Genomic DNA, 72,089 nt, shown 5'->3' on the forward strand with positions numbered 1-72,089 from the left:
ACCTCTAGTAAAGCCTCTACTTGGGAAAAGGGAGTCTTTCATCAAAGCATCCTGCAGAAGTTGAATAAAAATATGCAAATGTTTAAATGATGCAACTTAATGAAGGCTGACAGCAGTTGTACTATTTTACATTGCAGCGAACAGGGGTGACCATTATTTTCAACGTTTTTCCAGCATTTTTCACATTGAAAGTGAAATAATATAAATAATGTCTCAATTAAATTGCGTTAATATTTAAAAATACAAAAACTACAGCTTTGTTCACAAGCCAATAAAAATGTACTTGGGCCAGTGGTAAATGAAAATAACACTTATTCAGCACCTGGTTGTTGCGGCTGCATCAGGACACCAGATGTTCAGCCTCCATCCTGTAGGCAGACTTATCCCCGTCTGAGAGGAGTCCAATAATGGTGGTGTCATCTGCAAGCTTAATTAATTTGACAGACTGGTGGTTGGAGGTGCGGCAGTTGGTGTACAGGGAGAAGGGCATAGAAGAAAGAACACAGCCCTGAGGGGAACTCGTGCTGATGGTCCGGGAGTCCAAGACATTCTTCCCCAGCCTCACTGGTTGCTTCCTGTCCGTCAGGAAGTCAGTGATCCACCGGCAGATGGGATCAGGCACATTCATCTGGGAAAGCAATCCTTGAAGAAGGTCTGAAAGGATGGTGTTGAAGGTAGAGCTGAAGTCCACAAACAGGATCCTAGCATAGATTCTGCAGGACAAAGTGTAGGGCCATGTTGATGGCATCGTCTACAGACCTGTTGGCTCTGTATGCAAACTGCAGGGGGTCCAGGAGGGGGGCCGTGAGGGTCTTAAGATAGGAGAGAACCAGGCGCTCAAAAGACTTCCTGACCAGATGTCAGAGCCACAGATCTGTAGTCTTTTCGTCCAGTGATCTTTGGCTTCTTGAAAGCTATATATGATATAAAAATTATATAAAAACTGTTAATCAGCAAAAGAAATGATATCATAGTTCTTATAAAGAAAGCCTCTATCAATCAAACACCAGCAGTGTAGCAATGTTGTTCACTTACACTGTATATAAAACACTGATTTTGGCTACATCCAGTTTTTACTGTATTAAAAACATTTTTTACCATGAAGAGTAAAGTGTTTGGCATTTTTGTCATTGTTATTGAGCTCAGAGATCAGGCCCAGCCCAGTATCTACCTGGTTATGAGCAAGGAGCTGGAGGTGATAACTCAACAATAACCAGGCCATGCATGCATGGATGGATCAGTTTGTAGGCTGTGTGTGGTCAGCAGCAGGCTGCTGGGTGTGGACCAAGAGGGAAAGCCCAGCATGTGAAACCCATCAGCAGAAGGCCAGAACAAAGGTGCACAGACAAACGCAGCCCAGACACTCAGGCAGGACGAGTAAAATAAATGGCAGCAAACACAGTATGATGTGGTAAAATGTGCTTTCTTTCACAAACAGATAGCACAAACAAGAATCACAAGAATCTCCTTTGTGGTTCTTGTTTTTCTTTTGAGTACATTAATAAAAAGTTGAAATAAAGTGGCAATAAAATTCATGCACTGAAGACCACACGAAACCCTAATTCACCCTACTACCTGTTGCCTTCACATTCCATTTGCATCCCTTGTCCACAGAATCAAAAATGACCCTTCTTCACTAAAGATCGAACATAAAGCAATTGCATTTTAAATGGAAGCCCATTTTGCATTAAGAAACACTATCAGCAATCAGAAATTGTGTATATCAGAGTTCTCTGTTTTTACTGTCCTGAAAACTGCATTAATTCAGTGGATGCGGTTAGGTTCAAAACAACGTAATATAAGAGGGCAACCAATTCAATCTAAGAGGGATCCAATTTTTATCCATTCATGTACCAGCTACTGGCTTTTTGCTGTTATGTTCTCATATCGCGTGAGAGTTTATTTGCCAGGTGTCAGAAGTCTAATAATAAAGCTCCGGCACAACGTGGTCGAAGTTACCCGCATATCGGATCGCATCATGTCAGTGAAGATCGACGCCGACCCGACCGTCCTACGGATTATCTCCTGCTATGCACCACAGACCAACTGCCCCGACGAGGAGAAGACAGAATCCTGCGCGCCCTCGACGACCACCTGCAAACGATTAGCCCTGAGGAACACGTGGCGGTAGGCGGCGACCTAAATGGACATGTAGGCAAGGGGAGAGACGGATATCACCGATTCCATGGCGGCCAAGGATTTGGGACCAGAAACGACGAGGGTTGCCGGGTACTGGACTACGCAGAGGCCCACGATCTTGCCGTGACCAACACCTTCTTCAAAAAGAAGCCGGCACACCTCATCACGTACTCCAGCGGCGGCAGAGACACCCAAATCGACTACTGGCTAGTCCGAAGACCCCATCTCAGCCTAGTCACGAACGTAAAAGTCATACCATCAACCAATATTGGCCCTCAACATCGGCTACTTGTGATGGATCTCCGACTCAACCTTGGCCAACGACGACGAAGAACACCAACCACGACGGTGGAGAAGATCAAGTGGTGGCGCCTCCCTGAGGGATCCAATTTTTATCCATTCATGTACCAGCTACTGGCTTTTTGCTTTTATGTTCTCATATCGCGTGAGAGTTTATTTGCCAGGTGTCAGAAGTCTAATAATGAATAAAGTTCAGGATATGCTTAAAAACTCACCTCAGTATAGCCGTCATCAGAAGGAAGTGCGCTTCACTGACTCATCAACTTGTCTCAGGCTTTCCACAAAGTTTCACAGTTGACCTTAAAGTAAGATGCTGCAAGCTTACCTTGCAGTGTATTACTTTTTAAGGTCTAAAGACCTTAAAGTGCGCTATAGATTGAAGTGATTTGAACTGACAACAGGGCTAATTCAGCACTTCAAGTTAACATCAATAAAAGTTTTTAAATTTATTCTGATTTCCGTTTGTTTTCATTGCCTGTGCTATCTGTTATTTAGTTCAAATTGTGGGTAGATAATGCTGTGCTGTCATGTGACCTGTTCTCTCATGTGTGCCTTTCTCTTGTTTTGTATGTATTTCTCGTTTGTTATTTATTCCTATTTTATTCCTGCAATTGGTATGGAATTCATTTTTTTAAAAAATTGATCAGTGTTTTGAAATTAGATGTGATGAAGATGTGACCTTAATTTACAAAATCAACATCATGTTGGATTCAATGAGACATGAAACTAGTGCATGAAACAGGTCTCAGTAAATGTTCTCATAGACTGCAATACACTGCCCCCTGCTGGTCATTATAAAGTCTGCAGATGTCATTTGACATGAATGTCATATTTGTGAAACAAAATAAAGGACTCTGTAAAATAAATGAAAATCAAATATTTATATACAGAATATTTATGTACAAATGCTGAAAAAGACATTTGAACAAGATGCACACCCAGTAAAATTTAAAAAAAAGAAGAAAAGTCAGTTTTATCATGTGACTATCATGCTGTCATTTCTGCACAATGCACTTTACACCAGATCAAAATAAAACACTGTGAGGTCGTTCTAACCGGAAGCCCAGAGAGCGTCGACAATGCAGCACAATGCCCTGAAGCATCAGCATCAAAATATACTTCAAGTACCAAAAAGTACTCATTGTGCAGAATGCCCTATTTTTGAATAGCTGGACATTTTAATTACTTTATCACCAGCTGTGACTACAGGTGATAATCAACCATGTTTCATAGGGATGTGACTACATTTAGAAATGTCACGCATTTTTAGGTATAAAGCAAAAGATGCAATGAAATAAATAAGCTATCACATATTAATCCAAATGAATTCACTGAAATACATCTGCACATTTCTGCAGCCTGACTTATTACACACGTGAACACAGTACACATTTGTTTACTGCAAGTTTGTTTCAGAGATGTGATGCAGTTAAATCTGTATGCGTCTGTTTCCTTTTAGTGTTAGTAGAGATGGTGAACCTGACACAATCCTGTGTTTGGTGTGAAGGAAACCAGTTAACAGCCGGTTTAGTGAAATTCTCTTGAACACATGGAAAACTCATCGTCGTCTCGAAGTGAGCAGCTGAAGCGTCCCGTGTGATCAGAGGTCCTCGTCGTCCTCGCTCACCATGACGTCGAGCTCTTTGTCTTTCCGTACGACGCTCTCGGTGATGAACTCCTTCTGCTGCTCCTCCAGCTCACGCAGCTCCGCCTGCAGGCGCTCCAGGTGGAGCACTCGCCGGTTCCTCAGCAGCCGGCTGGGGAATGGGTTCATGTCGTTGAAGGCGATGCTGGTCAGCTTCCTACATGGACACACGCAGGTGGAAAGGACTCGATCACCAACACAGAGGAACTGGAAACTGATCAGCTTGAGTGTTTCTGTTTTATGCTGCTTGATACTTCAGGTACTGCAGTTTGAGCAGGAAATACTGGACTGACTGGACCACATGTATCCGAGAGCTGCAGATACTTAAAAATCTTTAAATCGTTGTTACTGTGATCAGGGAAATTTAAACTTCTCACAAAATTTCAGTAAAAAGGGTTTGAAGCTCAAAGATTCAACAGCTACATCCGCTACACTTCTGAGAGTGTAACAGCTCGTAGATTAAGGCGGGTGGAGGCGAGTGCGTACCTGGCATTGGAGACGGTCTTTGTGAAGAAGCGTAGGTACTGGTAGATCTCCACGCTGTCGTGAATCTTCAGGATGTCGTCCTCTTTGTATTTGAACAGAGCCAGAGTGTATCTGAAGATCACCTGCAGCACAGACACGCATTTCATAACAGGACACTCACGCCACACAATTAATTGGAAACTTTGAGGAGGTGAGTCATAAAATTACTCTTTCAGTTGTGGTGCAGTTGGGCCCTTTACTCATTACAGCTCTGATCGATTTCCAATAAGCCACTTGGTTCCTCAGTTGCCAGATAATATTAACTTACTTGGTAGTTGAGCTTTAAGTTTAAATTAAACTTTTGGGTTGGATCTACGTGGCTGAAGCTGTTGTCAGCATTTATCCCTGTGTGGTATATATTTCTGTGTCTGAACTGTGATTTTATTTCCTGAGACAAACGATGTAAAAGCTGTGCTGCATTTGTCACATTGCAGAAACAAGCCCAAAGCCATTGTCCCGCTCATCGTCTGGATTTACGCTGCTTGTGGTAGACTGTGAGGTCGTTACTAGAATTATCTGCTTTCCCACTCCTATTTCATGTCACATGACAGTTCCCCATGCTTAGTAAACAATGTCTTATTACTCCTAAAATGTAAATAAAGACATCTAAAGGTGAAAACAAAATCATTTTTGTTTCCATGGACACTACTGTGGTGCATTCAAGTGTTGTCTGCATTTCTGTCATGGTGTGTTCGGGTGTATGGTACCTTGGTACCCTCATACAGGAAGGCGTCCCACAGAGGCATCAGGATGTCGCTGGGCAGACTCTCCACAAAAACCACCAGGAACCAGTTGAAGGTGACCAGAGAGACGTCAATGTTGTGATCCTCAAAGTGAGATGCCAGGCGAGGAAGCTTCTCCGCCATGAAGTCCTTCAGCACGCGCTGGTCCGCCTGAGCACAAAGACTCACAGAGATCAGCCTCACTGATCACTAAAACAGATCACAGCAGGCAAGCAGGTGAGTGTGTCTGCTGACCTGAGAGGCCACCAGATTCTTGGTGTAGTAGTCCTGAGGCATGATGGCTTCCACCACTGCCACCAGACACCAGAAGGCATCTTCTTCACTTTGGAGGACCAGCAGAGCGAGGGCCGCTAACCTGTGGACATTGATGGAAGGTGAGGTTCTGCCTGGAAGGCGGGTCCACATAAGAACTCAGATATAAAATTTATATTTTTGTTCTGACCTGTTTAGTCCCTGGCAGTAGCCAATGGCAGGGTTATGCCAGGAGAAGGCCAGAAGGATGCGGCGGAGCTGCTGGAGGGCGGGGCTGGACGGCGAAGAGAAGTGCTGATTGGTCGTCAGGGTTCGGTGAAGGTCCAGCTGGACCTGCCTGGAGGCAGGATTAGGAGCTGTCCGACTCTTCTCACACAGCTGGAAACAGAACAGGATTACTGAGTGCTCGCCAGCATTCCCAACAGGAAGAAGGAGGAGCCACCTGTGCTCAGGTGCGGATAAAGCACTCTCTCTCTCTACAGCTGTACCTGCTGATAGCGTTGCGGGTGGCGCTCTTGGCTTGTCAAAGTTCTGGCTCGGACCAAACAGCGCCACACTCTCTGCCGATACTCCCGAGGGACGCCTTCACGCACCAGAATTTTGAGCTCAGGTGTGATGATGAAGTCATCGTTGGACCTGCCTGCAAGGTACTGAGCCCAGCGGCTCAGCAGGGGGTGCTCTAGACACTCCTACAGGGACAAACGAGATCGCCAGTTACTGAACATCGTAGCTCTTGATCAAAACTGGAAAAAGTTTCTTTGTAGGAAACTGCTTTCCGGTTTTGGACTGTCGGTCGGCTCTGAACAGGACATGATGGGCAAATAATATAAAACATAATTAATAAATAGCATTAAACATACAAAATAATGTTGATTATGACTATAAAGACTAAATCTTTAATAGGGGACATGTAACCACGGTAACTTCTGACCCCACTTCCGCCAGTCCCTTTATTGTGGCGGGAATGAACCCTGTATAAGTTCCGGGTCAATCAGCTGCATGTCCCTGCTCCTCTGGCTGCTGTTGTCCCTGTGGTTGGCGTACTTGTCAGATATCGACAAATTTTACACTACAGACCAGTTGACAGCGTGCAATAACCCGGCCGATTCATCCATCTTTACACTACCTTACAATCGACGAGGTCTTCACCTCCTGCCGGACAGGTTTCCACTGACCAGCAAGGGGCACGACCGCGTCAAAGCCAGACTGGACCAACTCCAAGAGTATCACTCACAGCCCATGATCTCAACCCACCACAAATACAAAGGGTTGTTGTTGAGCATGTGGTCCGAAACCCAGACATAGGCACCACAACTTCACTACGTCTCCGTGCTTTTTCAGGAAGGATTCCTAAGCCAAGTAGTGAAGCAGATTTTGAATCATGGCGTTCCCAAATTGATCTACTGCTTGCCGACCCCAGTTTGTCAGCTCTATACGTCGCCAGACGTATTATAGAGAGCCTGTTGTCACCTGCTGCTGATTTGGTTAAAGGTCTAAGTCCCAACACATTGCCTTCAGTCATACTAAGTGTACTTGACTCCGCTTTTGGAACAGTTCAAGATGGTGAAGAATTGTATGCTCAATACTTAAATATTCTTCAAAATCCAGGTGAACGACCATCCGCTTACCTCCAAAGATTGCAGCTAATCCTCAGCACTGTTGTAAAGCAAGGAGGACTTGCAGCTGCTGACATGAATAAACATCTGCTGAAGCAGTTTTGTCGTGGGTGTTGGGATAACACTATACTAACCAAGTTACAATTAGAACGGCAAAAGGACAACCCACCACCTTTCTCTGACTTATTGTTGTCGTTACGGACAGAAGAAGACAGACAAATTGCTAAGGAGTCACTTATGAAAAAATACATCGGTTCATCAAAACAAAAAGCCAACATCCAATCCCAAAGCACTTGTTCTTGTTGGCATTCTACAGCCAATGAAGAGCTAAAAGAAATGAAAAAACAACTCCAAACCCTCCAACAGCAAATGTCCCAACTTTTGTCCCGAAAAAGTCCAACCGAGTCAAAGTTTAAGCCATGACAAAACAAGTCCAGTCATTCTTCACCTCAGTCAAATACCAAACCCAAGCCATGGTACTGTCTTAACTGTGGAGAAGATGGCCATGTTTCTTCCACCTGCAACAACAGAGCAAACTCCAGTCTTGTTGAACAGAAAAAGAACCAATTAAGGAAAAAACAGCAAGAGTGGGACGCTAGAAATACTTCATCTTTAAAGTAGAAGGAGCTTCTGCGGTGGGACACACAGGAGCTGCGTGCACTAACAGTCCCAGAAACCACAAAAAATTTCCATTGCTGCCAAAAGGGCTTGTGGGGACCAAAAGCACAGGACAAATTCAAATCAAGGGCAACCATTTCAACTGTCTTCTTGATTCTGGCTCTCAGGTTACTACCATTCCTTATTCCTTCTATAACACCTATCTTTCAGACCATCCAATCAAACCACTGAATGATCTGTTGGAAGTAGAAGGAGCAAATGGACAAGCCGTACCTTACCCGGGATACATTGAGATTAACATGATGTTCCCAGCTGATTTTCTTGGTTCATCCATTAATGTTGATACACTTGCTCTTGTCGTGCCTGACGTCCAGCAATCACCCCCAATGATACTTGTTGGTACCAACACTCTTGACGTTGCGTACAGCAAACACTGTGATACCCTCTCTGAGCAGTCATTCCTGCCAACTGGTTCCGGTTACATTGCAGTTTATAAAATCCTCCAGTGTCGCCACGTCCAGAATTCGAATGACCAGTATGCTCCTTGAAGTCAGACCAACCACATACCATTACTGCCGGCCAAACCACTGTCCTTGAGGGATGCCTGGTCACAAGGCTATTCCAAGGTGAGAAAGCAGTTATTCTGGAACACCCCACCTCCAGTTCTCTGCCTGGTGGACTCCTAGTAAAAACCTGCCTTGTGGACTTACCTAAACATCAGCCATGTTTTCTGCCTGTTGTAGTGAGTAATGAGTCTGACCATGAAATCCACATTCCAGCTCGAGCTATTATTGCAGAAATCAGTGCCTTCCAGGAAGTCATTTCCAAAGAGCAACATATCCAGTATTCAGACCAGTCTATAGAGTCGTTACCTCCATCTCAACCACAATACAACTTTGGAGATTCCCCTTTAACTCCAGACTGGAAAGAACGCATTGTTCAAAAACTCAACAGTATTCCTGAAGTATTTGCCAAACACGATCTGGATTTCGGCAGGACCGACAAAGTTAAACACCAAATCAAATTGTCCGATCCAACTCCTTTCAAGCAAAGACCCCGACCAATTCACCCTCAAGATCTTGATGCTGTAAGGAAACACCTGCAAGAACTTCTTGACTCTGGCATTATCAGAGAATCCGACTCACCATTTGCCTCTCCAATTGTGGTTGCACGCAAAAAGAACGGGAGTGTACGTCTTTGTATTGACTACCGCAAACTCAATCTGCAAACAATCAAAGATGCTTATGCTCTGCCTAAACTGGAAGACATCTTCTCCGCACTTGTAGGATCAAAGTGGTTCACGGTGCTAGACCGCAAGTCAGGTTACTACCAAATTGAAATGGAGGAGAAGGATAAGACAAAGACTGCCTTTGTCTGCCCATTAGGATTTTGGGAATTTAATCGGATGCCACAAGGGATTACCAATGCACCAAGCACATTCCAACGGCTGATGCATGGGAGAATTAAATCTAAAAGAAGTCCTGGTTTTCATTGACGATCTCATTGTTTTTGCACCAACTCTTGAGGAACATGAAGCTCGCCTGCTGAAAGTTCTCACCAGACTCAAAGAGTTTGGCTTGAAGCTTTCACTTGAGAAATGCATGTTCTTCCAGACATCTGTGAAGTATCTGGGCCATGTAGTGTCCCAGGCTGGTGTTGAAACTGATCCGGACAAGAGTTCCACACTCACTTCTTGGCCAGTGCCAAAAAACTTGAAGGAATTAAGATCTTTCCTTGGTTTTGCTGGGTACTACAGACGTTTTGTCCAGGGATATTCGGCCATTGTCAAGCCGTTGCATGATCTCACTGCTGGTTATCCACCTTCCCAGAGGAAACTGAGACGAACTGCAAAGCCAGAGAATTACCTCAACCCCAAAGAGCCATTTGGAGGACGATGGGCGCAAATGTGTCAACAAGCTTTTGAGTCCATTATTGACAAACTTACTTCTGCGCCAGTTCTGGCATTTGCTGATCCCCGGAAACCATACACACTCCACACTGATGCCAGTGCCACAGGTCTTGGTGCGGTGCTGTATCAAGAGCAGGATGGAAAAAACAGAGTCGTAGCATATGCCAGCAGAGGTCTTTCCCGGAGTGAGTCAAAGTATCCCGCCCACAAATTGGAGTTTCTTGCTTTGAAATGGGCGGTGACTGAAAAATTCCACGACTATCTTTATGGTGCTCAGTTTACAGTTGTGACAGACAGCAACCCATTAACATACCTCTTATCATCAGCAAAACTTGATGCTACCGGTTACAGATGGCTTTCAGCTTTGTCCACTTTCACCTTCAAATTAATCTACAGAGCAGGAAAGCAGAACTCGGATGCTGATGGTTTGTCTCGCCGACCTCATGGTGAACTGTCTGATGATCCTCTGTCACAGAAAGAACGTGAGCGAATCTGGAGATCTGCATGGCGACATCTCAATGAACCAGATCATGTCTCTATTGACCAGCATACCATCAAAGCAGTTTGTGACTGTCATCTGGTGTACAGTTCAAGCACTGATCCTGATCTTGCTCTGGTGTTATCCATGTCTGTCAATGTCAACAGTCTGCCTGACAGTTTCACGGACGACATCCAGTTCACCTCCATGGTACTCCCCCAAATCTCAACAGCTGACCTTGCAGCCAAACAACGCCTTGACCCTGTCATCCGGCATGTCATAGCTCAGGATGAGCAAGGAGAGTCACCACCACCATTCCTGAGGGAAGAACTTCCCGATCTACCTCTATTACTGCGAGAAGTAAATAAACTGGAGCTCCATAACACCCTTCTCGTCAGGAAGAGACAAGTGGGAAGTGACTTCACATACCAGCTAGTGCTACCCGAGGAATATCGACCAGTTGTACTACACCACCTACATGATCAAATGGGTCACATGGGAATTGACAGAACGCTGGACTTGGTCCGTTCCCGGTTTTATTGGCCTAAGATGACGAGTGATGTGGTCAATAAAATAAGACACTGTGAAAGATGCGTGAGATGCAAATCTCTATCTGAACGAGCCGCACCTCTCATCCCATGGAACTGGTGTGTGTGGATTTTCTCTCTGTGGAACCAGATCGTGGAGTCAAAGACATACTTGTCATAACTGACCATTTCACAAAATATGCCATTGCTGTGCCAACACCAAACCAGAAAGCCAGGACTGTTGCCAAATGTTTATGGGACAACTTTCTTGTGCATTATGGTATCCCAGAACGCTTGCACAGTGACCAAGGCCCTGACTTTGAATCCAGAATCATCCGAGAGCTTTGTGAAATGGCTGGGATCCACAAAATAAGAACCACTCCATACCATCCCAAGAAGCAATCCTGTTGAACGGTTTAACCGAACATTACTGGATATGCTAGGAACACTCACAGCTCAACAGAAATCCCATTGGAAAGATTTCGTAAAACCCCTGGTGCATGCATACAATTGCACAAGAAATGATGTTACAGGTTTCTCACCATATGAGCTTATGTTTGGCCGCCAACCTCGCTTACCGGTGGACTTGGCCTTTGGACTACCCCTTGCCAAAGAAGGATCAACATCCCACAGACAATATGTGGAAAAACTAAAGTCCCACCTAGAAGAAAGTTACAAGCTGGCCATCGAAAACTCTGAAAAGGTGATGAAACGTAACAAAAACAGATTTGATAAAAATGCCACTGCATCACAGCTGAATGTTGGAGACAGAGTTCTTGTGAGGAACGTGCGGCTAAGAGGCAAACACAAGCTTGCAGATAAATGGGAGTCATCTGTGTACATTGTAGTGAAGAAAGCCGGCACTCTTCCTGTGTATACAGTTCGACCCGAAGGCCAAGACAAGCCCCTGAGAACTTTACATCGAGACCTCCTATTGCCCTGTGGGTATTTACCACCTTCTGAAAAGGAAAGGCTTACTAAGCAGAAGAGAAAAATGCTTGTCTTACCCGTGTCTCCTGTACGTGCTGATGATGCTGATGACAATGACGAAGAGGAACTCGTCTCATACCTACCTGTTCCTTTCTCTGCTGAACCGGTCACCTTCACAACAACCATTGACTTACCCAATACTCCGCAACCTGTTCCACTTATCAACCAGCCAGATGTCCCCGTAGTATTGGCTACAGAGTAAGAGAATGCTATTCTCCCAGAGGAACCTGTACCTGTTGAAGAGGAACAAGTTATTGCTAACGGAACCTTGGAAGCTGGCTTTGAGCCAGTTGATCTTGCAGAAACTTCTCACGATGAAGAAAGTCTGTCTTCTGATTCGGAAGCATCCAGAGGTAACTTGTCACAACACTCACCTACTGAATCAGAGCCTCTCAGTCCTGAGGCAGAACCACTCTTGAGGCATTCAACCCGCGCCAGGAATCCTCCTGATCGGCTGCAATACATCAAGCCTGGTAAGCTTCTGTTAAAGAGCGTTCAGACCTTTCTGCATGGGTTAAGTTCTGTCTTCTCCTTCGCTCTTCAAGACGATGAAGAAGAGGAGACGATGCCTTCACACCTCAGCCAACCAGTCATTCGGTGCCAGCCTAGTCCATGTACGAGGACGTCCATGAGATTGGGGGGGAGAGTGTAACCACGGTAACTTCTGACCCCACTTCCGCCAGTCCCTTAATTGTGGCGGGAATGAACCCTGTATAAGTTCCGGGTCAATCAGCTGCATGTCCCTGCTCCTCTGGCTGCTGTTGTCCCTGTGGTTGGCGTACTTGTCAGATATCGACAAATTTTACACTACAGACCAGTTGACAGCGTGCAATAACCCGGCCGATTCATTCATCTTTACACTACCTCACAATCGACTCAACGTTGAGTTATTTGTTTGTTTTGTCACAATTAATGAAAATGCGGAGCCGCGATCGCACATCCTAAAACGCCGGTAAGCTAATGCTAGGCTAGCGACAGTAAGTGCAATTACTAGTTTTATTTATTGAATATTGTTGTTTTTGTTTATTCCATTATGGCCGAATGTTGACTTAACGTATCTAGAGTTGAACGAGTGATTTGATTTTTGTAGTTTTGTCCGTTTTGGATGTTTTTTGTTACTTTTCTGATGAAATGCCAAAGCGGCCTATGAGATTTTGCATTGAGGTAAATTCCATTTAGATTATTGAATCTGTTGCGCAACACCTGTGATTAAATGAGTTTTGTAAATATATTTGATTAACTTTGGATAATGTTTATTAGCTTTATGGCTGATATACTTTGATGGGACCCATGAGAATGTTTTTCTATAATAGTATTTTGAATGAAATTCATTATAAGAGATGATGGTTTGTTGATTGTTGTGTGGAACATGGCATTAATTACTTGTCTTTGTTATTTATGGATATATGTATTTATTTTGTCACAGCAGTAGAATGCTGTTTCATTTTCTTCTGTGAATGATAATTTATGTTTTTGACCTTGTTTAGGTCAGGTTTTTTTTTTTTTTTTCTCCCGCGATCAGCCCTGATCAGCGCAAGATGGCGAGCCACCCGACCACCGCTACGTTGCGGTAGGAATTGTGAACCTATGGACTGAATCACTGAATCAAACTGTTGACACATGACCTATCACAGGTCCATGGAACTAAAATAAATCACATACTGGACTACACCTCATTCAACCTCCTTTTGGAACCTAATAAGCTGTTTTGTATTGTCAACATTATTTTTGGTTGTGATATATATGCATATTCTTTTTTTTTTTTTTGTACATCCGTCTATACATTTCTCATAACAAACATTATATATATATATATATATATATATATATATATATATATATATATATATATATATATATATATATATATTTTTTGAGCTCAACTTTGATTTCCTGTGTTTTATTCACACCCCCTCAGGCTCCACAGTCGAACCTTATTCTGATAGCTCATTGTCTATGAGGCTGCAGTCAGGCGCCCTGGTCCTTTAACCGCATTACAGACAGGTGGAGACAGATGATTGGCTCTGGCAACCCCCTTAAAGGGAGCAGCTGAAAGAAGGTTTGGGCTGATTTATTTATTTTTTAGCCCTGATTAGTGACAGCAGGCCCTGCTAGCCTGCTGGGGGGGTGTCGCACTGAGTTTATTTAACCTCCCCCGGATGAGCGGCTGTAAGCTTTGATTTCTCGGACCTGGTGCAGCAGGTTGTGGGAGCGAATCTCCAGTGCCTGGATCTTTGCCAACAGCTTCATGTCCTCTACCTCGTAGTCTGGGATGATCTTAAAGCCGTACTCATCATGATCCCTGAGGACACAGCAGATGTTTAACACATTCATCAGGTCTGGAGTAAACAGTGAAAAATTTGATCTATTTAGAGTTTCTTCTTCTGAGTTTTTAATTGTCATGTCAAGTGACTCTTGAATGAGAAAGAAGCAGGTTGTGTCTGTTATTTTGTCTACCCTGCTGTTCAGGTGCTCGTACCTGTGCACACTGAGCTTCGTGACTCTCTTCAGCTCTCCCTTCAGAGCGTCCTCGATCATTTTCTGCACGGCCTCCCGCTGGGCCGGATGCAGAGATTTGATCTCCTGCAGCCTCCGCAGGACTCCCAGGTAACGGCTCTCCACCTGACAGTTAGTGGCCTCCAGGAAAGCACACTGCAGCCAATCAGAGGGCAGGAAAAGGCATTAATCAGTGTGCTGTAGGCTGTGGGCTGTAGCTGGCCCATAGCAGCTCTGTGTGGTGGTGGAGTGTTTAAATGAACAGAAATGGCATCAGACCGACCTTCACCATCAGGGTTTTCTCCTGCTCTGAGCTTTTCCTCCACAGTTTGGTCAGCTGGTAGATCTCAGAGTTCAGAAACTTGTTCTGAGTCTTATATGCCTCGATGTCATCCTGCAGACACAAACACAGACAACCTGGGAGGTTTAAGAGGTTTTAGACTCAGTAACGTAATATCGGCTGTTTCTTTACTGTTGATAGCTTCAGCTCATTTTGGAAGGTTTTTAAACTTTCTTTAAAACACAATCACTTACACTCTGTACCTTCAAGTAAAACTGTAATTCGCTGTAAGTTATCACTGTGCTTCACCTTGAGGTTGTTGTTCTCCTGCCGAAGCTGTCTGAGAGTCTGAGAGTTGATGCGGCCAGCAGAGGACGAGTCGGGGCGCCGCGGTTCTGACAGACACGCTGTCACCTGATCGGACAGCTTTATGATCACCTGACAGGAAACAGTCGCACAGTGAGTACAGCTGCAGATAGACTTCATGTTTTACTGTCACACAAAGCTCACAGGAAGCAAGAAAAAGTAAATGAGTACATTTACTCAAGTAGAAGTGCTTGTAACTCTAAGCACTTTCTATTTGTCTGCCAGCTGCAGGCGGTGATTCAACAACACAAAACTAGAATAAAGAATCGTTCAACTTCATTTCAGCCGTTCTCATGTTGCGTGGGTGCGTCCTGTTTTGGTTCAGGCAGGAAGAAGAAGCTGAGTCACAGAGCCAGTTACTGCCTAGATACGATACGTGACCACTGGGTGGAGCAGTTGATTGAGCTATATGGTCATAATGCACGCCACACATAAAACAGAATTAAAATGAAACCCTGACAGAGTCAAATATGCAGCCCGGAGGCCGGATTAGGCCCACCAAAGGTCCCAGTGCAGTCTTGGGTGGCTTTGAATGAAGTGAAAATTTAAAAGTTCAGATATCTGGAAAATAAAATCATCTCCTACTCGCGGTGTGAGAAAGCCAGCACAGGAGCAGAAGACTGCTCCTGTGCTTGAATGATAACGAAATGCTATTTAAACCTGCGACAGCAGAAAACTGAGTGAAGTTGTCTGTTTTAGACTTCGTAAGCAGCTCGCAGCATATTAAACATGAACCTTTTCAGAATGTGTTTGGACTTAAAAAGACATAATTTCTTTCTAAATATTTGTCTTGGATTCAGAAATCTGCAGTAAACTAATTTCACGAATTTGAGATCAAACTGCAGTGTATGTGGCACTCAAACTGACACAGCTGATCATTTTAAATAACTGAAACAACTCATGATTATGAAGGACGAGCTACCTAAAGAACCCTACTCTCAGCACGTTTTTTTTTTATTTTTTTTATCGTCAGTCATAACTCCTGCAGCCTCCTCTCTCCTCCTGATGAATTTTAGGAATTGAGATGTTTCAGTGTGGCGTACAACAATTCAAATCCAGGTCAAAGGTAGGCGGACGGTCCAAATAAGGAGGCACAAACTTGAAGAATCAGAAAATATTAAAAAAAAAAAAAAAAAACACCTCCTGAAGAGACCTAAGTAACATCACAGAACACCAACCTGCCAACCGCTCTTTAAAAGTGAAGACACGGAGCTCGCTCAATGAGCATTTTGCTCTGTGATCTTCCTTAAACGTTCCCCTTTTTTGTTCTTTTGGCTACAATTCTCAGTTTTCCAACGAATCACATGGCACATCCATCATCTGGGCTGGTCATTTAGGTGAAGCGTTGAATGCACAGGAGAGGCCCTCTGTCTGATCTAATCAACATCCACCCACATTCGGTTTGTTTTGTGCTTTTTTTTTTTTTTTTTTTTTTTTTTTTTTTCCTGAGCCAGCAGCAGCTCCAGGAGCAGCTCCAGATCTCAGAGAAACTTTCAGTCATGGAAACAAACGTGCACAGTTTATTTTAACGTGACCAACCAGAGGTCAGTCTGACAGCAACCTCTGGTTTGTCCTCACCTCCTGTTTGGCGTTGTTCTTCTCCTTCAGCATCCTGTTGTTGTGCTGCAGCTCGGCGACCTGCATGGCCTTCTCAGCCAGACTCTTCTTCACCACCTCCACCTCCATCTTGGCCTCGTCGAGCCGCCCCCGGAGGTCGGCCGCCTGCCGCTCGCGGTGTCGGAGCAGCTCCAGACGTTCCTGCTCATCCTCCTCTGCCAAAAACTCGGCACAGGTTCGCTTCTCCAGCTGAGAAGCCTCCAGCGCTTTGTGGAGGATCCACACCAGCTCCTGCAGGAGGCGCTGTGTTTGTCACTTTTTTCAGTGGCAGCAGAGATCAATAAAACTTTATGATTACTGAACGACTGATCACCTTCTGAGCTTTGACCTCCTCCATCAGCATCTCTTTTTCCTGCTGCAAGCGGCCTATCCGGTCTGAGGACTGAGACGCCATGTCTCTGCGGCGGACAGGCAAGGTGGACGCGCTGCGAGCCTTCACCCTGCGGCTGCAACTCTCAAACAGTGATGGTGACTCCCTGCCATCTGTAGGGGGCGCCTGATCAGCGGCATTGAGCAATGGTAGGGGAGGGGAGAGGCTCGGGGATTCAGAGGGAGTGCTGAGGGTTGGAGAAGCTGAGAAGTGACAGAGAAGGATTAAAAGAAGTCACACGCCTGGATGCTGAAGCGGGTAAACTTCTTCACAAATAAAATTTTTATCATTAGAGAAAAAATTACCAATAATCATCCTACAGATGTAATATTATCTACAGCTACTTTTAGTACCATTGATGTTAAGTTAGACTCTTTTTCTCCAATTGATCTTTCTGAGTTAACTTCAATAATTAGTTCCTCCAAACCATCAATGTGTCTTTTAGACCCGATTCCTACAAAACTGCTCAAAGAAGTCCTGCCATTTATTAATTATTCAGTCTTAAATATGATCAACCTATCTCTAATAATCGGCTGTGTACCACAGGCCTTCAAGCTAGCTGTAGTTAAACCTTTACTCAAAAAGCCATCTCTAGACCCAGCAGTCTTAGCTAATTATAGGGCAATCTCCAACCTTCCTTTCATATCAAACATCCTTGAAAGAGTAGTTGTCAAACAGCTAACCGATCATCTGCAGAGGAATGGTTTATTTGAAGAGTTTCAGTCAGGTTTCAGAGTTCATCACAGCGCAGAAACAGCTTTAGTGAAGGTTACAAATGATCTTCTTATGGCCTCTGACAGTGAACTCATCTCTGTGCTTGTCCTGCTAGACCTTAGTGCCACAGGGTTCAGTGCTAGGACCAATTCTGTTTACATTATACATGCTTCCCTTAGGCAGTATCATTAGAAGACATAGCATACATTTTCACTGCTATGCAGATGACACCCAGCTCTATCTATCCATGAAGCCAGATAACACACACCAATTAGTTAAACTGCAGGAATGTCTTAAAGACATAAAGACCTGGTTGGCCGCTAACTTTCTGCTTCTTAATTCAGATAAAACTGAGGTTATTGTACTCGGCCCTGAAAATCTTAGAAATATGGTATCTAACCAGATTCTTACTCTGGATGGCATTACCTTGGCCTCCAGTAACGCTGTGAGGAACCTTGGTGTGATTTTTGACCAGGACATGTCCTTCAACGCACATATTAAACAAATATGTAAGACTGCATTCTTCCATTTGCGCAACATCTCTAACGTTAGAAATATCCTGTCTCAGAGTGACGCTGAAAAACTAGTTATTACTTCCAGGCTGGACTACTGCAATTCATTATTATCAGGAAGTCCTAAAAACTCACTGAAAAGCCTTCAGCTGATCCAAAATGCTGCAGTAAGAGTCCTGACAGGGACTAGAAAGAGAGAGCATATTTCTCCTGTTTTGGCTTCCCTTCATTGGCTTCCTGTTAAATCCAGAATTGAATTCAAAATCCTGCTCCTCACATACAAGGTCTTAAATAATCAGGCCCCATCTTATCTTAATGACCTTGTAGTACCATATCACCCTATTAGAGGACTTCGCTCTCGCTCTGCAGGCTTACTTGTTGTTCCTAGAGTATTTAAAAGTAGAATGGGAGGGAGAGCCTTCAGTTTTCAGGCCCCTCTTCTGTGGAACCAGCTTCCAGTTTGGATTCGGGAGACAGACACTATCTCTACTTTTAAGATTAAGCTTAAAACTTTCCTTTTTGCTAAAGCATATAGTTAGGGCTGGACCAGGTGACCCTGAATCCTCCCTTAGTTATGCTGCAATAGACGTAGGCTGCCGGGGATTCCCATGATGCATTGAGTTTTTCCTTTCCAGTCACCTTTCTCACTCACTATGTATTAACAGACCTCTCTGCATTGAGTCATCCGTTATTAACCTCTGTCTCTCTTCCACAGCATGTCTTTTATTCAGTCTTCCTTCTCTCACCCCAACTGGTCGCAGCAGATGGCCCCGCCCCTCCCTGAGCCTGGTTCTGCCGGAGGTTTCTTCTTGTTAGAAGGGAGTTTTTCCTTCCCACTGTCGCAAAAGTGCTTGCTCATAGGGGGTCATATGATTGTTGGGTTTTTCTCTGTATCTATGAAGCGCCTTGAGGCGACTTTTGTTGTGATTTGGCGCTATATAAATAAAATTGAATTGTAAAGAAACTGATGGTGGTAATTTACAGGACAAACACAGACTAACAAGCTCTTAATAAAAACCCGAGGACTGAAGCGGACCATGGCCCAAATCAGGTACAAAATACTCAGTACAGGTGAGTCACAGTTCAGGCTGATGTTTATGTGTTTAGTCTGAAGTCAAAATGAAAAAGTCCCAGTTCAAGTCCAATTTAAAGTCACAGGTAACTATAGATGCATCTTCTTCCTTCCACATCTGATGGGCACTGCAGGCCTCAACTTTATTTCTATATAACCCCAAATCACAAAAATGCTGCCTTATTATCTCAAAGTAAAGGCCTTACAGTATTAGAGAGACTTCAGTGATTACATGATCCTCCATGTGGAGCACTTTATGACAGAAGATGCCTTCAACAGAAGCAGGATTAGAGTGGGGCAGCAATCTGTCTCGACCAAATATGGGTGGAAACATTCATAACATGGTTTGGTTCACTGTCACCTGTCACCTACACAACACTAACTACAAGGTTTATTAAAAAGAGAAATCTAATAGGAAAAGTAGAGAGTGTTCCTGAATCCAAACTGGGGAGCTCGTCTGTTATATTCTGCAGAATTTCAAACAGCTGAAGGCTTTTCAACGAGCTTTAAGAACAACCTGACAATGAATTCCAACAGTCCAGCCTAGAAGTAGGAAATCTGTGAACTAATATTTCAGCATCACTTTGAGGCCATGTTCTTAATTTTGTTGATGTTGCATATATGAAACAAAAAAGGCCTACATATTTGTCTAATGTGCGCACTGACGGACATAAGTGACTCCGAGACTCCTCACAGGGCTGCTGGAGGCAAAGGTAACACCATTCAGAATAAGGATCTGGTTGGACACCAAGTTTCTGAGGTTTTTAGGGCCGCGTACAATAAAAAACTTCAGTTTGTGTGAATTTAAAAGGAGAAAATTTAACATCATTCAAGTCTTTAAGTTATGACTGTAGTTTAACTGATTTGCGTCATGTGGTTTCATAGATGAATAAAAATGGTATTACTGGTGTACTCTAAGCTCTAGCTAGTTACTGTAGTACTGCTGTAGTACTGTATATACATACTGGGGGTGTTGACTGTGTCGGCAATGTTCGGGGGAATCCAGGGAGGAGCTTCTACATGAAACACGCTCTGACTCCAGTCCTGGGATGACCTCTTACGCAGACAGTGGACTGAGTTTCTGTACTCAGAAAGAAGAAACATGAAGACCAACAACAAAACAAGTGGAAGACATCAGACTGTCTGAGCCGTTTAAATGTCTCAGATTTGTGGCCGAGGGGACTCACTGGATCTCGATGAGCGGATGCTTGAGCGACACGTTGGCGAGGGGAATTCGCGTCATCGGCACACTGGCGGCCCCCTCCCCGACCAGACCGATGGGGCTCTTCAACACTGGCAGGAAGTCATCTGCACAAACACACACAGACATTCAACACCTCAGACACACACGCAAAGCCTGTGTGTTTTCTTCTAGCTGCTTATTTTCAATGAATGTGTGTTTGATGTTTAAATACTTTTTATTTGACCTTTACTTATACACTCTCTTATATAGTCTCATTAAGACTCGGTGTCTCATTTACAAGAGTGACCTGTGTCAGACAAACATTAAAATCGCAGCAATAGAAGAAACAATAGAATAGCTAAAATTGTCTAACGTTTACACATTCATGTCAAAAACAGGAACAAGTTCCCAGGGATGATTTCACAAAGTCATTTGTACGTCTTTTAAAGTCTACAAGTGACATCAGCTGATGTCATATCGTGTATCCCACAAAGATGGGGCAGAAAAAGAGGAATGCCTTCTTTCTGAGTTCTGTATGAACTGATGGTGACTGTAATAAAATCCTGAGACTGCAGACTATGACTAAACTGTTTGCATGATGTGTACTCTGATAAATAAGAAGGGAGTAAACCATACATAGATTTACAGATAAAATTATACCAATGAACCATCCTGCATATGGCCAGTGAGAGCCAGTCAACCAGAGAATATAAGTACAGTGGCGTGCCAAAGGTTTACAGCTGCTTGTAAATCTTAGTGCCCTGTGATAAACAGTCCATGAAATGGAGAGAAAGAGCAGAGGCATTCATCTAAATTTTATCGCTGTAATCCAGGAGGGGTTAACAGGTGGTAACAACGAGCCTTTTCCTTGCTGTGAAAGAGAAACACGATTGATTTTTGGAAAAAGAAGCCCAACTTCAGCCTCAGTTTCAGTAATTTTCACATAAACTAGTTTTTTTTCCTGCATTCAAAAGCAGTCTGAGCTGACACAGCTGTGACTGTATAAATTCAAAACACAATAAATAATTGTATCATCTGTGTAAAAATTAACCGAAGCATTAAGATTTTGTCCACAGCCATTAACATAAATAGTAAATAGTGCAGGCCCCACTACATAACCCTGGGGCACTCTCTGGAAGAGAGGCCACTGAGCTACATGCACTGCTGATGGTCAGAAAAGTCATTAGTAATACACCAAACTGCTTGGTCTGAAAGGCCTACGACCAGTAGCCTCTGGCATAAAATGCCATGGTCAATAGTGCTAAAGGCTTTTGAAAAACCAATAAAAAGAGCAGCGCAGTAGTTCTTTGAAGGCTTTCAAGGCTCAATAAACATCATTAAGAACTTTTAAGAAAGCAGTTTCATAGCATTGCAATTTCCTAAAGCCAGACAGAGAAGGAGATAAAGAAAAACTACTATAATCCAAGAAACTCTAAGTTGATTATTTACCAGACTAAGATCCAGAGTTTGGAAACTGGTCTGTACTGTAGTTATTGACCATTGAAGAATCACCAGTTTTCAGTAGGGGAGTAAAAAAAAAGGCACACTTCCAAATCTCTGGTAAAGGGTTCTGTTGTATGGAAAGATCAAAACACATCAACACTGGCTCAGCTATGACTCTTGCGTCCAGGCAAAAAAAGAAAGGTGACAGGAATATAAAGATGTTCACTCTTTTTAAAACTGTTGAAAAAAAGCTCAGGCTAATTGCTTTACGAGTCTGAACCTTAGCACACTTCACTGACGGGTCTTAAATTGTTTAATTATTACACTGAACAAAAATATAAACGCAACACTTTTGTTGCTCCCATTTTTCATGAGCTGAACTTAAAGATCCGAAACATTTGCTACATACACAAAGGACCCATTACTATCAAATATTGTTCACAAATCTGTCTGAGGCTACGTCCACACGTACCCGGGTATTTTTGAAAACGCAGATTTTGCTGTGCGTTTGCACCTTTCGTCCACACGTAAACGGCGTTTTCGGTCACTGAAAACGGAGATTTTTTAAAAACGCCTGCCAGGGTGGATATTTTCGAAAGCTCCATTTTTGCATTTACTTGTGGATGAGGAAAACTGAGAAAACGCAGCGTCAAAGGTGTGCGCCATGTTATTGTTTCGGTGAAATTAATTTCTACAGTGGGGGACAAAATACTGTTAACTGTACTCTCTGCAGTGTTTAAATGCTTACACATACACACACAGTTACTATCCCTGCACACATAGGTTCTGCTTCTTTGTGCCATCTTTGTTTACTATTTCCCACCGAGGCTTCTAGACTTCTGATTGGCCAACATTTCTACACGTTTAGGAATATATCGCCACCTGTTGCTTTGGCATGTTCCTACCAGCGTTTTCCTTCACTTTTGCGTTTACGTGTGGACGGGATTATTTTTTAAAACGGAAACGGAAAATCTCCGTTTTCAAAAATATCCGTGTACGTGTGGACGTAGCCTAAATCTGTGTTAGTGAGAACTTCTCGTTTGCCGAGATAATCCATCCCACCTCACAGGTGTGGCATGTCAAGGTGCTGATTAGACAGCATAAATATTGCACATGTGTGCCTTAGATTGCCCACAATAAAAGGACACTCTGAAATATGCAGTTTGATCACACAGCACAATGATACAGAAGTCGCAGCTTTTGAGGGAGCGTGCAATTGGCATGCTGACTGCAGGAATGTCTACCAGAACTCTTGCCTGTGAAATGAATGTTAATTTCTCTGCCATAAGCCGTCCTCAAAGGCGTTTCAGAGAATTTGGCAGTACATCCAACCGGCTTCACAATCGCAGACCACATGTAACCACACCAGCCCAGAACCTCCACATCCAGCACGTTCACCTCTAGGATGGTCGACCAGGTGGAGACCAGCCACCCAGACAGCTGCAGCAACAATCAGTTTGCATAAAAAAGAATTTTTGCTAAAACTGTCCGAAACCATCTCAGGGAAGCTCATCTGCATGCCCGTCGTCCTTATCGGGGACTGGACCTGACTGCAGGTCGTCACATGACAGCAGTTTGTCACATGAAAGCGTGTTCCAGTTCCTGCTAATGTTCAGCAACTTTACACAAGTATTGAAGAAGAGTGGACCAACAGCCCACAATCAACAACCTGATCAACTCTATGCCCATTGCGCACCATTTGCCTCACACAGTGCAACACATCTATATGTTGCACTGTGTGAGACAAATGGTGGCCACACCAGATACTGACGGGTTTTGCGACTTCTGTATCATTGTGCTGTGTGATTAAACTGCATATTTCAGAGTGGCTTTTTATTGTGGGCAGTCTAAGGCACACCTGTGCAATATTCATGCTGTCTAATCAGCACCTTGACATGCCACACCTGTGAGGTGGGATGGATTATCTGAGCAAACGAGATGTTCTCACTAACACAGTTTAGACAGATTTGTGAACAATATTTGATAGTAATGGGTCCTTTGTGTATGTAGAAAATATTTCAGATCTTTAAGTTCAGCTCATGAAAAATTGGAGCAAAAACAAAAGTGTTGCATTTATATTTTTGTTCAGTGTATTTTTTGTCCCCCTTATGTAAAATTATTTGCACTTCTACCTCCATTATCTTTTAAAATTTTCCATACTAGATGTCCAATAATGTGATTAATGTGAATTCTAGATAGTTAGCTAGATTGCTAGATAGATAAAACGATAGCTAGTTAGTTAGATGGATAAGATAGCTCGACAAATAGGTATTATATGCACAACAGTGATAAAACAAAACAAAAAAATAAAAATACGTTTAAGTTAAAGAAAAGTAGAAAGCAAGACTAAAATTGTGAAAGAGTTGCAGATTGTAGTAATAAATAATGTTTAGACTATAAATAAAAGAAACAGCTACAAAAAGGTATAATCCAGAAATGTGTGTGCCTGAAAGGTGTTTTATAATATAATAGGAATGATTTACTGAAGTAGTTGAGTAATTCTGATGCCTAAACAACACAAACGTAGATAAAAACAATTTTAAAAAATTATTCTTTTAAAAATTAAGAAATTTTGCGATTTTCACTGTATATATTGGGATGAGTCTGGGAGGATCTCCAGGCCATGTCATAAAGACCCTGCAGGGGGCACTGAAAGATCTCCACGCTGTCAGATTAGGCTCTGAACACCTACATGAAGGATAATTAAAAACAAACAAGCAATGGAGCCGTCTCTGTGAGCTGAGCTGAGACGTAAAAGTGCTGAACAAGCTGGGACATGTACTGAATACCTGAGAGCCAGGTGAGCTGCTCCAGTAGTCAGACTGATAAACAGAGGAGGTTCAATGCTTGTTTTATACAAATTTTATCTCACGATAAAAAAATGAAAGAATGAAGCTCTGAGCTGTGCCACTCTGTTTTTTTTTCCTTCTAGCAGGTGTTTGCTCGCCAGTTTATATTTAGTCTGTGGGGGTTTCCTCTCATTCAGTCGCATGCAGCTGATCTGCAGTCAGAATCGCTTCCTGTCCAGATGATGATGTAACTGAACCATAACAGGAAATGATCCTCAGCTCCACAGGGCGACATCACAGAGCATATTGAGCACCACCAATATTTGGTGAAATGAGCCGTGATGGCCTCTTAAAAGTCAAATATTTTCAGAGGTGAAGTATTTGACTGCATGCTACATGAAGTACTTGGACTGATAACACTTTTTAGTACAAGCTTCATTCATGATTTCATTTAATGACATTTGCATAATTTTTGCTAAGTGAAGATTAAATTTTTAACCTTTTTAACCCTCTAATGCGCTTACTTGTTAATAGACAACAGTAGAGGCACACAACAGAAGTAAAATCACACTTTTTACTTCATCCGCAAAAGTATAATTTAAGATTAAGCCATGGGCGATTGTGGCTCAAGAGTTGGGAGTTCGTTTTGTAATCGGAAGATTGCCAGTTCGAGCCCCGGCTTGGACAGTCTCGGTCGTTGTGTCCTTGGGCAAGACACTTCATCCGTTGCCTACTGGTGATCTCAGAGGGCCTGGTGGCGCCAGTGTCCGGCAGCCTCACCTCTGTCAGTGCGCCCCAGGGCAGCTGTGGCTACAATGTAGCTTGCCATTGTGAATGTGTGTGTGAATGGGTGAATGACTGAATGTAGTGTAAAGCGCTTTGGGATCCTTAGGGACTAAGTAAAGCGCTATACAAATGCAGGCCATTTAAAAATGGTTTATTTGATCAAACACAGAAACTCAAAAGGCTGAAAGAGCTCATCAGAGTGCTTAATATTTTCAATTAGTTTGAGTCAGTGAACACTGTCACCAATTTTAACCTCATCCGTCAGTTGGAGGCTGTCCAGCATTGCACCTAAACACAGCATGACTGTGTTTACCACTGCTGTCATAGGAATGCTGTGCTTAGCTTCAGCTAGTCTCTGCCTGCTTAACACTGACGGATAACTGACCGTAGGCTGTCTGTACAAGAGGATGTTCAACTAAAAGCTGATCAGTGAATCCCGACATAATGCACAGAGAAATAAAACCAGACTGGATTCATGTTTAGTGCCTTTCAGTGGGGAGGGAGCGGTGAATTTCCCCACCTGCTCCTCTGCTTAATTTTTAATGGCCCTGCTGGGATTTTGATGATCTCCATCTCCAAACTCAGGTCCTAATTAGGATGATAAGGGTGTAAGAAGCACAGAGAGAGACCCTGTAAACTCCTTCATGCTGACCTAAACAAAAGAAAAACAGCCACATATATGAAGACACAATGAAAGGAAAAGCACCTTCTTCTCTGTGACAAAAGTATAACCTGAAATATTTCTATGAAAAGAGGAACAAAACCAGTCAGTGCATGCTAAATGACTCGCTCGATCCTTTATTCTGACGCAATTTTAGACTTTCAGGGAACAGTGAGTCAGTCTGAGCCCCTCCCATTCCTCATGGAAGGATTTCCCAATTCTTGCTGGGACACAAAGGAGGAAGAGGAAGATAAACCACAGCAGTCACTCACTTCCTGAACATGAGAGACCAAACATGAACATGAGAGGGCCGATAAAGACAAAAGGTCTGAAGAAGCTTCTGGTGAGAGTCACGGGAAAAGCAAGTTAGAGACTGAAAGTCTGTTTCAACCACAGACTGGGTATAAAAATGAGATGGGAAACTCACAGCTTTGTAGCTTCTGCATTCTGAAGCCTCAACATTAATAGAGCTAGAAGTGACCACGTGTGGATGAGAGGCATACACTGTACAGGTGCATCACACAGACACAGAGATCAGACTTCTTCTGGGACCACAACTCATTTGGACAGCAAATGCTGAAAGTTTAGTTTTAGTTAGTGATGGGACGTTCTGTATCGAGGCTTCGAAGCTTGTGTCGAGTAATGGAGGGAGCGTTTCCGCGATGCGCGTATCGAGGCTTGCTTCATTTATGGGAGGAGCTGAAAATGATGACGTCCGAAGCCTCGCTGCCCGGCTGTACCACGTGACTGGTTCATGAAGTGGTTCGAACTTTGCCGCGAGATATGACAGCGATATAAACCCCTCAGACTTCATTCAAAATGTGGGTGTTTGATGGAGAGTTGCAGTTAGTGAGAGTTTGGAGACAGTTTGGAGGTTTATGAGAGTGAGGAGAGAAAGTCAGGAGAGAATGGAGCCAGCTAAGAAGAGGAGGATGTCCTCCCCTGTGTGGGAACATTTTGATCTTATTCCTCCCAACAAGGTATGTAAATTTCTACAGAAGATGTATTTTCATAATACTGATGGTGCAATACAATATATGTTAAGCTGTCTTTACTTTTGTACAAGGTGAAGTGTTTGCTCTGTGCCAGGGAGCTGGGATATAACAACAACACCTCATCCATGCTTAGGCACAACAGAGCTTTGCATGAGAATAAGGGGAACACCGATTGTGGAGCAAGACCAGGTGAGCCATCAAATGTCATGATAATATAGGATGCAGTAATGTTACTAAATGATATAACAATATTATACAGCTGTAATAAGTTACGTGTGTGATATTTATATTTGTGCTTTGTCTTTATTGTCTTTCCTCAGGAGAACAATCTCCAATAGATGAAGACCTGGTTAGCATGGTGATTGAGGACTCCCAGCCATTTAGCATTGTGGAGGACAAAGGATTCAAAAGATTTGTTAAATCATTAAATCCTAGCTATGTTCTCCCCACTAAAGGTTATAAAAGCAGTGAAAATTTAGTTTTTACTGAATAAAATATGGGCAGGACTGAGGCCTCAGTGTGTAGCTGTCCATACCTCAACGTTACAAAAGCACAACCACTGTCCACACCCCAACCACACCTCACCTCACAGTAAATGATCATTTCCATTTTAAGCATTTCCAAATGATCATTTTCCATACTGCCAGTATAAATATACACAGTATACTGCCATCAATACAATATACATGTTTTACACACTCCTTTTGTTGTTGACATTTACAGGCTGTGTGCAAAAGGCCACACTCTTCAAATTCATGCCAACTAATATTTTTACGTCCAGTAGGTGTCCTACTGGACGTACATCAACTGCTGCACCTCCACCCACCAGTCTGTCAAGCTAATCAAGTTTGCAGATGACACCACCGTTATCGGACTCATCTCGGACGGGGACGAGTCTGCCTACAGGAGGGAGGTTGAACGTCTGGTGTCCTGGTGCAGCCACAACAACCTGGTGCTGAATGCCCAGAAGACAGTGGAGATTATTGTGGACTTCAGGAAGCACACAGCTCCACTCCCCCCCATCATCCTGACTGACACCCCCATCACCTCTGTGGACTCGTTCCGCTTCCTGGGTACCACCATCACCCAGGACCTGAAGTGGGAGCCCACCATCACGTCCGTCATAAAGAAAGCCCAGCAGAGGATGTACTTCCTGAGGCAGCTGAAGAAATTCAACCTGCCAACACGGACGATGATGCAATTCTACACTGCAATCATCGAGTCCATCCTCACCTCCTCCATCACCGTGTGGTACGCTGGAGCCACTATCAGGGACAAACAGAGACTGCAGCGTGTTGTGCGCTCTGCTGAGAAGGTGATTGGCTGCAGACTCCCATCTCTGCAGGACCTGTACACCTCCAGGACACTGCGGCGTGCAGCTCGGATCTCAGCTGACCCTTCTCACCCTGGACACAGTCTGTTTGACCTGCTCCCCTCAGGCAGGAGGCTCCGGTCCATTCGCACCAGAACCTCTCGCCATAAGAACAGTTTCTTCCCCTCTGCTGTCGGACACATGAACAATAACCGTATGACTGTTCCCACCACTAACACATGACCCTACGCTGTGTTCACTGCATCATTCCATGTTTGGCACTGATCACCACCTGCACTCATGTATATATCATGTATATATCTATCCACTTAGCACTTTTAATTCTTATTCTTATTTTTATATTTTTATGACAGTATGTTTGCACTGAAGCACCGCAGCAATTTCCTAATGTTGTAAACCTGCTCAACATTTGGCAATAAAACCCTTTCTGATTCTGATTCTGATTGTGATTCTACTAGAGCAAATGAAGCTTCAAGAAGCTTTGCGCTGGGGTGAACCAATTGGATGAAAAGCTTCAATGCTTCATGAGGCTTCATCTGCCCATCACTAGTTTTAGTCAACTGAACATCATCAGACTAGGAGACTAAATCAAAAGTTGATTCAGATTGGATCGCTGCCAAATTCGTCCTGACGAAAGTTATGATGCAAATTATGAGTTAACGAAATTAATAATATCTGTTAGCATTAAAAAGGCTCCCACAGCACAAACGCAGTCCACAGGTCCAGTTCAGGGACTCCAATTAGCTGAGGTGAATACTACTAGCTACAGCCACCTGGCAGTCATAAACGGATACGCCCCCTTTTTAAAAATCAGGCTGTAAACATGTTTTTCTTTCAGGAGTGACTCACTATGGCAGGGGTGGGCAATTCCAGGCCCCGAGGGCCGGTGTCCTGCAGGTTTTAGATCTCACCTTGGGTCAACACACCTGAATCACATGATTAGTTCATTACCAGGCCTCTGGAGAACTGCAGGAGCTAATTTAGCCATTTAAATCAGCTGTGTTGGTTCAAGGACACATCTAAAACCTGCAGGGACACCGGCCCTCAAGGCCTGGAGTTGCCCACCCCTGCACTATGGGGTCTGCTGGAGCCTCTAGTGGACGGTGGTTGAAGCTCACCAAACTGTAATTTACTGATATTTTCAAAATAAGATTAGACGAAGCAGATCTTCTGTCAGTGTTCAGGGCTTTTGTTTTAAATAAACTTTTATTGTTGCTCGCTGTAACTACATCCTGGAGAAACTTTAAAACAGTTAAGTTCATGTCTCAGCGTTCCATGTAGAAGCTCGAGCAGCAGCTCGCGCTGGTTTCTCACCTGCAGTGTTGTTGTTGTTGTTTGTTGGGTCTGAGCACATGGACATCATTCGGTGCTGCCAGCGCTTCACCTGTAGTTGCTGCAGCCAATAGAGCATCAGCTCCTCGGTCACAGCCTGGAGAGGGTGCAGGTGGATTAAGAGACTCCAAACACTTGCGACTCAAATCCAAAAATGCTTTAAGCAACATTTGGCCTCCTACCTTCAGTATGAAAGTCCGTTCAGGTGTCTTAATTTGGAAGGTACCCGGCTCTGACTTCAGTGGGTAGGTGAAGGTGGCACCGCTGAGCTCCACCCACCCGAGCGGCATCACGTCGTTTGGTGTGCGGTAGTAGAACAGCTGGTTCTTCTTCTCCTCGTAAGTGAACCAGCGCTGCTTCCAGGCCCTCAGAGGCCCACCCTGCTTCATCAGGAAGCCGCACAGTTTGGGCTCCCCGGAAGGAAACCCTGCAGGGCCGGGCTGCATCTGGTCACAGAAAGCCTCAATGGTGAGAGGTGGAGCTGGTGGAGCCAGGGCGGATCTTTTAGCTGGAGGATCCAAGTGTCTTTTCTGGTCTGCAGGAGAAGGGGGAGGAGACTTGTGGGTGTTTAGGTGAGGAGGATCTTGGAAATGCTGAAGCCTCTCAGGTTTTTTCTCCTCTATGGACTCAGAAATATGGAGCTTATTCTGGACATCCTTTTCATCTGTTAGCAAAGTTATAAATGAGTTTCTTTTCTCATCTTTAGTTTTCTGATCTGCACAAAAAAGATCTTTGTGGTTTTGACAGTCCTGAGAGTCACCCGGTTCTTGTTCATGTTTTGGTCTGACAGAATCTCCAAGGTTCCTCTGATCTGCCCCCAAACCAGAATCTGTTGATTCAGGAAGAGGATCTAGTTCGGTTTGGTCTGGAAAGAGGTTTTCTGGTTGTGGTCGATCTGGTTTTGATTCATTTTTTGAAGAAGTTGAATCTTTAGCCTTTAGCCTGTTTGTCTCTGGAGTATTTTCTGAGGTTTTCTCCGTGTGAGGATCCCGCCGGTCTGTTTTCTCTTTAGCCTGTTTGTTCCCTCCTGGCCTCTGGTTCTTCTGTGACCCAGGCACACTGGCAGACTCTCTGCTCTGGTGGTCCTTCTTCGGAGACTCTGTCTTCAGCGTCCCCTCGTTAGCGTGGGCAGGAAGTGAGCAAGACGAGGCAGAGCTGGGATTTCCTGCTGAGCCGCTTCCATTCATCCTGCAAAAAGAAAGACGGAGGAAGGAAATTGAGTTTAATGATGTTTGTGAGGAGACGTTTGGCGGTAAACCATCAAACTGGATTCTGAGAATTTCAAATCCAGGCTAAGTGCCTTTTTCCAGACAAGGAGTATAAATAAAGGCTGCATTTGGAAAAAAGAAAACATAGCCAGCAGGAGAAGAAATGCAGGGACACAAATTCAAAGTAAACCAGTTACACATTCAGATACACATCAGTTTGTGTTGAAATATGCAATATCACCTGTATGCAGTAAAATCATGTGGACAGCCAAGGTTCCTCAAACTCATTTATTTATTAAATGATTTTTTAAAATTGATTTGCTTACTTTCTGAGTGTTTACCTTATATAGACTGTAAATAAAAGATGACTATACCCACCTTAATGCCACTCATTAGTTTTAGTATCTGTCTTCAACCTCAGAGATAGCATATAGACCATATCTGTATGACAGGGTGGAGTGTTATGTTATGCTAGCTAGCTTGACTGTCAAGCTGCATTCACAAACAGTACAACAGCATCACACAGACACATACCTGCTAATTACTGCACAGTAACATCTAAATAAAAGTTTAAGTTTAGAAATGGACTTACTGAATGGTCTGTTAGTACGATTACGCACACAGCAGCCATATTGTTGGCTAGATAATAATAATAATTATTAAAATGACAACAAAAGGCTCTAACAGCACAAACATGGCCTTGAGGTCTCCAATTAGCTGAGGTGAAGCCTAGCAGACAGCTAGCAGCTGCAGCCACTTCTGTGAACTATGGCTGTATCTCATTTAAGGGACGCATTTCGAGCAGCCTTCGAATTGGGACAGCCTTCATCGCGTCGCGGTGACGTAATTGGCCTTAAAATGCGGCCTTTAAGGCTGCAGACCCTGAATTGGGATACAGCCTTTCTGCAGGTCAGCCAAAGAGGCCACACCCCTTTTGAAGCACGCTGTAATCAAGAATAACATGGGAGTCTATGCTGTAGCCTCTAGTGGACATTAGAAGAACTGCATTTTTTTTCTGTCTTTTTTTAAAGCCCTGGGGTTGGTGATGAAATTCTATTGGTTCTATTTCGAAGTTCATGCTTTAATTTGTAAAACTAAAAACCATTTAAAGAGAAAAGAATCCATAAATAGTAAGAGCGTGCTGCAAGCGGACAGAAAAAAAGAGAGTTGTATTGTTATTTCTAAGTGCTGGGCTGACAGTTGAACATTTTCCTGTTTAGAGAAACATCAGCTTTGCTTTGGGTGTGGATTTTGTTGTGCGTGCAATGGCAAGCGTAGTCAGTGTCTTAATGTACAGTATAGTGCCTACTGTATATGTATATGAAGGTATACAGTCTGTGGATCATCATTTTAAAATTCAGCTGAGAATGCTAAAAGTTTTTTCTCTACTGAGAAATAAAAATCAAATAGGACCAAACCTGTAAATAATTATTTTTCCATTCTTTCTTCTTTTACTGAAGTCACGTGTTTGTATATAGTCTAAAATGTGTGTTCGACTCTTTATTCACCCGTTGGTGGTCCAGGAGCAGAGCACCATGATGCGTGAAGCTCTAAAAACACGTTTTAGTGTTTTTTTCCCGCAGTGGAGGACCTGAATCCTTCTTCTACTGAAGAAAAGCACCAAAATAAGCACAAATCTGATGAGTTCTAAAGTAATGGGACCTAATTACAGGAAGTGGTTCAGGTCCAGGGAAGCAAAACATCTAAATGACAATCCATATCTCTGCATCTCTATACACACAGATATGAAGGGGGAAAGCCAAACTAGAGTAGCGGCTCTTGACTGGTAAGCGTGGCATGACCTTCTCATGTGGCAGGTCAGCCCACACGTATTTGTGGAATATCCAGTTCAGCTTAACTGCAGACCTGTGCTGTGCAGATCATGCATGTTACTGACTGCTGTTATATTCATGGATTTTTCCAGACAGCCTTCAATGAGTTTGGAAGGAGGCCGCGTCCTGTATGGACTGTTGGCTTTCAGTTAAACGGGTTTCAGATAGGAAAACCAGCTGCCCTTTAATTTTCTATTGACTACTAGACTCATTTTATTCAAACAGCTGAAAGGGGAAGATGGTAAAGGTTCCCCACATTCTGCCTTTGTCTGACAGTGTTTGTAGAGCATGTGCTTCCAGTTCGAGGTATTTGACATTTAGTTTGTGTAAGCAGTGGTGCGGCATTTGGTGTCAGCGCTGATTCACACTCCAGAGACTTGAATTCATTCAAAGAAGCACTAAGTTCGGAGATTTTCCTTTCCTTTAATTTAGTCTGACCGATCCCATCATTTAATGCCTTCCCTTTCCTCTGTAGGTGTTTCAGCTACCTGGAGGGCAGGGCTGACTGGGTTTTCCAGTCTATAAAGCTGTTGCTAGTACTTGCTCTGAGTTAGTTCTTTGTTTTTCTTCCTTGCACCTCTCACAATCCTGATTCTCCCAACTTTCACTTTTGTTGACTTACCATTCATTTAAGTTACTTCACTTTGTTTAATGTGTAATATTTTTAAAATGCTTCAGAATAGTGTGTTTGTTTTTTATCATAACTTTCTGAGAATCACTGTGACAGACTGAAGATCTTTTTTTAAAACAAATTCTATTGTGTTGTCACACTTAGTGTCAGCTGTTTATGAACACCTGCTTGGGATTTTATGGGTCATTGTACGGAAACTGATCTAACTGCGCTGATTCAGAGTGTGCTTGATGCAATCGTCATCATGGGACAATGGCTAACACTAAAGTGTGAGATAGGTTGGAAACCCTTAAAAACCACAGATTTAAAGCAAGAGTGCTCTGTGGCCATTTTAAAAGACATTTAGCTTCTGGGGGGAGCTTTTCCCTCAATGCTGTTTTGTACATGTCAGGTTTTGGATCCAGTTCCAGATGAAACTACCAGGCTAATATTAGACTGGCAGGAAGAGTAAGAAAGCTGAAAAGGTTAGATCTGCATGACACTAAAGGGTGAGAAAAGAAAATTGCTTGAAATCAAATTAAGTGTTCAACAGGGGGGGAAAGGATCCAAGCAATGCTAAAGAAGACGTTCATGGGAAATTCTTCACCTAGGACAAATTCCTTTCAGCAGTGGTGTGTCTCATGCCTGTATTTCCTCTCATGCTATTTAAGTATTGGTGTGTGTTCAGAGCGTGCTAACTGGAAAAGCTGAGACAGTGCTGATTTAAAAGCCTAAGCGCTGCTTCCAGGAACGTAATGCAAGCATTTTAAGTGCTGAAGAAAAAACAAGCGATGGTCTGCACGTGACTTGTTTCAGTTGGGGCTGCTCCGCTGCAGGTGTGACCGCTTTTAGAGTTCACCGTGTCGGTCCCACAGCATACTGCTTGTCATCTGAGTGAGCATGAAATGATTCATGTTTGCGGCAGCAGCTTTGGCCAATATGTCTTGTTATCTAAATGTTTGTTTGACTTGGAAAAGTTTTGGCATTCTCACAGCTCACTGCACTGGCCCCGAAGGCCCAACCCAAAGCCAAACCCTCAAGCACGTCAGAGGTTTATGACAGTTTGAGCCTACTACTCATTAAGCTTATTTTACTCCTGTTGCTCTATCCTTTGGTAATGACTTACAACTGTGAGATATTTATGAGTGACTCCATGTTATTTCATCTAACAGAAACAACAGACACTGTCACCTCTCTGTGTGGAAGTCATGTATATGATGTTTATCCATCAGCGTGAACAGTTACGCCATGGCAATCCCAGGCTGCAAAGGAAAAATCAATATTCTCTGATTGATTTACAAGTGGTTGCAGAAAGTTGCTGTTGCAAGGTGAAACTGCTTTGGTTGCTGACAGATTGCTGCAGTTGCCTGTAGTTTGGGTGGAAGATGCCATCTTGTTTGCAAACATTTGACAGCTGCTAGCTAAGTTAGTTAAAACAAAGACTGTGCCTTCAAAGTAAAAGTCATTCATGTCTTGTGGAATGTGTCTGGCAATGAGGCCCAACCTTTACTTTGAAAGTTATCTGTTTCCTGTTTGGTTTGCACTACTGCTAGTGGTTAGTTAGTGAGTGTTTGCAGACAAGTGGCAACCTTGCACGCAAAATATGGGTGACTATGGCAACTTCCTAGTAACCACAGCAATTAAAAGGAGTTTTTCTGGTGCAGCACCCTGTTTGCAACCAATATCACCCCAAAACGGCCAGCAACCTCTAGCAACCACTGTAAGGCACCAGGAAGAAGTGCTAGTGGCTCTTGTCTAATTTAATGCAAAACTACAAACTTAGCCAACCTATAGAGCACCCTCTGCTGGTTGATTTATTAATATAATTCTGCCTGTTTACTGGTTTTTAGCCATGCTCAACTGAGATGCTCTGCAGACAGGTGTTGTGCCAAAAACTGATTTCCAATGTTTCCGTGTGTTTTTTTTTTATGTGTAATATCATTATATATGTTGCTAAATAGACTTTGGTGAACAGGTATTACAAAGGGGTGTATATAAAATAAAAAAAAATACCTGTGTTATTGTACTTACATTATAATCAATCAGCTCCCTTTTGTCCACTTAAAATATGTTTACAGAACTATTTTTGCATTTGTTGCAATTTCAGCTGTCCCCTTGGCCCGATTACTCTTGAAAGAGATCTTTTTAAAGTCAACAAGAATTTTTTTAACTGCATAAATAAAGGATACAAAAAAGTCACTGCCAAAAACTGATTGCGGCTTCTACCTTGTTACAGGAATGTTGTTTGTTGCTTAAGATGACTTGATATCATTCATGAGGGATACATTTGACATATGTTTCACATATTATAGACCAACAAGTTATTTATAGCAGTTTAAATACAAACAATCAGTTTTTGGCAGACAATCACTTTTTGACACAACACTGGCTCTGACTTCGGGACATTTGTTTCATTTGTCTTCTAGAAAGACTTTTTGTTTTATGACGTTAGTACAAACAGCTCGTCATAACTGAAATCAGATGTGTTTTTCTTGTTCGTTTTGGAGGTGGATCTCTGACTGATGAAGAGCATCACTGACTTTGCTTTTTGAGCATGAAGTGATGGAAACATGAGCAGCAGGCAGGAACGCAGTTGATCCGGTCACAGAATGCAGCACAACACCGGCAGCCTGATAGGAAGTGAGCAAATACTTCATGCTTTTAGGAAAGCTGCTTATGCTCACTGATCCCATTCTCTCTCTCTCTCTCTCTCTCTCTCTCTCTCTCTCTCTCTCTCACACACACACACACACACACACACACACACACACACACACACACACACACACTCACTGGTAATTACTGCAGTACTTCATACAAAACTGTAAAAAATACTTTTAAATCGTCCTTCCTCTCAGTACAAAGTCTCTACACGTGTCTACTCCCGCTCATACTTACACACACATTAAAGTAATTTTTCCACTCAGCGGAACTCCACTGTTACTTTGATTACTTATTATTACTTTGATATTTAAGGACTTCTGTAACAGCAGAAACAGTTGAGGGTTTACCTGAAGGGGCGGGGCCTGAGCCCACCTGGCGGGTCTGTTCGTGTTTGACTGACAGCCGCTGCAGCTGTTAAAGAAATCACACTGAGTCACTCCACCAGCTCCTCACTTCTTCTCCTCTTCTGGACTTCTCCCTCTCCTCGTTCCTCTCCTCCTCCTAGTCTTCTTCTTCTTTTCTGCTTTACGTCCTTTTATTCTGACTTCTCTTTCTTCCGGCTCCTTGCCATCCACCCCTGCGGCTGGGAGCGCTCCTTTCAGCGCCACGGCCCAACAACACGGAGCGAAGACGTAACTTCCGGTAAGACATTTCAAAATAAGACCAGTTTTGGAAAAGTTCCTGTGATCTTCAAAATAATGTGTACTTTTGTAACATCAAAAGAATTCACGCTACTTAATAGCTAGACGAGGAACTTTTTTAGGAACACTTGCACTTGAAATATTTTATTTCACTTTTTTAACTTCACTAATTACAGAACTGTTTAAAAAGTTTTAAGCCGCCCATCATTTTTTTTATTATTATTTATTTATTTATTTTTATTTATTATTATTATCTTAGCAAAGAGCTAATTTTAAACTGTGTCTTTAGGCAGCCTGTCATAAAATATATCATTTGTTCCATTCCTTTGGTTACATCTATGAAAAATATCAAAGATTAGACAGTTTGACAGCATAAAATTGTATTTTTGAAACGACAAGGCGAATCCTAAAAAACTATTAGCTGGCTGTAAGGAAGAGGACACCCTTACTATATTTATTGGTCCATCTCACTGTGTTTCCAGCCGCTAAGGGCCGCCCTGTTACACTGGCATATCTCAGCATGGTGTGCAGTGTGTCTTTAAAAAGATTGACACAGGACTTGAGAGAAGCATCTTGACCTTCAGGTAATCCATCTACTGATCACTGAAGTCTCATCAGGCTGTCAGGAAGTCATTCTTAATGAAAGGGAAAAGGGAGAAGGGGCTGCAGTATGTCAAATTCCACAACAAACTCATCTGAAGATCAGTGGCAACGGGTCTGATGGAGCAATGAATCCAATTTTAAAAAATTTTGTTCAAATCACCAGTAAGTATGGAGTGGGTTAGGAGAGAGGTACAACATGAACACTGTTTAATTTATTTTACCGAACGAATCATATGTGCATACATGTCATAGTCATAGCATATAATCACACTTATTATTTCCACTACAGAAACTAAGCCTGACTAAAAACAGAGAACATGAAGTTAAAGTTTGTCTCCATCTGCTGGCAGCAGGAAAAACAACAGTGTGGGAGATCGCATCCACAAAGCAGTCTTATCTAGATCCCATTTTCCCAGTAGAGGATGGGGAGCCAGGCATAATTTTATGGAACACAAGAAAACTTAAGAAACAAACATGTGAATGATAAAATAAAATAGTCTGGAATCAGGATCCAGTTCTGGCAGTAACTGAGACACCTGTGATCTCCTTTCAATCTGCTGGTTTTAAAGGAGGTCCTACAAGCTACTGAATCAGGAGATGTTTTTAGTTTGTCTGTATAAAGACCTGTGACAAAGTGAGAAGTGATCTCATCTGCACCAAAGCTGCATGAATTTATTTTGTTCTTCATTGTAAGTGTGTTTTCTTAGATATGAGCCTTAAGCATAAACAGCTCTTCTCCTCTGCATGGAAGCTGTTAGATGATTTGTTTCTATTTGGTTTTGATGATGATGGATGAAGGATGCATGAGCAGCTCATTCTGTTCTACAGAGGGCACAGAGGAGGGAGTCCATGACTAACTATCCATGACTTCTGTCCATGTCCGAGCCCCACATTCAGATCACTCCACCTTCATCATTCACAGCCAAAGTTTTAGTGTGTTGTGTTGAAGAATAAAAGCGGTGGCACACTTTTCAGTCTGCTGGACCTGGAATTAAAGCACCAGCACCAGTGTGGCCATGAAGAATCAGTGGGAAGAATAATTTGGTTATTCACATTTCTAGTTCTTGTCTCGTCTCTGTCTTGTCATCAGCATCTCTTTTGGAAGTCAGTTGTGTTCCCGGGATCATTTCTCTGTGTGTCATACCTTTGTCTGTCATGTCTGTTTGTTGTCGGTCCCTGTGTCAAGTTCACACGCCTCAGTGTGTGTGTGCTACTTTTTACAATCCCTCGGCTCGTGTGTGTGATGTTCAGCTCTGCCTCCCCTATCTCATCAGTTAGTTGTGTTCAGCTGTGCTCCCAGGTGCGTCCATTCTGCTCTAGTCTCCGTCTGTGTCTCGCTCTGTTCTTTGTCACGTCCTCCCTCATGCATTTTACTGCCTTTGTCATAAAACTAATTACTGTAGTCCAAGTGATGCATGAGCTGGTTTTGCAGCATCACTCTGAGACAGGATTCTGATTTCAGTCTGAACAGCGCCACATTAACACACCTACATCAGGAAAATCAAGAGTAACAAACTACAATTTTGTTTCAGTAGCATTAGAAATTTAATGAAGACATACAAAATTTTACCTTTATCTTCATTTTACATGAAAACACAATTATTTTTTATTAAAAATCAGCAAGAAAGTAAATTTTGCATTCATTCCAAGACAAAATGCTCACTTTTTCTGTACTCTGTACTCCAGATGTTTGATCTATTTTCTGATGATTTACTGAAGAAAACTTCAGAAAGTGCATTTTCAGGTAAATGTTCTATGCTCATATCAACATGTGAGATATATGGCAGCTCAAAACAAGTCAGAGCATATGATGGGTCTCCTTTTTACACGAGGATTATCTTTTAGCTCTGAGTCATATTTTCATCCATCCATCTTCGTCTGCTTATGCGGGGCCAGGTCGTGGGGGCAGCAGCCTAAGCAGAGAAGCGCAGACCTCCTTCTTCCCGGCCACCTCCTTCAGTTTGTCTGGGGGAACACCAAGGCGTTCCCAGGCCAGCCGAGAGATGCTCTCCACCGTGTCCTGTGGGACATGCCCGGAACACTTCACCCAGGAGTCATCCTTGTCAGATGCCTGAACCACCTCAACTGGCTCCTTTCGATGTGAAGGAGCAGCGGCTCTACTCTGAGCCCCTCCCGGATGGCTGAACTCACCCTATCTCTAAGGGAGAGGCTAGCCATCCTTTGGAGGAAGCCATTTCTGCCTCTTGTATCTGTGATCTCATTCTTTTGGTCACTACCCACAGCTCGTGACCATAGGTGAGGGTAGGGACGTAGATCAACTGGTAAATTGAGAGCTTTGCTTTTACACTCTGCTCTCTCTTCACCATAACAGACCGGTACAGCGTCTGCCTCACTGCAGCCGCTGCACCAATCTGTCTGTTGATCTCCCGCTCCCTTCTCCCGTCACTTGTGAACAAGACCCTGAGATTCTTAAACTTCTCCACTTGGGGCACTCCACCCTTTTCTAGATACATGCAAATCTTATTATTATTGTGAAATAGAGAAACACCAGAGATATTCACATGTTCTGTATAATATTCTGGACAGATCATATTGATCAAACAACCTTTGCATGCAAGAATGTTTTCCAACTACTTGAAGGGCATGGATCATTTGGATTTGCTTCAAATAAGTTTGGCTGTAGTTTTTAATAGAGCTATCTCCTGTGCTTTTGTAGTTATGATGGAATTACCTGATTTTCTAACAAATGAAAAGTAATTCGGCAGCACGGTGGCACGGTGGTTAGCACTGTTGCCGCACAGCAAGAAGGTCCTGAGTTCAATTCCACCATCAGGCCGGGGTCTTTCTGTGTGGAGTTTGCATGTTCTCCCCGTGTTTGTGTGGGTTCCCTCCGGGTACTCCGGCTTCCTCCCACCATCCAAAGACATGCAGCTTGTGGGGATAGGTTAATTGGATAATCCAAATTGCCACTAGGTGTGAATGTGCGAGTGAATGTGAGTATGAATGGTTGTCTGTCCTTGTGTGTTAGCCCTGCGACAGACTGGCGACCTGTCCAGGGTGTACCCCGCCTCTCGCCCCATGACAGCTGGGATTGGCTCCAGCACCCCCCGCGACCCTGAAAAGGATAAGCGGTAGCGAATGGATGAATGGATGAAAAGTAATTTAAAATTGCACTAAGGGCGACCATGGTTCAGGGGCTTGGGATGCTCATCTTGTAACCGGAAGGTTGCCGGTTTGATCCCCAACTCTGTCTGTCTTGGTCATTGTGTCCTTGGGCAAGACACTTCACCTACAGCCTACTGGTGTTGGCTGATGGCGCGATATGGCAGCCTCACTTCTGTCAGTCTGCCCCTGGGCAGCTGTGGCTACAACTGTAGCCTCCACCAATGTGAGAGTGAATGAATAGTGGAATTGTAAAGCGCTTTGAGGGTCCTGAAAAGTGCTATATAAATACAACCCATTATTATAAAACAGTGTGAAAATCTTCAATTAACTTAAATAAAATAGAAAAAAGAAAATGTAAGGATTTTTAAGAATGGGATTTTACGTTGTCTCAAATGTTTTTACAGAACACTTAAACTCGTAACAAACAAATAAAACAAATAAAGAAACAAATAAAAACTGAACTAAAACTCATTCTGGAAACTAAACTAAACATACAACCATTTAGTGATAACTGTTTTGTATTAACGGTTATTTATATGTTGTGAAACCATGACATCTCCCTGTAAGAGATATTACAGGATGCGATGCTCTGAGTGAACAACAGGTGGCAGCAGACTTTTACGTTTCTCTGCAGAGCGTCTTTAGGTTTGCTTCTCCAGAACAACAGACGATCCTGTCCACAGGTGCAAGAATAACAACCTCAGTACTTTAAACAGGAGTATGAGAATTAAAAGTCAAACATCTAAAATCTTCACAGTAAAAACAAAAACCCCAACAAGAAGTAAAACTGAAGAAATCAACTTTCTCTCTGCAGGGCAGGAAAAGTCTCCTGTATTGGTTACCTGTGTCCTCTGGGCTTCGCTGCATGTATTTACTGATCTCATGCGAACATGAGGATCAATTATTGTCCCGTGTAGGCCCCTGTAGCTTACTGAAGCAGAGAAAAACGAATTAAAGAGGCGAGAAGAAGCTGCCAACAGGAACAGAGCCGGCGGGGCGATGAGGCCAAACAAAGAGGATGGATTTCGGACTGAAGCCTAAACCTTCCTAAATCAGTTAGTCCTGAGCCCATCCTGACCTCTAATCTGCTCATCCGGCCTTTGAAGCGTGCACTTCAGGGGGAGGAAAACCGATCAGCCAAATGTCCCACTCTTAAGTGACAAAATGCCCTGAGGTGACACACACACACACTGTGAGGCAGCTGGATGAGGTAGAAACACTCCTGACTTTGTCTGTGATGTGTGGACAGCTGCAGCGAAGAGCAGCGCTGTGTCTGATCAGACCACCTCAGTCGAGTTCAACACAAGTCCAAGAGCAAGTATGATGACCGAGTGTCAGCAAAGTCAGGAGGCTGGAACGCACGTTTACAGGCTTTTCATTTCAAATGTCAAACACAGACAGACTGAGTTTCAGCTTTTACGAGACTAAAACAGAGTAAGGACATGTTGGGAAACCAATGGTGGTCCATCAGAACTCAGTGCCACCCACCAGACCCCCTCACAGTCAGCTGAGTAGTAAATTTAATGAAACCATACAATAAATGTTTCCACCACACTTTCAGTAATTTCAACAGTAACAACGTTAATTTAGAGTTTTTTAACTCAAATCATTTTTCCATCATTTTTTAGCCTTGAGATGTATGCGTGTCATTTTCAGGACTGACATTTTAGCTCTTGAAGATGATCCTGGTTTATAAATGTAGGTAAAAATTCAAAGCTTTGTGTCTTTTCTCCAAAAGTGAGGAAGAACATATTTAATGAATGAATGTGTGAAATTTTTACTGACAGTGTGCTTCATTAGTTTTCCCTTCTAATCAGATCCTGGAAATCAGCTAACAGGTCTCAGAAACACAGGCACACATGTGCTACACATTTCTATCCCCGCAGGTAGTTAGTTAAATGTACCTCCTAAGAACCTAAAAGTGATAATGCCTTTGTTTTTGAGGACCAAAAGAGTTAAAATCTGCACTGTTTCTCCTAGATTTAAAGTTGTAGGATCGGAAGACATTGTGTATTTGGGCAAATACAAAAATAAAACAGGTAAAACATTATTTTGATCTTTAGATTTTAGTGTATGCTGAAGTTACCAGACGATCAGTACTGGACAAACACGGTCTGCCCCTATGATGGGGGTTGCAGAGGAACCGCCACTTCTGCACCTCTCTGGACCAGTTTTCCTGGCTCTGCTCAGACTCCAGCAGGTCTTGTTTGGGTTCAGGGAGGATGGTAGTGGTTTATTTTTCTCCAGAAGAGTCCAAAGAGATGAAATTACATTTGCATTAAAGCAAAAGCTGATCTCTTTCTAACCAAACCAGCAGTAACAGGGTTACAGCCTTTACAAGGTGTTAGAGTGTTATTACTATAAGTATGAACCACTTTGCACTTAACTTGCTTGCATTTAAACTGAGGCTTCAAAATAACCTCCTGGATTTGTTCCAAGATGGCTGCCAAACAGGACTTTGTGGACATCCATAACTTTAAGTTCAGTGCTACTGAAGGTGCAACATTTCCTTTTCGAGTCTTCTTTCACGCCTTCAGTAAACAGCCTGTAACTCAGAAAGTTGTGGAAATGTTTTGGGGATTTTGTTTTTAAAGTTTCACTGCTTTAGTTTTTTTTTCTCTTCTTGCTTTATTGAAGAGAACGAGGACAAGCCCCGACAAGAGCTTAGAGGATTAAGTTCATTCTCACTGCCAGCCTGAATGAAAAAGCATCTGCACAAACACACTTCGCTCACGCGCACATTAATTCAAACACACACATACGTGGGGGGGGGGGCCTCAGGACTGAGCCCAGTCAATGGAAAGACCTCATAAGGATGGAGATCCTGCACTCGTGTGTGTGTGTGTGTGTGTGTGTGTGTGTGTGTGTGTGTGTGTGTGTGTGTGTGTGTGTGTGAGAGAGAGAGAGAGAGAGATCCAGTCCAGTGAACCCTGAAACATCCTGAGGCGTCAGACTGCAGCCAAAACTGAAACTGAATCTGCTTCGTCTTCACGTCCACACCCGGCTGCGTTCACAGGTTCAGCAGAGTTTGCAGCAGGTTCACTGAAGATGGAGAAGCGCTACCGGACCTTCTGCTCTACTCTTATATGGGAGAAAAGTATGGAAACTTGTTTCCACCTCTGAAAAAAAAAACCATGTTTTTGCCATCCATAACTCAAAATTTCAACCAGAACCAGAAAAAGTAGGTGCACTGTTCCCACAGACTGTATATCAAAGATGGACACTTCACATTCAGAACCCTTGACTATGGAGCTTGTGACATCACCATGTAAGATTTTTGTTGTCAGAAGTGATGCAAGGGTGGAGTGATGCTGTTACTAAGCGTCAGTAACATCCAAATAAAATCCTAGAATTTCACTCACCAAAGCAAGTGGTGAGAAAATCAAGCTGGAGGTGGTGGAGGGGTAAAAGGCAGAAATATGGAAAATAGTGGGAGGCAAACAGGGAAATACCAGAGGTACCAGGAAAAAATGAACAAGGAAACACGAGAAAGAATATTAATTAAAATCTAAAATCTAAATAAATTTCTCTATAAACTCTACCAAAGAACCCAAAACTGTGACAGCTACAGACTTTCTGTGCTGTGTGTCACATGTGAGAAAGGAAAACTGTGAAAATATCCCAAAAGTAGTCATTTGAATACCTATGTAGCCACCATAACACCATCCACTATTTTTCTATATTTTTAGCCTTAGCGTTACCATTTTACACCATGCTAAGTGCTGAGTAACCTCCAAGTAAAATCCTGGAATTTCACCAAAACTGGAGCCCAGACTTCTTAAACGTTTATTTGTACAATTAACTTCCCAGCAGGCACATTATTGGTCAGATAATCGCATCAAAAGGCTCCAACAGCACAAACACGGTTCAGAGGTCCAGTTCAGGGACTCCAATTGGCTTAGTTGAAGCCAAGCAGCTACAGCCGCTTGCGTGACCATCCAGCTGTCAGCCAAAGAGGCCACTCCTCTGTTATATAACAACATATTTAGAATGTAATTATAATGTATTCACTGTCTTTAAAAGTAGGATCAGTGCGAGTGCTTAAAGTTCATCAGCAGTGTCTTTGCTTTCTGATGGATTTGAGGTCTATTTGTCTTTATTTTTCTTCATGTTCTCGTCTGCTACACACCAGATTTCTGTGATTTCAAAAATCCTCCAAGAATGAGCTAAATGAAGATCAAATATATGTAAACCTGAATCATTTCTTATCTTAATGTTATTTGGTTTTCTGGTAAATGTCTTTCTTTCTTTGATTCCATCAGTTGTCCAAGCACCTGAAGCTCGTCAGTGACCTCAGCTGTTTGCCGTCTGAGGAGCATGACTTTGAAAATGTTCTTTAAGCCATCAGAGTTTTGCTTCGACGTGATGCTACTCTTTGTCTCTGCTGTAGAACCTGTTCAGTTTTTCCTGGTCATAAAAAAAATGGTTTCTCAGTGAGACGGTCTTGGCCTCTTGAACCCGGCTCCGTGTCCTCGGACCACCCTTCAGCACAATACGCCGACTCTCCACCAGCAGCCTCCATCTCATTAACAGCTCTTCACTCCCAATCAGGCCGGTCCTTTCTGTGTGCCGTTTGCCCTCAGTATTATCTCCGAGCTGAGAGCAGATCATCACGCCGGAGCCTCCTTCATGAACAAACAGAGCTTGTTAAAACCTCCTCGCTCCCACCGGCTCCTTTACAAGTGTGAAAGGATCCCAGAAGGATTCATTAAAGCTGCTGCTGAGCAGAGTGAAGCTGATTTAGCTTCCAGAAAGTCCCCTCATCTCTTTAAACCACAGCACATTTCTGCAGAGACCTCGTTGGTGGTAAAACACCTGCTTGGTTTATCAGTTTTCCTCTCCCGGGCTTTAACATGTCAAACTGGTAATTTACAGTTAATTTGGGGCAAAAGCTTTGTTCATATGATGAAAAAAATGCTTTGAGAATTGAAAATGGAAAAGGTTTGTTCTCAATACAGGTAGAAGAATGAGGTGTAAAGTTTAAAAAAACTGAAACTTAGGGATCAGTATAAAAAACTGACCTTCAGAGAGTTAACATATAAAAGCATCCATTTATATATAGGTAGACTGATTTATCAAATATCAAATAAAGAATAAACACACAAAGAAACCAGTTGATCAATTAGTTCATCAAAAAGTTTAATTATCAAGAAATCGACCGAGAAGGCGATGAAGAAATCTATCAAGATCGAGATGTCTATCAAGATGCATGAAGGGATCTATTGTCAAATCAAGCTAGTTAAAAAACCTGTTGTAAAATCACCTATGAAGAAATCTATTTAAGTGTATTGATCAAGGAGTCTATGAAGTTTTTTAATAAATCAGTCAATTGAATCTATCAAGAATTTTGTATTTTTTATTAATCAATAAGTCTAGCATTAAAAAATGTATTAAGAAATCTAGCAAACTATTTAAGCACTGAGAAATCTACAGCAGAATACAAACATTTTGTAGTTTAATCTGTTGAAATTATTTATTTAGTGGATAGATTATCAATCACCATGAAGTAAGCTAATTACTGAGTGCATCCGGTGCTGGACTGAAATATTTAGCAATGAGATTTAATCGTAAACAGGAATGAAGCCTTTTAATTTGTGTTAGCAGATGATTTTTCATTACCTGCTGCACTATCAAACTCACAGGTGTAACTAATAAAAAGGTTAAAGGCATTCGGGGCTCATGTGTTTCCTGAACTCAGAAGTGAACCACCGGATTTGGTTGCACTCGGCTCGCTCTTATTCCAGATCTTTCTCTGTGATTCTGGATTAATGGCACAGTGTCTGGAGAGAGAAGTGATCCTAGCTCGGAGAGTTAATATCACCTCTGAGTCCGTTCACAAAAGCTTCCTGTGAGGCAACACGGAGATAACAAAGGGCTCTTATCTCTGGACTGAGGAGGAATTCTCTCCTTTCTTTCTGTCTCTCTCGACACCCTTTTGACTCCAGGGTTTGTGTTTTGTGTCCCCACGCTCGGAGGTGACTGACCTGCTGGGAAAAGATGTGTCAGACGAGGTGCTCAAGCCACCAGATTGGAAGAGAGAAGGGGGGCGCTTGGTATCGTGATCCAGATCATGCGAAGGAAGTTCTGGATATCTGCAAACATTCATCACTTTCCAGCTGCAGCCTTTTCAGGAAGTACGAATGGCAGAGTATCATGCACCATTTTCACATTTCACTTGTGTCTGATCAACAACTGAAAGCTTTGGGCTACTCTGTATGTGACAGTTACAGATAACAGAGTTTGAGGGTAAAGCAGAGCTCCCCGGGAGGGTATTGTGGCAAAGATGGGGCCGTTGGGTATGTGCATGGGTGGCAGGAGCGCGAACAAAAACTAAAGCCACGGTTCATCTGAATCAGTGATGAGCAGAAACCTGGTCGAGGCTCTTGACTTGGATGATAACTTTTCATAAGGATGTGTCTCAAAAGTGTTTAAGAGTGCAGAGAGGGTTTACAAGAATGTGGGAGGGGTTTAATGGTTTAAAATATTTAAAAATAATGTAAAAAACATGGTTTTTACTTATGGATTGTCACCTATCATTGGGGTACACTACAGGGATACGGTAGTGTTTCTGGCTTCCTCGTGTCTTTGAATCTTTGCTTATCAGATTTATGTCTGGCTCTTCTTTTTTGGAAACTGTCCGTCCTGCACTTTGTCTCTTTCTTATCTCACAATCCAAGCACACTGCAGTTTGTGACTCTCGTTACATTCAGCTCTGTCACTGTTTGATGATCTAATGAAGGAGACGGGGAAATTGCTTCAATTTGTTACTGCATTAAAAAGAAAAAACATTTACTGACTACATATGAGTTAGCAGCCGATTATAACCCGATTTTTGTGCATCACCATCTGAATGCGTTCAGATTTCCTCGACAGAATGAGGCATTTTGAGATGCCGTAACTTCACAGCTGGGCTTCATTTGGTTGTTTTAATAAAATGAAGGGCAACAGGTTGCAAATATAGCATGCTTCCTGCAGCAGAGAGTCTATATCACACTTACAGGCCATGTTAAAAATGAAAAGTCAAAGAGTCATTCAAAATGTGACCCTTACAGCCAGTGTAACTAGATTACATGTTCAGATTGATGGTAAAAATCCCATTAGGAGAGCAACATTGTGAAAACTCAGCACCTAATAAAGCTGGGGCATGCTGTAGTTGATGATTTACAGTGTTTTTAGAAGTGAGTGTGTGTGCGTGTTTAGACATTCTGGGGGTGGAGGGGGCTGTTGTATTGTTGCTCTGCTGACAGTGAATGAAGAGGCTCAGGCCTTGTTTGGGATTAACGATTCAGCAGCAGAGATTCAGTCTTTGTTCACGCTCGTGTGTCAGTCTGCAAACCTACATATGAAACAAAGGAGAATTCATGAGTTCAGACTGTCGGACCCACTTTACAACAAAAACAGTGTCATTACAAAACACGCAGAATAACTGATGGCTTAAACTTTATTTTGAAGATTACCCTATGGCTAAGGTTTTCTTCTTCTTCCGCTGCTGCTGCAGCTCCAAACGGTCCAATAAGAGCAGCGTCCGACGGCTGTAATCCTGCCGATGACCTTGCTTTGTCACACAAGGTCTCCAAGTGTGTGCGCCAGTGGAACAAACAAAACAAGCAGAGACAAAAAGGGAAGAAAGCTCACATTAAATCCAGCACACTGCTCGCCTATGCTGCGACTGATCGCTGCAGAGAGCTGAGCTGCTCCTCTCTTTCATCACTCTCCTCCTGCCTCTTCTGCTTTTCTTTTCACAAGACATGCAGGTTGATTCATTTAGCTTTGCAGCTCTTTTTTTAGTAGTTTGGTCATCTTTTCTGACACAAAACAGGAAGTTCAACAGGAAAGAGTCACAAGAACTCACAAGAAGGTCAGGAACAAACCAGCAGGTCTAACCACATGACTTTAAAGGGAAATTAAACCATCACTAACTTCCTGCTTCAGCTCTGCTGCACTTACTGTAGCTGGAAGAGTCCAATTAATGGTTGCAATATTAGGGGCGTGGCCTCTTTGACTGACAGCCAGCTGTAGCTGCTAGCTGTCTGCTGGCTTCACCTCAGCTAATTGCAGTCCCTGAACTGGACCTCTGGACCCCTTTGTGCTGTTGGAGCCTTTTATCTGACCAGTAATACGGCTGCTGGGAGGTTAATTGTATTGACAAATCATTCAAAAAGTCTGAGCCCCAGTTTTTGTGGTTGAAATTCTGGGATTTTATTGGGATGCTACTTAGCACGGTTAAAAATGTTAACTCTGTTGCTGGACAGCATTGTGGCGGTTTTCCTGTCTCACACCTGACACACAGCAGACAAACTTCTGTAGTCACTGTGATCTCAAGGTCTTGTCGTTGAGATTTGATTGGTATTTTTATTTTTAGTAATTCTTTTCTTGTGTTGTCTTGTGTTTCATTTTTGCCAGGTGCTTTGGTGTATCACTTTCCTTGCTTCCCTTTTTCTCGTCTCCCATTGTCTTCTGGAGTTCCGCTCTCCACCACTTCCAGCTTGTTTTTTTTGACCACTTATTTTACTCCATTTATTTTCTGGGTGATAGAGTTAACTTGAAAGTTATTTTAAGGTCCTTTAAAATTATGAATTATAATCATACCTCATCAAGGTCATCTTTAGATGCACCTCCAGAAGGCTCTGAGGCCAGCTGCAACTTTGTATCTCTCCTAAACCTCCTGCAGGTTTTTAATTTATCAAATCTGCTCAAAAGGTGCCATGGTTTCACACGTTTATACATTCAAGATTTATAAAATGTAACTCAAGATTTCAGCTTGTGATGCTTTCTTCTTGGAAGCAAAGCTTGTGTGTTTGTGAAAACTGAAATGAAATGAATGAATCTGAATCCTTTCACTGGATTGAGCTGGAGGAGATGCTGTTGCTCCCGGCCAGTCACAGAGCAGGATTTTCTGTTGCTGTGGTTTAAAAAAAGGACATGCAGACATTACGCAAGAACAACGTCAACAAGTGTGAGAGATGCAGAGATTCAATCAGGCTCACATTACAATGGAGGAGTGTGTGTGTGCGCGCACGCACCAAGAACACAAAGGGGCAGAAAAGCATTGCATCTAATATCAAAATGATCGAGTTATTATAATAATACATTTAATCATAAAGCACCTTTAAAATCTGAGTTTCAAGTTTCATGGTTATTAAATTTAATGCAATTAAAAGTGAAAAATTATACAAGAAACTTTTAAAAATGATACACAAATGATTAAAAGATTGTTAGATGTGATGAAAAGGACGATGCCACATAAAAAAGTGTGTGATCTGAAGGAAGTCGTTTAAGGTGATCTCTGAAGTTTTCCCATTAGTTGGATTTTTTACTCTAAACTCTTTTTATTCTGGACTCTTTGAAGAAGAAAGCTGCACACACACTAATGAATTCCATTTCAGACTTTGCTAAATGAGTTATTTGGACAGCGAGGAAAACTGCGAAGGGTCAAAGGCAGCTAAGCTCAGAGTCACTCTCAAATAAGGCATTTTCAGAATTGTCAGGGCTGTTTTTTAAATTTTTGCATAAATTTGCTGTTTTCTTGTTTCAGGGTTTGACTGTGAACTGAACGTATTCTCACTTGTGGAACGGACTCTCTCTCCTCTGTCTTAATTGCCTTGGTCGGCCACTCCATCTCTCTGCAGATGTCTCGCTCCTTAATTTGCGTAAAGAGCAACAATCAGCCCCATCTGTCCCAGTTTTTACTTTCGTCCTCCTCCTCCCCCTGAAAAATCACCTCTGTGCCCCCCTTGCCCTTCACTAAATCTCCTTAGTAAGCCCACCACACACACACACACACACACACACACACACACACACACACACACACACACACACACACACACACACACACTCCTCCCATACAGAACCTTGTCAGTGGTGTGGGGATTGAAAGCCAATCAAAAAGCTATAGAAGAGTGCTTTGGTGCACAGGAACACAATCGGGGGTCTGCGGGGTGGGGTTTGGTGGGATGAGGTGTGTATATGCGTGTGTGTGTGTTTGTGTGTGTATGGGGGGGAGGGGGGGGTGGAAGAGAGGTGAGGTGGACCCCCCTCCTGTCAGTCGCAGTGAAAGAGGCTGAGGCCAGCAGAAACGGGGACAGATGGGAGGACTCTGAGGGAGGAATAATCACTGCTTCGTCCTTCTCCTCCGTCCGTCCGTCCTTGCTGACAGGACGCACAAGAAAAATGTGCTGTTTGTTTCCAAAACAAACGACCGCTGCTTCTGCAAGCGGTGGACATCAACATACTTCAGGCTGGAGCAGAGCAATCTCCAAGAGTCCCTCAGATTCGCGTTCTTTCAGATAATTACACACAAAACGTTTTGTGCTGAACTAAAATGATCTCTCAGGTCTTATCCATGCGTTTTGCTGTGCCTGTGTTTGCAGGTTTATCACACACTCTCATTCCCTCATGCCGACTCATGGTCTGACCTCTTTACGAATGAGTTTCTGGGTTTTTGTTAAAAATTTAAAATGTGGTCCTGGTTTTGATTTTACTCTTTTTTTTCCTGGCTTTGAGTTTTGGGATCTTATTCTCTCCTCTACCCAGTGTCCCTCTGTCTCTGTGCTTCTATTACTTGTTATACTCTCAAAGTTGGTTTTCTCTTGTGCATCTTCTTTCAGTTTTTACTTCCTGTCTGTTGGATCGATGTGCGCCTGTGTCTCTGTTTATAATTTCTATTTAGTCCTCTGTCCTCAATTTACTCCTCAGTGTGTTTTTACTAATATGTCTTAGTTTATTAGTTTTACTTTATATTCATTCCAGTCTTCGGTATGACGGGTTTGTCACAAGGCTACTCAGAAATGTTCACATTTTTTATTATTATAATTATCAGTGTCTGATTAATATTCAAAACCTGATTCACCTGTTCAGGACTGAAACCACATGGATGTGTTCAGTAAGTCTCACTGCAAAGCATCATTATATCAGCAGCAGTGAGGAGGATAGTCACATGGTGCCTTCACAACTAAAGCAAAATAAATAAATAAAAACTTTAAATTATTTTCTGTTTTCAAATATATTATAATTGTGGATAGGATGTCATACATACAACGCCTAATTAATGTAAGTTTACATACACCACAGAAGAAGAGAAAAGTGTAGCTCACGGGTTGTTGCATGCCACATGAAACGTAGTAAAACCTGGAAAAACGTTTTGCACCATTTTCACACTAACTTCAGCACAACATGGTCGAGTTGGTCTCACCACAGCACACCGGTCAAATGTTTGAACTTCAATAGTGAACCATGCGCTCGGTTAAAGTGCGCTTGGCTTCACATCACTTAACAGACACAGCTCCAGTAGCAAACTAACAAAACTAACAGACCAAAGCATGTGGGATTTAAGTGTCACCAATTAATTCACAAATTTCATGTAACTTAGCCAAAATTTAGCTGAATTTAAAATTTTAAGATTCTTCTTTAGTTTAACTGGACATTTTCTTTTAAAAGTTTATTCCTGAACCACTTTTCTTTGACTGTCGGCCAGTGTGTCACAGGTTAGCTTCCTCTGTGTTTGTGAGGCGCGTCTTTTACCTGCAGTATTTGAAGATCGGCACATGTGCTCACTGAACACAGGCAACACTTTTCTTTCCTCCTGGCTCTACTCGTGCTCCTCGTTTGTCTGTCTGCAGGTTTCCACCCAGCCCCTCCTCTGCCTGCTCGCTCTCCACTCATCATGTCAGCTTTTTGAGTGGGACTGCTCCGGAAATAAAACAAAAGCCACTGCATTAGAGATCTACCCAAAGCAGGGATATCTCATCTCAGTCTGGGTTCAAACACATGCAGAAACATGTAACTTTTTGGTCAACTTTCATAGGTCAAACTCAGACACTGAATGATCCATAAAACGACTCTATTAGAAAATTGCTTTGAGCTAGAAGGATTTAGATGATCTTGGTGTCTAAATGTAGGTGAAAGGGAGGCCTTTCATATGCTCTAACCTCTTGTGGGCAACTACTTATGCAACATGATAATACGAGCCTTGAAAATTTACCCAAAATGCACTTTTTAAAGTTTTCTTCAGAGAACGATCAGAAACAGATCAAACTTGCAGGATATCAATGTTTGTTTCTGTTCAACGACACCACAGACATTAAACTGGAGCATTTAACTGAAGCTATGATAGATCCTGTAATACTGACACTCAGAGCTGATTGTTTAAAAAAAGCTTGAAAGCCTGAGTGACAGAGGAGGATGCTGGGATATGGTGAGCTGGATGACCCACTGTAGCGACCTCTAAAGAGAGTAGCCAACAGAAGAAGAAGACGACTTGGAGTGGGTGTAAAATTGATTTGGTTTGAGTTTCAAACGGAGCTTAAATGTGTTCTTCAGCCCTGAAATTTCCATGTGCATGTCTCCTGTGCTTATGAAGTCATCAGGGCTCTGCTGGAAAACATAAGGAGATAAGAAATACCACCCTTATCTATTGTGATTGTATTTTTTTTTAAAATACTGTCATTTATCCTGTCAGATTTGTAATTTTCATGCACAACAGGTCTAACCAAGCCGTCTCCTGCAAACACTGACCAAGACTCAAAGTGTGGGATTTGTTTTCATCCTGAACGACATGTCCGCTTCGCTCCTGACAACATTTTAGCGCCTAAACGCACCACAACCTCATGATGCTAAGTGAAGGTGGCAGGTCAGGTGAGGTAAACTTTCCCTCTCAGCTTTTTGGGAACACTTCTGCAGGTTTGGGATGATTGATGCTTCTGTGTGAACATGTAAATCAAGTCAGCCGGAGCACGACTGATGGGGTGATTGATGGCGTCTTTAACAGAGAGCACAATCCCAGATGAGTCCCTCAGATTCGAGTGGTGCTTCTCTTTTGGAGCCTCTATCTGTGTTTTTTGCGCCTTTGTCTGAGCTCCCAAAGTGAACCATTGAGACGAGTGAGTCTTGTGTTCCCCTGCAGCCGCCTTTGTGAACCTCACAATGACCATTCAGCTCTGTTGGTGGTGGAGCGGCTTTTCATCTCACACGCCAAACATTGCAGCAGTGGAGCATGAGGCTAGAGAGAAGATCCTCCACAAAAACATGGGTAAAAGGACAGCAAGGAGCTGGAGAGGAACGGGTAAAAATGCAGAAGGGTCACCGCAAGACTGCAGGGAATCAAACCTGTGGAACATTCACCTGTTGAATAATACAATCCTGCAGTCACACAAGTGTCCAAACACAGGTTAAATTTACCCTTTTCCCCAAATGAACAGTAAGAAGAATTAGCCAGATACCCTTGATGTTGAGTCTAGTTTGTAAAAGAGCTAAAACAACAATTTATCATGATTCCGATTCAGGCATTAAATTCAATATTGTTATTTTCAGAGCTACAAATATTCTCTATACAATTACAAATGTGTTTTTAAGGTTCAAAAAGAGTCATATTTAATTTCAGGAACCCAAATTATTCTGGACACACATTCCAGAAAACTGTTTTATTTTCAGCACACTCCCAGTCGAGGAAAAAATCATCAAAATAAAACCACCTTGTGTTTTTGTTTTTTAAAATCCAGAGTTATTTTGTTCTTGGACAACGTTCAAACAAAAACTATGGCAGGCTCTAAAAATCACTGAGGGTTTTTCATGTATGACCTTCACTATCGACTTGAAACTACTTCCTTTAATGAGGATGAGCTGCAGATGTGCAGAGTCGCTCTGATTTCAGGACCCTGCAGAGATGCGTGCTCCCTCCTTTTCCTAAGACCTCACACTTATCTGTATCCACGTCCTTTCAGCCTCTCCTCCTCCTCCTCCTCTTCACGCTTGACAGTCGGCTGAGTTTGGACTGTGTCTGCTCTGAAAGGCCTTTGTGTCGGGCCGCTGCGCGTGTTATCCTCCGTGGCCTCTTGTGTCAGTCACAAGAGGTCCGAGGAGCCCGAAGGGGCCGAGGCCCGGCGATAGACTGAGCCCGGGGCCTCCGGAGCTGGCCTGCGGCCCGGAGCGGCCCCCTCTCCGGTCACGGTCTCGTCTCTTTCACTGACAGTTTGTTCTCAATTAGATAGCTTTTGTCCCAGAGTGAAAGCCTTCAGCCGACGGACTCTGCGCTGCCAGCTGGGGAGGGCTTTCTGTGCGGCTCAGGAGATGGCATCCGTGCCATAATGCCGATGTTTCGCTTCTCCACAAACCCCCGCCGCGACGCTCTTTACACTCTCGTTTTGGCTTTTTCAATGCTTTCCCTTTGAGGGCAGCTGAATAGCACTTAACTAGCTTTTTAAAACTTCCTCGATATCTAAATCTCATTGAGAAGCCATGCAGACAGTCAGGAACAGAGGCGCTGGCGCAAAGTGTCAATTGAAACTTTATTATATACAAACTTGGAGCTGGTATCAACAAGGCATTCAGTGCATTCAGTTTTCCATTGTGTTGAGTTGCTGATCAGAAATCTCAGAAAAGCTTATGCTAGTTAGAGATAAATAAAGCCGTTTTCTTGGGCTGTGAATTTAGTCGTGTTTGTATCAAAACACTAAGGCATAGGCTTAAAAATGCAGAGGAGAGAAACTACTGGGTGGTGTCTATGGTTTTGTTTCATATTTAATTGTGATGTATCGAGCTGAAACTTATATTTAACTTTAAGTTTTGTGATTTGTTCTGTTGGTTGCCTGTTTGTTAACATTTATCTACAACATAAGGACAGATTTGCATGAAAATGCTCCCAGGGGTGGGGCTTGGCACAACCTTGGAAGTCAGTCCAGATCTGGGTCCAGGAATGTCAGGAAGAATGTCTGTTTACTGTTTTAAGACCAGGCAAAATTTGCATCACATCTTCATAAGTACAAAACAATTTTATGAGAAAAACTGAAAATATTACAAACTAATCTGGGTCCACATGTCCTTCTGGTCCAGGGCTTGGTGTGGAGGCAGTTTTAAACCTTTTGTGTGTTTGTTATTGTTACTGTTTTTTATATCAGTTTTTGTTATGATGATGACATTTCTAATCTGCTCATGACTGAAAATGAGTCTTTTTGTGTTTTTGGTTCTTTCTTAAATTCACTCAGCCAAAACAAAGGAAGTCTCTTTCCAACAAGGCTATTAATTCTTCTTCGAATGATTCTCTCATGCGGTTTTGTATTTCAGCATCACCGTTGTGTGTTTTGTTGTGTGAAGGACCCCAGGCAGCCCTCAGCGGGGCCTCGTGTGGCCCTCCGACCACATTTGGAAACAGTGCTGATGTATCTGAGCGGCAGATGGCTCAGTGTGTGCAGTTTGTCATCATGGTGTTTTTCAGGTCAAATGTGTGTGTGTGTGTGTGTGTGTGTGTGTGTGTAACCATTCATTTGTTGTGATAATTCTCTGGTTAAATCTATTGAACAAAACATGCTCACTGCTCATTACTCTGCAGCATTGACTCAACTCTGCTGCAGAGAAACAACACATCAGACAGAGCATCACTTAAACTGTCATTCACACCTCATCTAGACGTATAAATGCCCCATTATGGATTAAAGCAGACACAGTTAAATGAATGTGCAACATGTGCAAATGGGAGGGGGTGAACCCCAGCAGGTCACATGATTTTAATCATAGGAAATGTTCTCTTGAATGAAAACGAAGGATAAAGAAAAAAAGTACAGCACTCAAGGATTATTAAAAAACAACAAAATCACAGAGCCCATTTGATAATTAGAGTTAATTACATCAATGTTTTAAAAATAAAAATACATTAATTGTGGTTTGAATCTTTAATTTTTGTGTCACATGCACTTTGGATTTGCATTTCAGTTTCATACGCCTTTGATAACATGAAGAGTCCTGAAGTCGGTCTGTAATTATAATATCCTCACATCAACACAAACTTCTTCAACTTAAAGCACTTATTCCATGTCTTAATCAGAACATCCTGCAGAAGTGAAACATCGACTCGGCGCAGCTCAACATTAAATATTAATTCTTGTCCGTACATGACTCTTAGTATTTAGTATTTGTCATGGTCCTGGGTCATTTTGACCCAGTGTTCTTAGTTTTTCTGTAGTTTTGTATTTTGTTTCTTATGTCCATTGGATTGTTTGGTTTGGTATTTGGATTCCCCCTGTGTCCATGTTTTTATTGTGGTGTTTGCTCTGGTACCGTGTTCCCATCCTATGTGTTCTGTGTTCTCCTCATCCCCTCGTATTCATCCTTCTTCTCTGCCTCTCTCTCTGCCTCTCTCTCTCCGTGCTCATCTCTGTGTACTGTGTTGTGTTTAAGGTCCACATCTTGGTGTCAGTATCGTCAGTTTCGTGTCCTCCCTGCTCGGCCATGAGTAATTGTCTTCAGCTGTGTTCCCCGTGTGTTCCCACTTCCCTCGTTACCTTCTGTGTATTTATGTCAGAGTGTCCCTTTGTTCTGTGTTGCGTTGTCCCTCTAGGTTGTGTGCATTTTCCGTGTCTTCCCAGCGCTTCCCTCAGCTTTTAGTTGCTCCCAGTATAGTTTTGTATGACTTCTTATGTTCCTGTTAATAAAGACCGGCCTTTGAGTTCATCCCCGTGTGTCTAGAGCCGTGCATTTGGGTCCTCTCTTGCCTTCACACAGCCGCCGCATGACAGTATTAGTATTTATTTATTTATTGTCATTGTCAAGAACAATGAAATTGCGTTTGGGGCTTCCATACAACCCAAAAAAAAGAAGAAAATAATAAATACCCCTTAAAACCCAAGTGTACATATTTAACCCAGTGTGACTCCAATGCAATAAGACAATCCTTAGCAATAATGTTCGTAGAAATTCAGACAAAGACCTGAGAAACATGACAAAATACAACAATGCAACCCATTCAATATTATTGTACTCTTCTGCATTCATGCATGTGCTGAATTGAAACAGTTCTTTGGTGTAAACTCTGTTTTGTTTTGACTGAATGTTCTGAGCCTGAAGATGAATGAATGTTGTCTAAAGTTCACTTAGTGTAACAGAATAACAGCTGCAGGACAAAGGTGCTCATAAAACATTTTTTACACAGTATTAATGCAGTTTTGTTGTTGTTATTAGCCAAATAATATAAATGTACCAGTTAACTTTCAATAGTATGTATTAGAGATGGCACGATACCACTTTTTTATGTCCGATACCGATATCATAAATTTGGATATCTGCCGATACCGATATGAATCCGATATAGTGTTTTTTTAATCAACAAAACTGTTTTTTAAATATCTTGCTGCATTTTGTATAAGTTCATACTCAAGTTTAAAACAACAACTACACTAAAGCTATTCTGTTATACCTGTATGCAAAAAAAAATTTCATAGTTCAGCAATACTGATCAATCTAATAAACTCAAACCTACACCATCCTCCCTATTCTGGTATTTTAAAGAGTACTTAGTGTAAATATTAAGCAACCTAACTAATAGGGTTCCAACTCCCAGCAACAACAAAAATAAATAAATAAAAAATAGGGAACCACCCCTCACGCTCCACCTCATGATGCTTAATCGACGTAATCAACCTTAATTTGATGCAGTGTGAAAAAAAATGCACAGAAATCAATTATTTTTCAATATATTAAAATATTAAATAGATTCAACATCTTTCTTCAACAAAATTGCAGACTGCACAGATGGTACCTTCCCAAAGGAAAAAGTACTATAGCTTACATATTAGTACTATAGCTTATATATTAGTTAGGTATATATATTAGACTTAATAGTGACTATATACAGTAATGGACTTCTATATATTTTACATCAAATTAAAACTTTGGGTGTCAGATAATTATTTATTAAAAGCTAGACATTTTAAATGAGAATAAGAAAGAAAAGTATGTCTTTGTGCCCCCTTTTCCCTGTTAATGCCCTATCGGCCCCCCTGGCTAAACTTTGCTAGATCCGCCCCTGCACAGTTACCAGCGTCAGCTACGTAGAAAAAGATCCTGGTGTAGAAATTAATATTAAATAAATGCTAATAACAGCTTATCAAGCTTAAACGTGCTGCTGTTGTTTATCCACTGGTTTCCTCTTTCTGGTGCAAAGTGGGCCAAAAACAAACAAGACAGACGGACTCGCGACAGAAAAGCCGATCAGCTGATCATCAAGCAGTTTCATGAATGAAGTAGCTGCAAGAAGAGGCAGTCGCTCCATATATCGTTTGTTAAGCTTAACGCAGGAATGCTTTACAAACATTCAGAGATGGACTTACACACTTGCTTTACTTCTCTTGGGATAACTTTGTCGGAGATGAAATGCCGGGCTGCTAGCGAAGCTCCACATGCTATCCAGAGCACCGACAGGTCCCGCATACCACAGCCGCTCTATCACGTGATGCATACTGCTCCGACGTGCTAACGTTCTGAGGCGAGTTACGGCGTGTTGCAAGTTTTGTGAGGTGCTTTCGTGATATTTAATGGATCGGATTACATTTTTTATTTTTCTCCGATATCCGATCCAGTAATTTAGGTCAGTATCGGACCCATACCGATACGTAATATCGGATCGGTCCATCTCTAGTATGTACTCTGTGATGAATTAAGAGATCAGAAACTCATCATTTGGACACAAACCACTGAAATGTTCGTGTCACAAGCTTATATTTGTTTACCTGTCTTTGATTTAGGCACATTATGTATATTCCACATACAATAGCTTACATAATCATGAGTGTGGGAATCATTTTTGGTCATTATTATCTTTGTTTTAATTCATCATAGGTGCCACATACTATTAGTTTGGAATACACCTGGTTTTGAAACAACTCCCATCTAAAACTGAGACATTAATACCCAAGAGATACATGCAGTGAAATGTGAAATAGTTATTTCCATTGCTGTTCTACCCGATGACTCTGAAAGAGTCTCAGCACTCACCAGCTGCCTGACGTGCCTCATGTGAATGTCTTTAAATCAGTTTTTTTTTAAAAATATATTTCTTTGTCTTTTTTCCAAACATGTTTATCTGCAGTTAATTTTATTCAGCAGACACAAATCTGTCAGGGGCTGGGACACAGCAGTTTCAGTTTGTTTTGTATTTCTGTTTCCTGATATTGTTGGAAATATGTTGAGTTCTTGTGTTGCCACTGTTAGTTTCATTCTAATTTTACTACTTTTATAACTCCTGATTTATAAGTCTTTCTCTTGTCTTCTCAGTGTCAATATGTCGTGTTTCTTGTCTGCGTGTTTCATGTTATCAAACTTGTTTGTCGTGTCTTCATCGCTCCATGTTTCCTGTTATATTTTGAAAGTCTTGTGTTTCTGTGTTTAGTTTTACTCTTCCCCGGTGACGTTTTCATGTTCATTTGTGTCAGCTGTTTCACCATGTGTTTCTACTTCCGCTGATCACCTCCTGTGTGTACAGTGGGGCAAAAAAGTATTTAGTCAGCCACCGATTGTGCAAGTTCCCCCACTTAAAATGATGACAGAGGTCAGTAATTTGCACCAGAGGTACACTTCAACTGTGAGAGACAGAATGTGAAAAAAAAAATCCATGAATCCACATGGTAGGATTTGTAAAGAATTTATTCGTAAATCAGGGTGGAAAATAAGTATTTGGTCAATAACAAAAATACAACTCAATACTTTGTAACATAACCTTTGTTGGCAATAACAGAGGTCAAACGTTTACTATAGGTCTTTACCAGGTTTGCACACACAGTAGCTGGTATTTTGGCCCATTCCTCCATGCAGATCTTCTTGAGAGCAGTGATGCTTTGGGGCTGTCGCCGAGCAACACGGACTTTCAACTCCCGCCACAGATTTTCTATGGGGTTGAGGTCTGGAGACTGGCTAGGCCACTCCAGGACTTTCAAATGCTTCTTACGGAGCCACTCCTTTGTTGCCCGGGCGGTGTGTTTTGGATCATTGTCATGTTGGAAGACCCAGCCTCGTTTCATCTTCAAAGTTCTCACTGATGGAAGGAGGTTTTGGCTCAAAATCTCACGATACATGGCCCCATTCATTCTGTCCTTAACACGGATCAGTCGTCCTGTCCCCTTGGCAGAAAAACAGCCCCATAGCATGATGTTTCCACCCCCATGCTTCACACTAGGTATGGTGTTCTTGGGATGCAACTCAGTATTCTTCTTCCTCCAAACACGACGAGTTGAGTTTATACCAAAAAGTTCTACTTTGGTTTCATCTGACCACATGACATTCTCCCAATCCTCTGCTGTATCATCCATGTGCTCTCTGGCAAACTTCAGACGGGCCTGGACATGCACTGGCTTCAGCAGCGGAACACGTCTGGCACTGCGGGATTTGATTCCCTGCCGTTGTAGTGTGTTACTGATGGTGACCTTTGTTACTTTGGTCCCAGCTCTCTGCAGGTCATTCACCAGGTCCCCCCGTGTGGTTCTGGGATCTTTGCTCACCGTTCTCATGATCATTTTGACCCCACGGGATGAGATCTTGCGTGGAGCCCCAGATCGAGGGAGATTATCAGTGGTCTTGTATGTCTTCCATTTTCTGATGATTGCTCCCACAGTTGATTTTTTCACACCAAGCTGCTTGCCTATTGTAGATTCACTCTTCCCAGTCTGGTGCAGGTCTACAATACTTTTCCTGGTGTCCTTCGAAAGCTCTTTGGTCTTGGCCATGGCGGAGTTTGGAGTCTGACTGTTTGAGGCTGTGGACAGGTGTCTTTTATACAGATGATGAGTTCAAACAGGTGCCATTCATACAGGTAACGAGTGGGGGACAGAAAAGCTTCTTACAGAAGACGTTACAGGTCTGTGAGAGCCAGAGATTTTCCTTGTTTGAGGTGACCAAATACTTATTTTCCACCCTAATTTACGAATAAATTCTTTACAAATCCTACCATGTGGATTCATGGATTTTTTTTTCACATTCTGTCTCTCACAGTTGAAGTGTACCTCTGGTGCAAATTACTGACCTCTGTCATCATTTTAAGTGGGGGAACTTGCACAATCGGTGGCTGACTAAATACTTTTTTGCCCCACTGTATTTAGTCTGTTTGTTTTCATTCATTCCTTGTCAGGTTGTCTGTTGTTTCTTGCCATGTTTCCAAGTTTCATGTCCAGGTTCGTCCAGGTTCTTCATATTGTTTTTTAGTTCTCCCAGTTTAGGTTAATGTTTAGTTTTGCATCAGTTTGCTTGCCTTTTGTTTGCACTTTTTAAAAATCTGCCTCATTACCTCATGCTGCCTCATTCTTTTGTGTCTGCATTTGGGTCTACTATTCACAATTCATACAGTCTGCTTCTGCATACTGTGACACAAACCAACAATAATAATATCACATCTGTACAGAAGTGAGACGGGGGGGGGGGGGGGGGGGGGGGAAGGAAATACTAGTTTGTGTTACAAAAGTCAGTGTCACAGCTGTGAAGAAAAACAATCACACAAGACAAGCACATACATTTGAGACAAATAGTTTCCTCCAGTTACAAACAACACGACAACTAATATTTGAATTGCCAGATAATTTTCATCAATATTTCTGCTACTTTACATTCTTTGAAAGTGAAGTTACGTTTGATGAAAATGTTATTAATCCCAGCACACATAAATGAAACTTTCCTCTTCCAAATTAATCAGAGTTACAATAAATAGTTCCCAGCAGCAAGACCCAAAAGTCAGCAATTACTCAATGAAAGAAAATGTATTCTGTTGGCTACAGAAGGTGAAGGTGTCGAATCAGGATACTTTAAATGTCTTTAACCTTTCAAACATAGAAATGTGACTTGTTGAATTAAACACACGATCCGACAGCAAAGCTGCAGTTTGGTCACACGACGGCAGCGATGGCTCATCATCACACCGCTAATCTGATCCGATCCCCAAAGAGTAAGCGAGGCTGAGAAAGAATAGAGTTAAAGAGAGGGAGTGTGGGGAGACTATAGAGAGGGGATTAAAGGCATGTAGGGGTGAGAAGAGAGGGTGAGGGGGGCGAATCTGGTTTTAAATACACAGAATGAGAAAGAAATTAGATGTCTGGGAAAGTTTGGAAAGATTCAACAGGGAAAAAAAGATGCAACGAATGAGAAAAAAATGTAAAAACTAAACTAAAGATGCTGTAAAATGTGCTCAGGTGAAGCAAAGTCCACAGAGAGACTGGTTAGTTCAACATGTTAAATATTTTTTTAATGAGCAGGTGAAGAAGTAAACAAAGAAAAGCAGGAAAACAACAAAAAAGACAGAAGGAGAGAGAAAAAGGAGATAAAGTCTTGCCAGGATTTGAGTTAATCCTCTCAAACTCTTTAGATCCATGGATCCCAGCTTTGGGGTCAGGACCCCCCTGAAGGTCCCACAATAATCCCAGGGGTCAAATGATGATTAAAAACGAGAAAAAGCCCAAACCAAAGTGACAGGTTCAAGTTTTTAAAGCAGCTATCAACATACTAGAAAGCAGGCAGGACCCTTTTTGTTTATCAGCTGACCCCAAGTTGGGTCGTAACCCTTTGGTTGAAACACTGTGAGAAGCTGAATGCCTGGTAATTAAAAATTAAATTTAAGTCTAAATGTTTTCATTGAATTAGAAACTATTTTGTGAACTTTGAATCTAAAGTGTCTACAACAAACTGGTTTGTAGTAACAATGTATGAACGAAACATTGATTTATAATGAAGTTAAGCTCTGAGTGTGTTATTGTTGCCAGGAAGAGTAAGGCAGACAGATGGAGGAGAAGGTTTGGGGGGTAAAGACAGAGAGGTGTCACTAAGGAGATTCATCAGGTGGGCATCAGGTGCTTTCCCGCAGAGCTGGTCTGCCTCTTCTCTCCCTCTCTGTAACTGTAGCTAGTTTCTCTCATTTCTCAGTTCATACATCCTCCATTTGTGTCCTTGCCTCCTCTCTTCACGTTTGTTCCTCCTAAAGATCTGAAAGGAGGACGAGCCACGAGAAGAGAGGAGATGAGGCAACAGGCATTTTAACCAACTGAGACCTCCTCACCTCATTTCAAAGTGATATCAGTTAAACATGTGTGACTCTGATAGTCAAAGTCCAGAAGAGGTGATGCAGAGGCAGTTTGAAGGCTTAAGTCTTTCCTGCAAACAGGACTGTTTTAGCAGAACGTGCTAAGTGGAGGTTGTGCTGACATCAGAGCGCTGCTCGGCTTCACAACAAAGACTCGATAAGCAGGAATCCAAAGACGGCCGTTGAGCTTTGTGTTTTCTACCTTTAAAAGGATTCAAAATGAACAAAGGAGAGAAACAGAACTTCTGAAAGTAGACTCAAGGGAACTCGTAGCCATGGGGGGCTCCCTCAGCGGCGGCTGGGCTCTGAAGCTCCGCCTTTTGTTTGCCATTTGTTTACCTTTGGCCGGCCGAGGTGTGGAGGAGAGGACAATGAGCTGGTAGATCAACAGCTCGGCCTGAATGAGGCGGCACTCCTTTATCTGCTGCCCCCTGAACGCAGCGCACCTCAGAGGGCCGGTGATTAAGAGCCCAACAGGCCACCTCAGGCTCCAAGGCACAAAGGAAGCCGCTCCACTTATCCAATAAAAAAAAGTGTCCCACACAATGAGCGCAGGCGACGTCCTGCTGACATCACACTCCAGTGATCAGTGGAAGGACGGAGGATAAAGAGGGAGCACTCGAACCGACAGACTCTCCTCCTTTCAGGCCGAGGAGGGTGGGGGGTCAGCTTGTTAACTCCTCACTGAGGATACTGAGAAGCTTCAAGTGTGTCGAAGCTTTTTAACTGGCTGTTAGAGGACGAGAAGCAGAGTCAGAGCGGTTTACAGACCGAGGAGGAGGAGGAGGATACGCACCCATGTAACTAACATGTTAGCTCATTTAAATCCTCAATTTAACAATCACTCCCACCATTAAAATGCATCTTAATGGCATCGTTACTGTCCCTGTGAGAGGAAGAAGAACTTTAGGGAAGCATTAAAAGGACAAGGAATCACAAGAGGGAAAGAAGGGGTCATGAGCACAGACTGTATATAAAAGATGGATGAAGCCATCCATTGGTTTGTGAAGCTTGAATTGTGACGTTGGCCACCTCTGAACTGCTTTCTTTTTTAAGGCAGAAGTGACCATGTCCACAACAAGATGGAGTGCAAAGTTAAAAACACCTGCTAATTATGCAAAGAATCCAATCCAAAGAAAATCCTACAATTCACTGCACAGAAACCAGAAATCCATCCACCTGTTCACCTGTCTTCCCACCTGGGTCCTGCACTACCAGGACAGTTTTTCCTCGTCAGTCAGGCAGTTGCATGAAGGATGTTATCCTCTCTATAACGCAAGTCTTTATTTCTAAATCTAGCTACAAGTGCATTAATATGAAAGTTGATCAATGTGGATGGGTCGAAGCTTTACAAAGGAAACAAAAATCCAGAGAGCTTAAACACTTAAAATTAAAAAACACTTTTGGATTGTAGCTGTGATGCTTTCAGTGGATGGATTTGTGACAGGAAAAGAGACTTTCAAAAAACGAGACCTTCTGTGGTCAGGAAGAAACGATCGGCAGTGATGCAACCAGAGACTGTGACACGTCAGTGAAGTTTAGCGACTTCAAGAGCTGGCAAGCCAAGTAACCGTTGGGAACATGAAAAATTCAAACAGGTAAGTCATCTTCAGTGGCAGGCTGGCCAATCAGGACATTTCCTGGTGGCTTGAGGGTAATTTTGGATTGTCACGAATTTGAGCAGCAATGTTATAAAAGCAGGGATGAACAGAAGGACGCTCATCTCCGATAGACTCTGAGCTCTCAACACAGTATCCCCAACACCTTCAGCTCAGGCCAGGATTATACTTTCCAGCATCTGCAAGTCTGCGGATGTCCATGTGCCTGCCTGTTTTTAGTGTATAATTGAGGCCTTAGAGCTACACCTGCTGGTGTGGGATGATCAGACTAACTGGTATTTAAGGCACGATGGCCACATTCAACTACACCCAAGATGCTACATCCCTTTGTTGAGTTTACTTAAGTTTATCCTCCCAAACAACCTTCACAATGCTAACACACCCACATTTACACCGCTGCTATTACACACAAACACGTTATATTTAAAATAATGTTTCTGTTTTAAATCAAAGTTTTCACAATAAATGTTCAAATTATGCTGCTGTGTCTTCTTCTATTTTTCCCACAGCCTGTGGGAAAAATTTCTGGAAGTTTTTAACCACGTAGGGAAAATCAGTAGAGTATTTAACTATTCGCATAAAATAATTTAGAGAAAAGAGAAAGAAAATGTATCATCAACAAGTTAAAAAGTCAGAAAAATATTTTTCCATGCTAACCTGTAAGTTTAGAAATTATAGGAAATTATAGGAAACATAAAACGATGAACGATCACATGCTGACAGTCCTAAGAAACATACAGAGTTAATTTGGCCCGAGTTGTGTGGAACAAATGAAGTTTAAAACAACAGGGCTTTCTTTGTATTACCTGGCTCAACAAAACCTGAAGCCCCAGTCAGAGATAACGGTATCACAATGGTGGTTATTAACTTTCTGTTAACCCAGGTTCTCTGCTTCAGGCTCGGTGCACACTCACATAAAAGAGAGTGTTTCACGATCCCTATGAGTGCCACCTACTCCAATCAGAGACACAGTCAGATGATAATGATAAAATTGTGACTAAACTCTATTTAAAAAATAAATAAATAAAGTAAAATGCAGCACTGTTGCAAATAAGATGATAATAAAAATGCATTAAGCATAAAAAAATTAATAATTTGTCGATTTTGCACAAACAGCTGCAAAATAAACATTTTAACTCCAGTTAATTAATCCCTGAGTTCACTCTCTACCTTTCTAACATGATGGTTGCACTTCAGTGCTCTCAAACTTTAAACTGGACCCATTTAAACATTAAAGCTTTCGGTCTCACAGCCTCATAACAGGGACGTGGAAATCTTCAACAAGTTTCATGTCTAGTCACCTATGTTCCTACGTCTTCCCAGTTACTGTGTTAAGCTTGTGTGTCCTGAGTTTCCGTCTGTGTTTCCTGTTTTACTTTGATAATCCATGTCCTGTGTGCACTGTCTGGTTTTGCTTCTCTTGTCTCGTTAGGTCTGATTTGTCCCAGCTGTGTTACTACCTGTTCCCCATCCTCTCGATGTCCTGCTAATGTATTTAAGGCCTGTGATTCTCTCTGTTAGTTGTTGTGTCATACCCTTACTCTGCTATGTTTCTTCCCTCCTTTTTCTATGTAATTCCTAGTTCCCAGTTCGTGGTTTGTCTTCTAGTGTCTTAGTTTAAGTTTTGAGTTTTGTTTTGTATTCGTAGTAGATATTTCCAGCAATAAAGCTTCCGCTTTCAGTTAAATTTCCTGTGTGTGATTCCTGCGTTTGGATACTGCATCCTGCCTGCCTGCCGCACAGCAAACCATGACACAGACAAATAAGATTTTAAGGGTTGTTGGAAGCAAACAGGAAACAAATGCGGGAATAAAGTTTCTTAATTAAGCTCCTTAGTGAATGTCAGAGTCTTTAAAAACTTGTGCCCTCATGCCATTTGCACACTGAGGCTGAAGGCTCCTCCAGGAGGACAGAGGAGGAGGAGTTTTCCAGCGAATCAGGCAGCAGTGACATGCCTGTTAATCTCCAGTGCAGGTTACGTAAACCAGCGAGACAGAAAAAACTGAACTGAACTGAAGTTAGTCCAGTAACCACTCTCATCCCCACAGCACTGATGATGATGATGATGATGATGATGTGAAGTGAGGTGAAGTTCAGAGGAGGATGAAGACCTAAAGGCGTGTCCTGGTCTTCTTGTCCTGGGTGTAATCCTGAATTGTTGGGGGAGGAGGGGGAGGCTCTGCCAGCTGCATGGCAAAATCAAAGCCCCTCCCCTTCCTGCTCAGTGCCACAAAGGATGAAAGAACTGAGTCCCGCTGGGTGGCACCAGCTCCAGGTGACCACAGCAACCTGACCAGCTCACTGAGCTGCTCCCTAATGTGTAAAACCATCTCCCGTCGTTGTATAGAGCCCATTTAAAGCGCGGGGGTGGGAGGATTGGAGGGCGGGGGGCTCTTTCTCTTGTTTTCTAACCTGACGACATAATCTCAGCCTTGGAGCGTCCACACAATGGAGCCGGTGTGAAGGTGGCACCTCAGAGGCTGGGCTCTAACTAGCAGTTTGAGTTGTCCAGGTTCGATAATAATACGGCGGGCTCGAGTTACATATTGGGCTGAATGGGGGGTCGCCTCGCAGGACATTTCAGACCTGCTTTTTATTCTGTGTCTGTTTTCACAGGACCAATTAGAGAGGACTGAGGACGGAGGGGGGGAATCAGATTTACACCTCAGCATGTTGGCTTTCATTTGATTTATGCACACGGATAGCAGAATCATTCATATGCTCTTGTTCTTTGGCCACATGTTTTTATTTTAAAACAATTAATAACGGCTCAAAGACACACAGATGACATGTAATGGAGCCTTTTTTTTCTACAGATCTTTTTAAATCAATGAGATATTCCAGAAGCTTTCCTTCAGGAAGATCAAAAACCATTAAAAAGTAAGAGCTCATTTAAATAATTTGATTTTAATGAGTTTGATCTGTACAGTTATCCCTCGTTATAATGCAGTTAACCCTTCACGGCCTCGCTGCATGCTTGGATGCTTTTTTTAAACCTTTTTTATTGTGTTCTGTGTCCTGATTGGCTGTAGACCATTGTCAATCACTCTCCTGCCGTGTCCTGTACAGTACAGAATGTGTTCAGCTTGTCAAATTTGCATAAATCTTCGATCGCTAGCAGTGTGACTCTGAAGTGCGGCACTGTATGTTTGTAAGTTTGCTCCCCAACAAACATAGCAATGTTGACGAAATGCTGTAGCACCGAAAAGGCGGAGGACGATTCTAACCATCACACAAAAAATTGGACTTCCTGACATCCTTAAGGAAGGTAGAAGTTACTGTATTTTTCGGATTATAAGGCACATTAAGTGAAACAAAACAGTCAGATAAGTCAAACTTTACTCAACTCATTCTTCTTGCTTCCTCCACTTCCGTACCATTGATTCATTAATGTTGAATTCTCTCGCAGCTGCTCTAGTCCCATGTTCTGGAACTGAAAAAAGGATTTGATCTTTGGTTTCATTCTTTAAGACTGAATTTATTTTCTACGAAAGTCTGAACTTTGAGGGTGTTTAAACAAAAGAGAGAAGTGTGAAAATGTGCATGCCTGTCTGCAAAAAGTGTATAAAGTGTGTAGTGAGGGGTTTTATGGCCTTAATTTGTAAAAAATGAAGTTGGCTCCTTTGCAGATTTCACCTATCGCAGGTGATTTTTAGAACGTAACTCCCACAACAAACGAGGGACCACCTTAATGATGCTTTTTGTAGCAACACTTTATGACCAATACATTTTGAAGTCATAGTTAAACTTTATTAGGTGGTCATTTGCTGTTAATTAATCATGTTTATACATGAGGTGTTTTTTTTTAATGGTTCTATGTCATTATTTTGTGTAATTAGCTTTACCATAGCCAGTGTTGGGTAAGTTACTTTAAATTAGTAACTTAGTTACATTACTAGTTACTTCTATCCAAAGTAACTCAGTTACTTCAAGTTACTCGTAACTTTCAAAGTAACTAGTTACTAGGGAAAGTAACTTTGGTTTTACTCAGAATTCTCTTGTTAATGTGTTGCTTCCGTAACTGAATACCCAGCAAGAGTGCCAGTCTTCTAGCTTGCTTACATGTTAGCACTATCCTGCCACAAGTGCACTGTGCCACCTACCAACAGAAAGGAAAAAATAATGTGCATATTTCCATGACAGAAATCCCACGCCTGGACCGTCGTTGACCGCCGCCATGATTCTAGCCTACGTCACAGCGTCATGTGCGCTTTTTACATCCAACACGAAAACTGCAGTCGTGGTGCTTTCAATTGTACTCAGAGCTCGGAAATTCTGCCTTCTGAATAGGAAGATGTAGGTAACACCAGACTGCAGATGAGCTGCATACAGGGCTGGACTGGGCGTTTTGTCAGCCCGGGCATTTTGTCTAGAGAACAGCCGCCATTATAGGAAAAATCATAAAGCCTTTGAATGAAAACAAACACTGTTGTGACAGTGATGTACACTGTCTTGATGGTATATATGCATCAGTCTATCAATTGTTTGTTGTAAGATTCAGATAATTATTTTTTAAAAGCTAGACATTTTAAATGAGAATAAGAAAGAAAAGTATATCTTTGTGCCCCCCTTTCCCTGTTAATGCCCTACCTGCCCCCCTGGCAAAACTTTGCTAGACCCGCCCCTGCACAGTTACCAGCTGTCAGCTACATAAAAAAAGGATCCTGGTGTTGTTTGTCTCTCAGAAACAGTTCATAACTTCCCTTCAACTCATTCATGTCACCTAAAAGGTAAACCTGTTTCTCCATCACCTGTTCAGCTCTGATGATTCAGTAAGGACATCTCCTGGTTTCATCTTCATGTTTCCCTCTCACCAGATAACCAAACCATATCATGACCAGCAGCTTTACAGCTGTGGCTCCAGCAAACATCAGCTGATACTAGATATTAATGTTAAATAAATTCTAACAACAGCTGATCAAGCTTAAACGTGCTGCTGTTGTTTAGCGCTACATCCACTGGTTTCTTCTTTCTGGCGCAAAGTGGGCGATAAAAAAACAAGAGAGAAAAGCCGATCAGCTGATCATTGATCAGTTTCATGATTGAAGTAGCAACAGGAGAGGGAGGGGCAGAGAATGAGAGGAAAAGAGACAGCTGACAGCGTAAAGACAGAATAAATCCAGATTTGTGTCTTTTATCATTCTAGCTAAAGTCCGGGACAAACTGTTCCTTTTCAGCTCAATACGAAACGTGTAATATTTTCTCTGAATACGAGACGATTACGTTTTTTACGGGACGGTTGGCAACTCTAATAACTAACCGTATGAACAAAATAAAGTTCACTATCAGTAACATCATAGCACCCACCCAACTGTATAGAAACTCTGTCATGCTAGCTAGTACGCAGTACGAAAAAGTCAGCACAACGAAAATAAACTCCACCTAAACTTGGTTTATATCTGACCCAGATAGACTGCAGGTCATAACTTCTTACCTGAAGTTCAGTTCACCTGACACTCTCGGACCGGCAGCTGCCTCGGGTCTCTCCTCCTCCTGCCTCCCTTTTCCCTCATCCACCTGAAAGCTTCCACCACTTGCTAATGTTACTGAATCTGTGGAAGCTCCGCGATAGCCACCACATGAAGTAACGAATAACGAGCCTATCTAAATCCCAGTAACGATTAACGCATTCCTGATTTTGGCATAATAACTAGTTACCGTGCTCGTTACCACAATAATAATGTAGTTACTGTAACGCGTTACCTAATAACGCGACAGTCCCTACACTAACCATAGCTAACAAACGCCCTTATGGTGACATCAGCATAGACATAACGACTAGCTAATGTGATGTCACCTGCTGATTCTGAATTTGTGTTTTGCAGCTTCTCGGATGACCTGGACGAGTAAGAACCTTCGCAGACAGGATCTGGTATATTTCCAAAATAAAAGACCCTGAGCAGACTAAACATCTGAAATGCTCTGAAATGTATACCTGTCTAATATTTACATTTTTTAATGATCTAAAACATTTATGTTTGACAAACATACAAAAAAAAAAAAGAAGAAAGAAAATTGGGGGTGAACACTTTTTCACACCACTGTTGATAATCCTGGTATTCCAGGCAGTTTAAATGTGTCGAGCAGGAGTAACATGAATACATGCATACACTGTGATAATTAGGACATATAAACGTAATTTTGTGAAAACCGCTGTTTAAAACTTGAGTCGTTTAGAAACTGTCTGACAGATCATATCCTTGAGAACAGTTAAAGACATTTTTCCTGCTTATTTAATTTATTTTGATGAATTCAGTTTTGTGAATCCTTGTTTTCTTCCATGAGTGCTAATCAGTGGCACACTTTCCCTCTGTCCTTCAGTATGTTTTTGCCTCCTCTGTTGCTCAAATATCAAGACAACACACTCTGAAACGGCCTCTCACTGAAGCCCTTAAACAGTAAAATGAGCCTCATTGCTTAGGCCACCAACAGTGAAAAGGTCAGAGGTCGGAGGTCGCAGCAGCCTGTGGAAGAAATATTCCTGCCCGCCCCACAATGACCATGAAAGGAGGGAAAGTTTTTGTTGTTGTTGTTGTCCTTGTAGGTCATCATTACCACCGGAGTCTAATAACTCACCATCTATAAAAACAAAAAGGCTCGTTTCATTGGCGGCTCCCCACGGGGTCGTGGGGGTGGAGCCAGCGGGAGAATTTGGCTCACCTGTCAGGCATAAATTCTGCATCCAGCTCGCTTCACCTTCATTTTGAGCTGCTGCTCAGTTCTGATGACATAGTTCATTAGACGTTTAAAACATCTAACACAGCACACCTTTACCTGAGCAAAAAAAAAACTGGAGAAGGAGAATATACTTAAAATAAAGGCGACACCATCTACTAAGTATGAATAAGACAACGAGCGTTACAAAAGGTGTTTCAACACGTGCTCTGAAGAGGTTTACTTTGAATTATTTGGTACTTTTAACTTTACTGAACTGTAATATTATGTTGTTGCTTTTATAAAATGATAAAACCACAGTAATAAAGGAAATATTCGTTTTTCATGCTCTAGTCAACATGCACGAGGTCTTTTTTGTACTGATGCAGTTTCTTTATCTTTTTCTACTTAGTTTTGTTCAATATTAACTGGGATTTCTAAATAAACCAATCTAAAACCAGTGAAAGTGTTGACTCACATTTAAAGATCCCCTGCTTGTCCTCCAGCTGTGGGAGGAAGCTCCCTGCAGCACCATGCTGCCCTTAAAACAACTGACTTTCAAATGATTCTGTTAGTGATGAAGGAGAAAGAAAAGAAGAGCGTTTAAAGATGCAAAGTG

The 72,089-nt window shown here is 42.4% G+C and overlaps 1 protein-coding gene across 1 annotated transcript; it reads right to left on the minus strand.

Moving 5' to 3' along the window:
* Nucleotides 1-3,464: 3,464 nt before the first annotated feature.
* Nucleotides 3,465-36,622, minus strand: LOC147337356 (TBC1 domain family member 2A-like). The gene is made up of 17 exons (XM_086304064.1): nucleotides 36,353-36,622; nucleotides 29,874-30,879; nucleotides 29,674-29,788; nucleotides 20,357-20,477; nucleotides 20,135-20,250; nucleotides 16,815-17,074; nucleotides 16,463-16,732; nucleotides 14,828-14,956; nucleotides 14,522-14,632; nucleotides 14,222-14,394; nucleotides 13,933-14,044; nucleotides 6,093-6,293; nucleotides 5,795-5,982; nucleotides 5,587-5,707; nucleotides 5,317-5,502; nucleotides 4,571-4,692; nucleotides 3,465-4,241 (listed from the first exon to the last, which is right to left on the minus strand). Exons 2-17 carry the CDS (start codon nucleotides 30,876-30,878, stop codon nucleotides 4,040-4,042), a joined length of 3,432 nt encoding a protein of 1,143 aa, XP_086160190.1. The 5' UTR covers nucleotide 30,879; nucleotides 36,353-36,622; the 3' UTR covers nucleotides 3,465-4,039.
* Nucleotides 36,623-72,089: the final 35,467 nt, after the last annotated feature.

This window comes from Aulonocara sp. 'chitande type north' Nkhata Bay, linkage group LG2 (genome assembly GCF_057382095.1).
Source record: "Aulonocara sp. 'chitande type north' Nkhata Bay isolate Kocher_YH1m ecotype deep benthic linkage group LG2, A_spYH_male_GT1.1, whole genome shotgun sequence".
In the NCBI taxonomy this organism is placed as follows: Eukaryota; Metazoa; Chordata; class Actinopteri; order Cichliformes; family Cichlidae; genus Aulonocara; species Aulonocara sp. 'chitande type north' Nkhata Bay.

Bases quoted from the DNA above. Each gene is read 5' to 3' on its own strand.
- LOC147337356 (XM_086304064.1), bottom strand. From the start codon at position 30,878: ATGAATGGAAGCGGCTCAGCAGGAAATCCCAGCTCTGCCTCGTCTTGC. The intron at 14,045-14,221 runs GTACGAGCACCT...CTGTGTCCTCAG, and splicing joins ACGAAGCTCAGTGTGCACAG to GGATCATGATGAGTACGGCT. The intron at 5,983-6,092 runs GTACAGCTGTAG...TTCTGTTTCCAG, and splicing joins ACCCGCAACGCTATCAGCAG to CTGTGTGAGAAGAGTCGGAC.